Below are 69,914 nucleotides of genomic sequence, written 5' to 3'. Positions count from 1 at the left end.
TTGTGTTTGCAAGCTCTGGTGATCATTTGATCACCAATTGGTTGATAATTACTTACTACTTTCTCTATCTATGCATGTTGCTTGATATACTCGTGTTGTTGCTTGATTTGTATAGCTTCTCACCATGTACTCGGTGGTTGCTTATGCTTTGAAAAGCATATGAATGGATGCATGATGCTTGCCAAGCATCCCCGTTGCCTAGCAGATTGACTAATTCATTTATCTCGTGAAACTTTATCTTGTTAATGTAGATAATTGAGATGAACTACTTTGCAGTAATGATTCTATTACTCGTATTTACTTAAGCTAGATGGATGCCAACTATTGTTGGGGACCCTAGCTTCATTTTGAATCCTGTTGGGTAATGATAAGTGTGTAGGCTTGGTGGTTTGGATGGTTTGGTGGTTGAATTGGCCTTTGCAGTCATGAACTGCCGGCTTGGTAAATCATCCGGGATGGTTTCCTTCCTAGTTCCATTTGGAAGATGCTACTATTCAATTGGTTGGCATAACCATGGTGACTTGAGTTGGTCAAATTCCTGGTCCTTGCCATTTGTACCAGGCTTCACTTGGTCTATGATTAAATGATGACCAAACATTGTTATTCCACCCTATGTGCTTGTGTTTGACATGGTCTGTTGCTATGTCTCCGTACATATTTACTTGATGGATTCTTGTGAGCTTATGGTATGCTAAAATAGAGATATCCACAGTAGGGGATCATGTAAATGAATGCCACTGTGGTATCCTTTGAAGAAAATGGGAAGTTTCGATGGTTTAAAAGACTAGGTGATGCTAGGTTATTAAGTTGGTCGTCAAGGTTGGTTTTATCTCGGTTAACTTGGATAGGCTATGTGTTCTTGCTTACTTATGCATATCCATCTCTACTCGGATTGACTAGCTCGGGCTTGGCCTCTCTCTGCCAGCATCACTTGGTTACTACCAAGTGATGAATAATCCCTTATGGTACCCCAGCTTTGTTTTGAACTCAACCGAGTAATGATAAATTTCTATTTCTTGTTGGCTTTGATGAAAATAGAGATATCCACGGTAGGGGATCATGTAAATGAATGCCACTCGTGGTATCCTTTGAAGAAAATGGGAAGTTTCGATGGTTTAAAAGACTAGGTGATGCTAGGTTATTAAGTTGGCTGTCAAGGTTGGTTTTATCTGGTTAACTTGGATAGGCTATGTGTTCTTGCTTACTTATGCATATCCATCTCTACTGGATTGACTAGCTCAGGCTTGGCCTCTCTCTTGCCAGCATCACTTGGACTAGGTGGTGCTACGTGATTCAGTTGGCTACCAAGACTTGTCTCATCTGGTTAGCTAGGATATGCTATGTGTTGTTGCTTGTTTAGGCATATCTATCACTTACTGGATTTACTGGTTCTTGATTGGCCTCTCTTTTGCAGCATCACTTGGTCTATATACCAAGTGATGAATAATCCCTTTGGAGCATCTCGCTCCATGCATGCTATGTGTGTTTGAGCATCTTGACTTATGTTACCATGGTTGCTGGTTTGTTGGTGTTTTTGTACTTGCCGATGATTAGATGGTTGGTCGATCACTCGTACACTCGGGGGTGGAGCAAGTGAGGCTTGGTGTGATGGCACAAATATCAACTTGTGCATCCTACCTGGCCTCACTTACTGCATCCCTGGATGTTAATATTTGTTTCTACCAACAAAGTATGAGGCATATGATATCTAGTTGAGATACTCTTTCTTCCATTTTAGTGCCGATGATTAGAATGTTTGGTCACCTATACGCCGCAATATACTTTGTAGACGAGCCCCCCTTTCCCTGGCCGCCGTTCCGTGAACGAGTCCTTGATGAGACAACAACGCCGACATGCCTCTCCGGCGCAGCACCACTTTTCTTCTCTCGCCGTCCAGTACGTGAACGAGTCCTTAATGCCAAGACGGTGCCAGCCTCCCTAGCATCATGCCGACCCTCGTTGTCGCGCTTCGGGCCGTGTCGATCACGCGCCCTGCACTCTTCGCCTTTTTGCCCGGTGAACGAATAGACTAATCGTTGGAATAAGGAAGCCGATGACGGCCGATCGCAATTTAATCTTGCGACCGGCTGTCATCGGTTTCCTTATTCCAACGATCAGCCTATTGGTTCACCGGGCAAGAAGGCGAACAGTGCAGGGCGCGGGACACACGGCTTGAAGCGTGGCAACACGGCCCGGCATAATGCTGGGCAGGCCGGCACGGTCTTTGCATCAAGGACTCGTTCACTGGACAGCGAGGGACTGGCGTGGTTCTGCGCCGGAGATGTAGATCGGCGTTGTTGTGTCGTCAAGCACCCGTTGACGGAACGCTGATGTCTACGGGAGCTTCTATTCTTGTAGACAGTGTTGGGCCTCCAAGAGCAGAGGTTTGTAGAACAGCAGCAAGTTTCCCTTAAGTGGATACCCAAGGTTTATCGAACTCGAGGAGGAAGAGGTCAAAGATATCCCTCTCATACAACCCTGCAACCACAAAGCAAGAAGTCTCTTGTGTCCCCAACACACCTAATAGGTGCACTAGTTCGGCGAAGAGATAGTGAAATACAGGTGGTATAAATAAGTAGTAGCAACGGCAACGACACCAGAAAAGTGCTTTGCCCAGGACAGTAAACAAGCAGTAGTAATGCAACGAGTAGTAACGCAGTAAAATAGTAAACAAGCAGCGATAACGGTATTTAGGAACAAGGCCTAGGGATTACACTTTCACTAGTGGACACTCTCAACATTGATCACATAACGAGAATAGATAAATGCATACTCTACACTTTTGTTGGATGATGAACACATTGCGTAGGATTACACGAACCCTCAATGCCGGAGTTAACAAGCTCCACAATAATGCTCATATTTTAGTAACCTTTAGTGTAAGATAGATCGAAAGACTAAACCAAGTACTAGCATAGCATGCACACTCGTCACCTTCATGCATATGTAGGAGGAATAGATCACATCAATATTATCATAGCAATAGTTAACTTCTCAATCTACAAGAGATCATGATCATAGCATAAACCAAGTACTAACACGGTGCACACACTGTCACCTTTGCACACGTGTAGGAGGAATAAAACTACTTTAATAACACATCACTAGAGTAGCACATAGATAAATTGTGATACAAAACATTGCAATCATAAAGAGATATAAATAAGCACCTCACTATGCCATTCAACGAGTGAATAAGTATTCCGTGAAATATGGCCTAAGAGACCCACACGGTGCACACACTCGTCACCTTTACACACGTGGGACTAGGAGTCTCCGGAGATCACATAAGTAAAACTCACTTGACTAGCATAATGACATCTAGATTACAAGCATCATCATATGAATCTCAATCATGTAAGGCAGCTCATGATATTATTGTATTGAAGCACATAGGAGAGAGATGAACCACATAGCTACCGGTACATCCCCGAGCCTCGATGGAGAACTACTCCTCCTCATGGGAGCAGCAGCGGTGATGAAGATGGCGGTGGAGATGGCAGCGGTGTCGATGGAGAAGCCTTCCGGGGGCACTTCCCCGCTCCGGCAGGGTGCCGGAACGAGACTCCTGTCCCCGGATCTTAGCTTCGCGATGGCGGCGGCTCCGGAAGGTTTCTCGTGGTTTTCGTCGAACGCCCCGAGGTTTTTAGGTCGGGGGCTTTATATAGGCGGAGAGGCGGCGCGGAGAGGGCTTCGGGGGCCCACACCCTAGGGCGGCGCGGCCCCTCTCGGCCGCGCCAGCCTATGGTTTGGTGGGCCTGTGGCCCCCTCCGACCTCTCCGGTGTGTTCTGGATGCTTCCGGGGATTCTAAGATCTTTGGCGTTGATTTCGTCCGATTCCGAGAATATTTCGTTACTAGGATTTCTGAAACCAAAAACAGCAGAAAACGAGAACCGGCACTTCGGCATCTCGTTAATAGGTTAGTTCCGAGAAAATGCACGAATATGACATAAAGTGTGCATAAAACATGTAGATAACATCAATAATGTGGCATGGAACACAAGAAATTATCGATACGTCGGAGACGTATCAGCATCCCCAAGCTTAGTTCTCGCTCGTCCCGAGCGGGTAAAACGATAACAAAGATAATTTCTGGAGTGACATGCCATCATAAACTTGATCATACTATTTGTAAAGCATATGTAGTGAATGCAGCGATCAAAACAATGTATATGACATGGGTAGACAACTGAATCATAAAGCAAAGACTTTTCATGAATAGCACTTCAAGACAAGCATCAATAAGTCTTGCATAAGAGTTAACTCATAAAGTAATAATTCAAAGTAAAGGTATTGAAGCAACACAAAAGAAGATTAAGTTTCAGCGGTTGCTTTCAACTTGTAACATGTATATCTCATGGATAATTGTCAATGCAAAGCAATATAACAAATGCAATATGCAAATATGTAAGAATCAATGCACAGTTCACACAAGTGTTTGCTTCTTGAGATGGAGAGAAATAGGTGAACTCGACTCAACAATGAAAGTAAAAGAATGGTCCTCCATAGAGGAAAAGCATCGATTGCTATATTTGTGCTAGAGCTTTGATTTTGAAAACATGAAACAATTTTGTCAACGGTAGTAATAAAGCATATGCATCATGTAAATTATATCTTATAAGTTGCAAGCCTCATGCATAGTGTACCAATAGTGCCCGCACCTTGTCCTAATTAGCTTGGACTACCTGGATTATCACCGCAATACATATGCTTTAACCAAGTTTCACAAAGGGGTACCTCTATGCCGCCTGTACAAAGGTCTAAGGAGAAAGCTCGCATTTGGATTTCTCGCTTTTGATTATTCTCAACTTAGACATCCATACCGGGACAACATAGACAACGAGATAATGGACTCCTCTTTTAATGCTTAAAGCATTTGACAACAATTAATTCTTTTCTCATTAGAGACTTGAGGATATTTGTCCAAAACTGAAACTTCCACCATGAATCATGGCTTTAGTTAGCGGCCCAATGTTCTTCTCTCACAATATGCATGCTCAAACCATTCAACTCAGTGTAGATCGCCCTTACTTCGAACAAGCATAGCAACTCACATGAAATTCAACAATGAGTTGATGGCGTTCCCCGATAAACATGGTTATCGCACAACAAGCAACTTAATAAGAGATAAAGTGCATAATTACATATTCAATACCACAATAGTTTTTAAGCTATTTGTCCCATGAGCTATATATTGCAAAGGTGAATGATGGAATTTTAAAGGTAGCACTCAAGCAATTTACTTTGGAATGGCGGGAAAATACCATGTAGTATAGGTAGATATGGTGGACACAAATGGCATAGTGGTTGGCTCAAGTATTTTGGATGCATGAGAAGTATTCCCTCTCGATACAAGGTTTAGGCTAGCAAGGCTTATTTGAAACAAACACAAGGATGAACCGGTGCAGCAAAACTCACATAAAAGACATATTGAAAACATTATAAGACTCTACACCGTCTTCCTTGTTGTTCAAAACTCAATACTAGAAATTATCTAGACTTTAGAGAGACCAATTATGCAAACCAAATTTTAGCATGCTCTATGTATTCTTCACTAATAGGTGCAAAGTATATGATGCAAGAGCTTAAACATGAGCACAACAATTGCCAAGTATCACATTACCCAAGACATTATAGCAATTACTACATGTATCATTTTCCAATTCCAACCATATAACAATTTAACGAAGAGGAAACTTCGCCATGAATATTATGAGCTAAGAACACATGTGTTCATATGAACCAGCGGAGCGTGTCTCTCTCCCACACAAGCATGATGTAATCCAATTTATTCAAACAAAAACAAAAACAAAAGCACACAGACGCTCCAAGTAAAGCACATAAGATGTGACCGAATAAAAATATAGTTTCAAGAGAAGGAACCTGATAATTTATCGATGAAGAAGGGGATGCCTTGGGCATCCCCAAGCTTAGACACTTGAGTCTTCTTGATATATGCAGGGATGAACCACCGGGGCATCCCCAAGCTTAGACTTTTCACTCTTCTTGATCGTAGTATATCATCCTCCTCTCTTGACCCTTGAAAACTTCCTCCACACCAAACTCGAAACAACTCATTAGAGGGTTAGTGGACAATAAAAATTAACATGTTCAGAGGTGACACAATCATTCTTAACACTTCTGGGCATTGCATAAAGCTACTGGACATTAATGGACCAAATAAATTCATCCAACATAGCGAAAGAGGCAATGCGAAATAAAAGGCAGAATCTGTCAAAACAGAACAGTTCGTATTGACGAATTTTAAAATGGCACCAGACTTGCTCAAATGAAAATGCTCAAATTGAATGAAAGTTGCGTACATATCTGAGGATCACTCACGTAAATTGGCATAATTTTCTGAGTTACCTACAGAGAATTAGACCCAGATTCGTGACAGCAAAGAAATCTGGAACTGCGCAGTAATCCAAATCTAGTACTTACTTTACTATCAAAGACTTTACTTGGCACAACAAAACACAAAACTAAGATAAGGAGAGGTTGCTACAGTAGTAAACAACTTCCAAGACACAAATATAAAACAAAGTACTGTAGCAAAATAACACATGGGTTATCTCCCAAGAAGTTCTTTCTTTTTAGCCATTAAGATGGGCTCAGCAGTTTTAATGATGCACTCGCAAGAAATAGTATTTGAAGCAAAAGAGAGCATCAAGAGGCAAATTCAAAACAAATTTAAGTCTAACATGCTTCCTATGCATAGGAATCTTGTAAATAAACAAGTTCATGAAGAGCAAAGTAACAAGCATAGGAAGATAAAACAAGTGTAGCTTCAAAAATTTTAGCACATAGAGAGGTGTTTTAGTAACATGAAAATTTCTACAACCATATTTTCCTCTCTCATAATAACTTTCAGTAGCAACATGAGCAAACTCAACAATATAACTATCACATAAAGCATTCTTATCATGAGTCTCATGCATAAAATTATTACTCTCCACATAAGCATAATCAATTTTATTAGTTGTAGTGGGAGCAAATTCAATAAAGTAGCTATCATTATTATTCTCATCAAGTGTAGGAGGCATAGTATAATCACAACAAAATTTACTCTCCATAGTAGGTGGCACAAAAAGACCACTATCATTATCATCATCGAAATAGGAGGCAAAGTATCATCAAAGAAAATTTTCTCCTCAATGCTTGGGGGACTAAAAATATCATGAAAACCAGCTTCCCCAAGCTTAGAACTTTCTATATCATTATCAACAATGGTGTTCAAAGCGTTCATACTAATATTACTACCAGCATGCAAATAAGATTTCATAGGTTTTTTAATTTTCGCATCGAACAATCCATGTTTTAAATCAGGAAATAGAATAAGAAGCTCACTCTTGTACATTATGCCAAACTAGTGTAAACAAGAAACCACAAGATGCAATTGCAGGATCTAAAGGAAATAGCCTTGAGCACACACACAACGGCGCCAGAAAAATACTTTACCTGAGACCGTAGTATGAGAGCCTTTTACCTTTCCTCCCCGGCAACGGCGCCAGAAAAGTGCTTGATGTCTACGGGAGCTTCTATTCTTGTAGACAGTGTTGGGCCTCCAAGAGCAGAGGTTTGTAGAACAGCAGACAAGTTTCCCTTAAGTGGATACCCAAGGTTTATCGAACTCAGGGAGGAAGAGGTCAAAGATATCCCTCTCATACAACCCTGCAACCACAAAGCAAGAAGTCTCTTGTGTCCCCAACACACCTAATAGGTGCACTAGTTCGGCGAAGAGATAGTGAAATACAGGTGGTATAAATAAGTAGTAGCAACGACAACGACACCAGAAAAGTGCTTTGCCCAGGACAGTAAACAAGCAGTAGTAATGCAGCAGTAGTAACGCAGTAAAATAGTAAACAAGCAGCGATAACAGTATTTAGGAACAAGGCCTAGGGATTACACTTTCACTAGTGGACACTCTCAACATTGATCACATAACAGAATAGATAAATGCATACTCTACACTTTTGTTGGATGATGAACACATTGCGTAGGATTACACGAACCCTCAATGCCGGAGTTAACAAGCTCCACAATAATGCTCATATTTTAGTAACCTTTAGTGTAAGATAGATCGAAAGACTAAACCAAGTACTAGCATAGCATGCACACTTGTCACCTTCATGCATATGTAGGAGGAATAGATCACATCAATGTTATCATAGCAATAGTTAACTTCTCAATCTACAAGAGATCATGATCATAGCATAAACCAAGTACTAACACGGTGCACACACTGTCACCTTTGCACACGTGTAGGAGGAATAAAACTACTTTAATAACACATCACTAGAGTAGCACATAGATAAATTGTGATACAAAACATTGCAATCATAAAGAGATATAAATAAGCACCTCACTATGCCATTCAACAGTGAATAAGTATTCTGTGAAATATGGCCTAAGAGACCCACACGGTGCACACACTGTCACCTTTACACACGTGGGACTAGGAGTCTCCGGAGATCACATAAGTAAAACTCACTTGACTAGCATAATGACATCTAGATTACAAGCATCATCATATGAATCTCATTCATGTAAGGCAGCTCATGAGATTATTGTATTGAAGCACATAGGAGAGAGATGAACCACATAGCTACCGGTACAGCCCCGAGCCTCGATGGAGAACTACTCCCTCCTCATGGGAGCAGCAGCGGTGATGAAGATGGCGGTGGAGATGGCAGCGGTGTCGATGGAGAAGCCTTCCGGGGCACTTCCCCGCTCCGGCAGGGTGCCGGAACGGAGACTCCTGTCCCCGGATCTTGGCTTCGCGATGGCGGCGGCTCTGGAAGGTTTTTGTGGTTTTCGTCGAACGCCCCGAGGTTTTTAGGTCAGGGGCTTTATATAGGCGGAGAGGCGGCGCAGGAGGGCTTCTGGGGGGCCCACACCCTAGGGCGGCGCGGCCCCCCCTCTGGCCGCGCCAGCCTATGGTTTGGTGGGCCTGTGGCCCCCCTCTGACCTCTCTGGTGTGTTCTGGATTCTTCCGGGGATTCTAAGATCTTTGGCGTTGATTTCGTCCGATTCCGAGAATATTTCGTTACTAGGATTTCTGAAACCAAAAACAGCGTAAAACGAGAACCGGCACTTCGGCATCTCGTTAATAGGTTAGTTCCAGAAAATGCACGAATATGACATAAAGTGTGCATAAAACATGTAGATAACATCAATAATGTGGCATGGAACACAAGAAATTATCGATACGTCGGAGACGTATCAAACGCCGACCGGGGAAAGGGGGCCCTTCTGCAAAGTATACGGCGGTGTATACTGCAACTATGGTTTCTGACCATAGTATTTGTGTTGACCAACAATGTATGAGGCACATATTCCATTTTGTCATTCCATTTGCTTAGAGATTTTCAAAATGCCGATGATTAAAATGTTTGGTCACCGTACACTTGGGGGTGGCGTAAGTGAGCCTGGTAAGATAGCACAAATATCAATCTCTTGTGCATCCTACCTGGCCTCGCTTACGCCATCCCTAAATGTTAATATTTGTGTTGACCAACAATGTATGAGGCACTTATTCCATTTTGTCATTCCATTTGCTTTGAGATTTTTAAAATGCCGATGATTAAAATGTTTGGTCATCGTACACTCGGGGGCGGCGTAAGTGAGCTTGGTAAGATAGCACAAATATCAATCTCTTGTGCATCGGACTTGGTCTCACTTACACCGTCCCTGAATGTTAATATTTGTGTTGACCAACAATGTATGAGGCATTTATTCCATTTCTCTTGTGCATCGGACTTGTTGGTCTCACTTTCTTCCATTTTCATCATAGTAGGAACTCGGATGAAGGACCCCGATGCAAGCGAGCCTGGTGGGTAGAGATGACGGAGCAAAGGAGGAACCGGATGAAGACTACTTTGTATCTCGAAATTGTGAATTTTGTATGAATTAAGAGTTGTATGCAAAACATTTGACACTTGCCACTATATATGTATCTCGATCGGGCTCTAAGTAATGTGATGATGATGTCTATGTTATATCTGTGCAATGTACATGATATTTATATTATATCTGAATGTTGCTGTATATAACCTGTATATCTGTATTGCTGTCTATAAACTGCATGTGTATAGCAGGCAGCACAAAATCGTGTATAATACAAGCAAATTCTGTGGCGCACTAAAAACTAATTCTGTGGCGCACGTTTTTCTGTGGCGCACGTTTTTCTGTGGCGCACCTAAGAACAAGTGCGCCACAGAAACCTCAATTCTGTGGCGCATGGGCAGGTGCGCCAGAGAAAGCTTATTTTTGTGGCGACGTTTCTGTGGCGCACCACCCATGCGCCACTGATGAGGCTTTTCCTACTAGTGCCGGCTGGATACTCCCCTGCTTTATACGTATCTCACGTATACCCGGCTGGCTCTAAAACTGAATACAACGATTGCACCTAACTATATGCGGTACTAAGAAAACATTCTGATACAAAAATCAAGATTAAAAGCTAACAACTACCACAACTAGGACTCACCTACGTGGAAGGCAAAGCCAAACCGACCCAAAAACATACCTAATAAACCTGACTAGACATAAACGCTAACTTCCCTGTATGAAGGCAAGATTATTGCTAACACAGATTTTGTGGCGTCTTCTCTTTTAGAGTGAAAATTTGAGTGTGTTTGTGCAAGCTCTAATCCATTTGGATAGAAGTACTTTACTATCAAATAAGGCATGCACCCAATTTGAGACGAGGACTTAACCAGGTTGGTTGTATACGAAAGAACCAGGGAGCCTAATTCAGAGATCATTCCCCACTTTTGTACCCAATTAGTTTATGCTTCTAGTTCCATATTACAAAAGAGAACAGACAATTTTTTTATTTTTGCAGGCCAATTATTGTTTTTTTACTTTGGAATGGAGCCTATTAATCAATATAATGTTTATTCACACATTAAATCATTAATATCCGATATTCTATTCATAATTAAGATAATTAGGATTTCTATAAAAAAGAAGGCCCAGCACTAAAAAAACAAACTCTTAACGATAAAGAGGTTTATTGAAGAGGAAATTGCATCTTGTAACCACAACATTTCTCTCCTTTTCTATCCCGGGCTTTGCAACATTTTAAAATCTGGAAATTGCATAGTTATGGTTGGGAGGCATGCGACTTATGAGACATTGGAGCCTACAACGCAGCAGGTATGTGGTTTTCCCACACATAAATGTTAACATAGCAAATCAATGACTGGAGAAAGAGTATTGTGCCGCATGTGCTAAATAGTAGAAGCCTGCTGAAGCCCTGCAATCCGGTGGGCCAACAAGGCACCTTCATTTCACCAATTCCCGCATGATAAATATCCCTCTCTCTGCCTCACCATTCCAATTCCTCTAGCCGCGATGAACGGAGATCGTCCATATACACAGACTAGAAAGTGTATATTGTATATCTAGATGAGTTGTGTAGGCTTGATAGGCACCGGGAATCACATTGCAGCAACAGGTCCAAACGATGCTTCAACGTTTGGCCCTTCATCCTCATCCTACGTGTCGAGTTGTATCTGGCCCAGATGAGCAGAAACCTTTGCGGTCCTGCAGCTGTAGGAAACAAGTACAGGCTCCGCTACCTCCCCCTGGGTCTCTTTCTGACCCGAGACACGCTCATCCTGACGTGAGGCTGCCAACACATCTAACAGGATGACAATATGGATAGCATATCTTGCTTCCGTTCCTCCAGCCACAAGCCTTCGTGACTCTCAAGATACCGGTGGATGGCCCTGGACACTATCTTCATTCAGTGAACAGAAACGCCATGCTGCTGGCCACATGAAGGGCTAAAGAGATATAGCATCGTGCCTGCCACTTGTGTCAAGTGATGTAATGCGACCCCAAGCAGGTAGAATGGAGATCAGACAAGCGAATGCATGAGCCAACCATGGTTCCTCAGAAAATTGCTGCAGAATGTTGTTTCAGCATTGTAAAAACGTCTCAGTAAATTGCTGCACGATGTTGTTTCAGCTTTGTAAAGAACGAGTGGAGAACAAGACACCTCACTGCAGGATGTTGTTTCAGCTTTGTAAAGAACGAGTGGAGAACAAGACACCTCAAAGAAACACAACCAACTAGTGGAACACTATGTTTATTGCACCGATGATAGTAGGCATCTAAACATTTGTATGAGAGAAGGAAAAGAAGAAACAAACTACAGGGGAAGGGCGCACCATATCATAAACCAATTGAGATGATGATCTCAAGGGAGAATGAAACAATCCCATCATATGCACGACTATCAGTTCAATTTAAGACATCACCAAAACGAGTCCCCACTTTAATCAGGCACACCCTTCATGAATCATCTAAGGGGCGGCGATCAAATAAAACCAACGCAAATGGAAAAGGCATTGTTTATTACAGGCCTAAAATACCACTCACGCTTCCGACGCAGGCATCCTCTCTCTCCCTCCATTATTCCAACGCTTTGGGCAAGTGTGGTGTTCCTTGGCATCAACGATGACAAAAACCCTGAAGAAGTGCAATCTTACAGGCTCTTGGCTGCGGCAACGACGTTCTCGGCGGTGATACCATACTCCTTGTAGATGATTCCAGCAGGAGCACTTGCGCCGAATTTGTCGATGCCAATGGTCTTGCCTGCGGATCCGACGTACTTTTGCCATCCAAGGGTAGACCCAGCTTCAATGCTGATTCTTGCAGTGACAGCCGCTGGAAGCACGCTCTCCTTGTATTCATCTGACTGCTCGTCGAAAAGCTCCCATGAGACAAATGACACAACGCGGACGGTCTTCCCCTCCTTGGTCAACTCTTCACCAGCCTTGACAGCAATCTCCAGCTCAGAACCAGTACTCAACAAGATGAAGTCAGGTTTGTTGCCGGTTGAGTTGTCGGAGATGGTGTACCCACCCTTGGCAACACCCTCAATTGAGGTGCCAGGCAGATGAGGAAGCTTTTGCCTGGAGAGAGCGAGAATAGATGGCCTCTTCCTGTTGAGGACTGCGACCTTGTATGCTCCAGCAGTCTCCTTGCCATCAGCAGGGCGGAACATCAATATGTTCGGCATGGCACGGAAGCTCACCAAGTGCTCAATGGGCTGATGGGTTGGGCCATCTTCACCCAGACCAATAGAGTCGTGGGTCATGACATAGATAACTCCAGCTTCAGACAAGGCTGAGATCCTCATGGCACCTCTCATGTAGTCAGTGAAAACAAAGAAAGTGGCACAGTATGGGATCAGCCCTGGGGTGTGCAGCGCAATGCCATTGCAAATGGCGCCCATTCCATGCTCCCTGACTCCAAAGCGGACATTGCGCTCCTCAGGAGTATCCTTCTGGAAGTCACCAAACATCTTAAGCAGTGTCATGTTGGAGGACGCAAGATCAGCACTACCACCAATAAGACCAGGCACAACTGGAGCAAGTGCATTCAGGCACTGCTGAGAGAGATTCCTTGTGGCATCTGCTGCGCTCTCTGGAGTGTATTGCTGGAAAAAAAAATCAAACAATCTACCATCAGTGATCTTGTCGTTCCACACATCAGCTATAAAGTATTACAAGTAAATATGGCAAATCACTTACAGGAAGAGCATCAGCCCATCCAGCAGGCAACTCTCCTGTGATAATACTTTTCAGGGTCGCGGCATCTTCCGGGTACTTCTGCTCGTACTGTGCGAACTTAGCATCCCAATCAGCCTCAAGGGCAGCACCTTGGGGCACATGGCGACTCCAGTGGCTGCAACAGTCCATGCAAAGAAATGATAAGCAAACAGGTTCATCATCCTAATTCAGATAACCAGCACACACTACAAACTAACAAACCTCTTGACATCCTCAGGCACAAAGAATGGCTCATAGGGCCATCCAAGGTTTGCCCTGGTTGCTTCGACCTCGCTGGTGCCCAATGCAGCTCCGTGTACACTGTATGAGTTGGCCTTGTTGGGAGATCCAAAACCGATCGTAGTGGTCACCTAAAAAGATCAATATCTTGGGTAAGCATGATGAACTCTACAACACAGCAGACAAAGATGATTCCCAGATAACAAAAGAAATTAACCTTGATCAAAGTGGGCTTGTCGGTAACTGCTTTAGCTTCCTGGATGGCTTTGCGGATCTCATCATAGCCATCGTTGCCATTCTTAACCCAGATTGTGTGCCACCCAAGAGCTTCAAAGCGGGCACTCACATCCTCTGTGAAAGCAATCTCCGTGTCTCCATCGATGGAGATGTGGTTGTCGTCGTAGAAAGTGATGAGCTTGCCAAGACCCCAATGCCCAGCCAACGAGCAAGCTTCGTTCAAGATACCCTCCATGTTGCACCCATCTCCCACAATACAGTACCTAGTAAGCAAAACCCACATACCGCGTTAACGCACCGCACCGCTGGAACTAAATGGAAAACAACAAGGTCGGAACATTACGTGTAGTGATCAACGATTTCACTGTCAGGCTTGTTGAAACGAGCTGCCAGGTGCTTCTCAGCAAGTGCCAATCCAACGGCGTTCGCGATACCCTGGCCAAGAGGACCTGCATAAAAAAAAAGCAAACTTTTAGTCAGGTGCTCCGACATGGATGGTTAAGAGTTGCTACGAGGTCAGTTGAGATGAACAGACCAGTGGTGACTTCAACTCCGGGAGTCTCGAAGTTCTCAGGGTGTCCTGGGGTGGAGCTTCCCCATTGCCTGAATTGCTTCAGGTCCGCTTCCTGCAGTAGAATTGGGGGCATGGTTACAACAAGGCAAGGGGCGTCATATAAATTAGAAGAATATACTAAACAGCTAGCAGACTACAGCAGGTTTTACAACTAAACATGAGAGTGATGAGTCCAAGGTGCACAACCTGAATTTCCAACAAATTTTAGATGGGAACTTTAAATTCAACTAAGCAGATCTCTGACAGCTGGACAGAGGTACGACGTTTTTTTTCCTAGAAAAAAGGACTGACGAAGCGAGCACAGAAAATGGCAGTCAGGATTTGCCTGTCCACTGTTTCACCTACCAACTCTGCACAAAACTACTACTCCCGATTTCGCCGCTCCAACAAACCGGAATCGGCAGAGAATTCTACTACGGTCGAGTAGTAAAGAAGAGATGAGGCGGGGATTTAGTACCTTGACGGCGTCGTAGCCGGCGAGGTGGAGCAGGGCGTACTGGAGCATGCAGCCGTGTCCGGCGGAGAGGACGAAGCGGTCGCGGTTGAACCAGTAGGGGTTCTTGGGGTTGTAGCGCATGACCTCGTCGTAGAGGATGTGGCCCATGGGCGCGCAGCCCATGGGCAGGCCCGGGTGGCCCGAGTTGGCCTTCTCGACGGCGTCGATGGCGAGGAAGCGGATCGCGTTGACCGACTTGTCGAGCAGCTCGCCCGTGGCGGCGGCGGCGACGGTCTCGACGGCGGCGGAGGCGCGCACGCGCTGGGTGCGGCGCGCGCGCGAGGAGGGCGCGCCGCGGAGCGGGAGCGCAGGCCGCGGCCGGCGAGCGAGCTGAGGCGGAACCCCAGCCGCTCGGACGGAGCAGCGGCGGCGGCGGGCGCGGCGCCCGCGCGGGCCGCGATGGTGGCGTGCGCGGCGGCGACGGAGTGCGCGGCCATGGTGGTGGGCTGTGGGTTGGCGGGCGGAGATGGCGAGGTGGGTGAGGAGGGGACGGCGGAGGGAGATGGAGGACGGGTGGGTTATGTATAGATTTTCTTGGTGCGTTTTGGTGGACTCGTTGGGGTGGCGTCGGCTAGGGTGTTTTCCCTGGACGCGGTCCATGGACTGTGATCATACTGGTGTCAAGCCTAAGCCGCCACTGGCTGCTGTAAGCATGATATTCTTATTTACTCAGCCTGATTAGTACAAAGAACTGTTTTTTATAAAGTTAAAGTTGAAGAGAGTTGTTGGTACTACGTAGCTTCAACAAATCACATTAGTACGTGAAGGCTTGATTAAAATCAGCACACAAAATCAATTTATTAGCAGCCGGGGAATGTATGAATAATTAAACTAATTTTCTTAGCCAGGATGATTAGTGCAAAGTTTGTATTCTGAAGTTAAAGAGAGTAGTGTCTGGGATTAGGATTGGTGTGATAAGTGTTTGTCTACGGCGTATTTGTGCACTCAAGTTTCGCTTCCGCCCGATGGAGCTCAGCCAGGTACCGTTTCGTCGCGAAAATTCCGAGTTTAGAGTCTCCCATCTCTTTCTGGTCGGAGCTAGGATTATCTTACGGCATCTCTTAGTATTACCTTCTCCGAGACGGTGAGCTTTCAATATCGTGGTCGCCGGCATCTTCTGTTCTACGTCGACGGTTTCCTGGCCGCTACTTATACAAGCGCCTGGCTTTTTTCAAGATTTCTCCGACATGAGTTGTGCTACGCCAAGGGCCCAAAGACGGCATCGAGCTTCTCACGGCGCGCCATCAAGGGATGTAGAAAGAAGGTGGTGCTAATATCTTCAAGGGCTTGAGTTTTTTATTTCCTTTTCTTGTAAGAATATTTTTTGTATTGGCTAGTTTCGGATATTATGTTGTGAGTTTTCGCACAAAAAAGAGAGTAATTGGTAGTGGAGGTGGTGTTTTATCTCATATGTGTATACATAAACCTATTACCAAACTATTAAAAAATTCTAAAATAAATTTCATGTGTATGTCCGAACATTTTATGTTCGCACATTTTATGGGGCCTATGTATAAAACACAAAATAAAGTTTCGTGAAAGAGTCATCCAAAATTCATTTTTTTACATGGGACACAAAAGTGTTATTTTCGCTGAAAAATTATGTGCCAACATAAAATATCTAGATGTGCATGCGACATTTTATTTGAGAATTTTTTACATTTTAAAATGTGTTTTCAAATAATGAATTCATACGCACTCGTGAGTCGAATTGGATTTCCTGTACTTCGCAATATTACATAGTTTCAACAAATCCCATTAGCCCGTGAATGCTTGATTGGAATCAGTGCATAAAATAGATTCCATACAGAATAGCAGCCGCAACGTGCATGAATATAGTACTAAGTAAACTAATCATCTGGCTCAGCAGAAAACAATTTCTTGTGCGTTCTCATTAGGTTCGAGTGTATGGACAGGGTTCACGGGAGATGCTTGTGGTGAGGTGGGTTGGTGGATGAGGGACTGTGCGGTGGCCGTCGATGGGGGCAGACAACGGAATCCTGGCCGTTGGAAGGGGGTAGGAAACGACTGGATATTATAAAAGATATTTTGTGCACCTTTTGTTCTTGATCTGCTGAACCCTTTGGAGAAAACAATACGATGAGGGCCATACCAGAAGGGAAAAGAAGAGATGAGAGATTGGCTCTTTGCGCAGGTTGGGGTCGTCGCCATCACAGTTGTTTCCTAGAGTCATTCCAGCGTCGACGGCGATGGGTTTGATGAGAGCTTGGGGTCAAAAAGGCTGGTAATTTATTCTTACGCGTTTGAAATCTTCCTAGCCACACGAGAATAACAACAGAACATAATAGGATTGGCATGCTATCCATCAGCACGGATCTGTCCATGGGCATATTCTTTGCTAAATTTCACAAAAGCGTTAATTCAGCACTTTTTTATGACTCTTTTTTTTTTTGTGTGTGGGGAAGATTGTTGTGACTTGAACTAACACCACACACATCACCTTAGCCTGATCGCGAGTCGCAATTGAGCGTCGCCATGTTGGCACGAGCAGGAGCTAGACCCGAGGCGATGTCCAACCGGGCTCCACTATTCGAGGGCTCGATAAATCCTTCGATCCACCATCATAGGCACCGCATAAATACTATATTGTGCGGTTATCTTAATTTTTAGTGCTTTCAAGTAGAAAATGTTTGAGAAATTTATGAAAGTGAAAAAACGGAAGTGACGGAAGGATCCATCGTTAGGGATCTATGCACATGGGAATATTCTTGGTACACGGCACCGTTAATTCAAGGATTTCACCCATAGAACACACATCACCTTAGCTCATAGGCGAGTCGCGATAAATCATCAACCTATTCAGCAGCGAATCTAGAACAACATCACCTAGAGTGCCAAGCTTTAAAAAATCACTTTTGTACTTTCTATTTAGCCACCATTAGTTCAAATATAACTAGCTAAAAGAAGTTTTATACTTTTGGAGGGGGTGCATGGCGCCACCACTGCTCCCTCATGGCGGCTCGTGCTCCATTGATAGAGAGATCGACAAAATCCAAGCCTTGTGACTTTTTAAAACGACACTCAGACATCTTATATTCAGAAACATAGGGAGTAATTAACAAATACAACCTATGTTCCCAACAATTAAACCTACATGTAGCTCGCTTTTGGAGAAATTCGGAAATTTGAAAAAAATTGGAACAAAAATTATTGATGTAGATAACAATGAAGTCTACAAGTGCGGGAAAAACCAATCCGGAATTCGTTGTATTTTAGCCTCAACAAAAAATGACAAATGTGTGGATCTAGGTGTGATGAGCCGTGCATATTTTGAAAAGTTGAAAATTTGTCATATTTGTCATTGTTGTGTAGTCTAGAATACAACGAATTTTCAATCGAGATTTTTCACACCGGCAGAGTCCAACATTGTCTACACCTATAATTTTTTCTGATCTTTTCAAAATTTACAAATGCTTTTTTTGTTTTTTTTAAATTGTCACCATGGAGCTCGAGCTCCATTTGTGGTTTCTGCTATAAAACATCTTATATTTAGTACAACTCATCCATTCCATGTGTCCAAGGGTGGACACAACTGATAGATCACGTGAACACCTCTGCAGATTTTTTATTCACTTTGATGACAATCGCATATTCTTCTCTCAACGGAATCCTTGCAGCGAGCATCATGGCATGCGTCCATCCTCCCTGGCTACTGCCGCGTTCAAGAGACCAAGGGCGGCACGCCTATACGGCCGTTGCTGTGCTAGCACCTTTGAGGCTTTGACTATCTGTAGGCTGATGCAGTGCACCCTTTCAAAGTCGAAAGGGATCAGGGGCAATCAGGCCATCAGGGTGAGCTCATCTCCTGCAGTTGAGTCTCGTCCTTGGCTACTTGCTACTGCCCAAAGGACCATAGATATGCTGGCCAGAGACGTGCACCAACTGTAACTACTAGCATCTTGCTCCATACCGCTTGCACACTTTGCTTGTTCCACTAGCTTGCATACGTGCTTAATTAACCGCTGGGTGTATTGGTTTCGCCATCATACATGTAGCATCAGCAGCTAGTTCGAGTCAAACGATGGCACTAATTGAAAAGGCTTTGCAGGATTTGTGGTGAAAGTTGCTTGCCGAATCAACAAGCTACAATTCGTAACTAATTAGCACCATCAATCACACCAACTAACCCAACGCACGTGTTAGCTAAATAGGGGTTGGTGGCGCCCCTAAAGTGGTCCTAAACGTACTAGACGAATATACATAAACTTAGAGCATTTTTAGTCGCATCATAAAAAGTGATTTAGGTTGTACTTGAACGTGCCTAGCCGCGCCTTAAATGCCCTTCCTTTCCGGGACGGATGAATAGAGTGTCCAGCACCCTGAGCTCGTTCCCCTACACATCTATAGTTGCGGGTGCGCCGGACGGCACAACGGCTGGTTCATATTCCACAATTTTCATCTCATTTTCATTCTTCATGCAGCGGATTTCATTTCTCCCGCCCGTGGCTACTCTTTCTCACCCAGATCGCCGCCGCTGCCATCACGCACTCGCCCCTCTCACAACTATGGCGTTGAGAGATCCCAAAAAGGCGGCCGGCAAGGCGCCTGCCAAGAACGCCTTGAAAGCGCCCTTCGTGAAAGGGCGTGTTCGGCAACGTCCTGGCTTCCTGAAAATCCTCCGATCCCGCTTCTCTAAGCCTCGCCAGCTTCCCGATCGGAGCGCAAAACATTCGGCCAGCTCCTTCCCCGTTCGGCTGGGCTGCGGCCCATTTTAGCCGGGCTGGCCTGCTAGGATGGCGGGTGATTTCAAGCCTGGTCGGCTGTTTGCAGGACTTGACAGGCCTAAGCGGTGTTTTTTTTTTCTAACTAGTCGTCTTCCCCTAATCGCTTCACCACATGCCACTCCCCAAATGAGAGAGAGGCGGGAAGATCCGCCGCACCCAGGGCCGGCCCTGGCCCTTGGCAGGCTTGGGCGGTCGCCAAGGGCCCAGGCTTGGGGGGCCCAAGATTTTTATAGTATATGCGCTGAAAAAAAAATTTGGTCAGCACGCCCAACTCTAGTATAACAAATAGAAGTTGCGTTCGGCTCCCAGACGCCCCTAGCGATCAACGCCTCCAGACGAAGAGCCGCTGCGCTGTACGTGCGCAACGGATCGGCGCCGTATCGCCTCGCGAGTCGCGCCCCTGCCCTCGTCTCGCATCGCCACTTCGCCTCACGCCCTCGCCGCCTCGCCAGTCGCCTTGCCGGCCTCACATCGCCACTTCGCCTCACGCCTCATGCCCTCGCGGCCTCGCCTCGCCAGTCGCCTCGCCATATGGCATCCTCTTGACTATACCTGTGACTGTAGCCTCAGCTGGAAGAAGTTTCTCTAAACCAAAGCTACTAAAAAATTGTTTGAGGTCAACTATGTTACAAGATAGATTGAATGGCTTGGCTACATGTTGTATTGAGAAGGATACCTTGGAAAGCATTGATGTTGAAACAATTATCAATGATTTTGCCTCGAGGAATGCGCCGAGAACCTTTTTGGAGAAGCATTGAAGTACTCATGGTAATTTGGTCTTTATTTGAGGTAATGAAACTAGTGCAAAATACATTTTATATTTTGCTGCCATTTTATAATTATTTTTACTGTAATATGCGAACAAACTGAAAGTTTATATATATTAGTTATACTACATATCGTTTTGAAAGGGCCCTTTTTGTTACGTCACCCAAGGGCACCAAAATACATAGGGCCGGGGCTGGCCGCACCTCCGCCATCAAGCTCGAGGCGCCTCCACCGGCAAACTCGAGGCGCGCGTGGATGAGGCCGACGAGTTCGAGGCGACCCACCGATGAGCTCGAGGCGCGTGCGCGGATTAGGCCGGCTCGAGGTGCCTCCACCGGCGAGCTCTTGGCGCGCGCAGATTTGGCCGACGAGCTCGCAGTGCCTCCACCGGCGAGCTCGAGCCGCGTCGCGGATTGGACCGGGTCGAGGTGCCTCCACCGGCGAGCTCGGGGTCTCGGCCAGGAAGGGATGGAGGAGGCGTTGGATTGGGGTCAGGGAAGGACCTCTTGGCGTCCAAGTTGGGGAGCAACGCCTGGGGAAGGAGCGGTTGACCGAGCGAGGAGGACTGGCGAACGAGGGGAAATAGAACACAGCGAAGCGTTTCCTTCACTAGGCGGTGGCATACCTTGGTAATTTTGTGCTGCTCCACGGTTTGGTGCTCCGCGAATTCGAGAAAGTGGTGCTCCGCATTTTGTACACCAAATTAGGCTGGCTGGCTCCACGGAGTTAAGATGTTCAGCGCAACTCCACAGAGAATTTTGGGAAGCTAGGAGCCAGAGAGTTACCGAACACGCCCAAAACCAGGCACCATCGCCGAAGATGAAGCTAGAATCGATCAACAAACGCCTTATCGATGTTTTGACAAACGTGCTCATTTGCGATGCCAAGAGCGACGAGAGGTATGTGGTATATATTTGTCGCTACGAACAAGCTGCCTTAAGAGCTTTTGTTGGTTGGTTGGTTGGTAGATACCATATTACAATGGGATAGCAACCGGGCTTTTGAAAAAGAAAAGAAAAAAAAAAGCAACCGGGCGACATGTCAATTGGGATTTATGCTTTTTGGGTGGAGCATGTGAATGGGCCGGGAAAGGGACGGCCTATGTCCGGGCTGATTCAAGGTTACGCTATGTGAACTGTGGCTGCTAGCCTGCTACGAGGGTGGCGGCGGCGTCTCGCCGCTTTGCCTACAAAATCGGTAAAAAAAAAAGTTAGCAAATCTGATCTGTTTTACATTGAATGCATTCGTATCTTCTACACGTGCAAACTTTAGTGAATAAAAATACATAGGATGTTTCCAGGGAAAAGGTAACATAGAAACACCAATTTTTTATTTTACAGGTGCCACAAAAGTATATTTTCCCCTGAAAATTTGTATAAGCACGCAGGACATGGACATGGACATGTAGATGTGTCAAATTCCAGTTGATCGACATCATGATTGTCATTTTTCCTCCCGGGAACTTTGGCTTACTTTGATTACATTAAAAAAGAAAAAATCATGATTTTTTGCAAGAATTCATTTATAATAAACGCTATTAACAATGTTAAAAATCAGGATTGATGCTTAGTACTCTGTTCCTACTAATGTGAAGCACACGCTTTACAAGACAAATCTTTGACCAAAGTTTTGTTCAACAGTATCTTGGTTGTATTATATAGCATTTATATGTTGGCTTTGAATTGAAAAACACTTTTAACGATTTCAATTTTTTGTCAAATACTACTCATATCTTTAGAATAACTTTTTGGTCAACGAATTTTTCTGAATATGTCTGCGCCTTGTTCATTTTTTAGAGGGAGTAGGTACCCAAAAGTACCAACTCAACGTAGGCGCAGGAGATAGAAATTAAAGGTTCATCAAACTTTATTTATTTTAAATAAGAATGTGAACATACCCACAACAACATTTATTGCAGCTATCCTATCAACGCACAACGAAATTTAATTTTATAATCAGCATACATATATTTTTTTTTGCCAAATGTAAATGGATAGAACATTAAACTAATTCTTATTTTTACTGCCTATTTGTGCTTTGCGACATCAATTACCTCATTCTATTAGAACATCTATATACAAATGATGACCTAGTTTTACCATGTTTAAGTAGTTCATCGGTTTTGTTAGATAGAACCAGCATGTTAAGTTGATGTGGGGTGATATTGATTGTGTAAAGCTCGGAGGGCATCACCGATGACCATGTCCAGCCTTCTCTTCTCTATATGTTATATTCCCTGTCATCCTCGTGATATCCAGCTTGCACCTTGACACGATAAACATCAAAGAAATAAGGTCCAAATTTTCAAAATGAGTTAATCTGGGAAAATCTTTACTAGATGGGTAATTAGTGTCCCAAAGGAATAACTAGGAGGTAAAAAGTGGAACTCATGGAAAATTTAACTTGTTCAAAAGTTGATATAAGACATCATTTTTCACTCAATAACTGAAATATTTCAGAAAATCACCTATAGCTCCCAAGCCCCATTGACTTTTATTATAATATTGAAAAGGTTCATTTTCTAGGTCTCCAAAATTATTGAAAAAAAATAATAGTGCATAAGAAAAATGTTGGAAGAAAAAAATAAGTTCTATTTTTTTCCTTTTTAGAGCCATAGATTTATAATTTTTGTGTAGCCTAAAAGACAATGATGTCTAGCAAAACTCTCACATATGTAGCTAACATGTGTATCACGTAATTGTTCTTGATATTTTCAAAACTTCAAGACAGAATTTGCAAAAAAATTAAATAGCGATTTCACATGAGCTCAAGGCAAGACACATGTCTCAAATACTTGGGGCCTTTGCTTATGAATATCTAAAGGGAGCACATCATAAACCTAGCTTATCAGCTACATAAGCCCACATCACACTCCTTTTAAATTCCACAATTTATTTGAAAAATAATATGACATCTACTCTAATATGCATTATGTGTTATCCTATCAAAACATGAATTGTGTGCTATGCAGTCAAAAGAATTTGTCTTTGACAAGCGACGAGTAGAAATAATTGGGTTGATAGATACATATGATAATATAGGATTTAGCAGGAAAATTATTCCATAATGCAATTTTATACGTTTACTTGCATATTTATGCCAAAACTAAGTGGTGAAGTTAATCACACGAGATTATGCAAGGGTCATTGTACATTGTAACACCGACACCTCCCACAGTCCCACCATTTCAGCATAACATGGCATAGTGGACTGGATGTATGTTTAAGTGCGTTGTCGAGCTAGCCATCATACGTAGATGTACACAATATGCAACATGTATCCATCTATTTCTTAGAAATTATCAAGCAAACCTATTCATTTCAGTTTTAATTGTGTTGGCATAGCATAGACGAGCAAACGGAGCACACAAAAAAGGACTAACTGTCATAGAGAAGTCCACTTTAAGTATAAAATTGTTGGTCTGAGAGAAGAATATCTCTATGGGGGATAAAATGAACCCGAAGATGTGTCTAAAATGTAAAGAAAATAGTATAACTTTAGTACTTCATTGTCTAGAGTTTTTTTTTTTGCAAAACAAAGCAAATGCTCACAAATATGTGCATACACTCACCCTTATGAACACATGCATGCACACCTAACCCTATGAGCACCTTTGAGAGAATGAGTCTAAAAAACTGATCCAACAGATCTTGAGATTAAAGAAGTCATCATTGGCGCCTCGCTATCGATGAAAACATCTCTTTCTAGTGAAGAATATTCACCCTATTCATAGGACACCAAAGTGTCAACCTGGGTTTGAACTCGGGTGGGCTTGAGGTGCTACTACCCTCCTAACCATCCAACCACAGGTTCAATTTTCCATTTTATCAAATTATGGTTCAGTGTCTTGCTACCGATGGGATCCCATAACATGGAGATATATGGTTTTACCATGCATCAAAGTGAAAATTGCAATCGAAAATATTTAGAGAAAGGCACGCACAAGCATGTGATGTAGTGGGCCAGCGGGCAACTTCATGTCACGGAATCACAACTGATAAATATTGCACTCTACCTTCCCCCTCAATTCAATATTCCTCTAGCAACGATGAAAGGAGATCAACCTGAGATAGTGTGTTGTCTCTAGAGGTTACAAATTGGACGTTGTATCCATATGAGTTGTGTAGTCTTGAAAGGCACCAGGAATTACTTTATGGCAATGAAGCCATGTGGTGTAGCCCAATTATCCTCGCCCTTACTAGGATATGACAATGAATCCGCATGCAGAAGAACCTTTGTGGTACTGTTAGAGCAAGTATAATAGAGTCCAGTCAGCTGGCTATAAGACATTAAATAATATATCTTAGATGAGTTGGAGGAGAAAGAAGGGGAGAGAGAAGAGAGGTGGGCTACTATGCAATAGCCAGCTTTTGCACGTGCTCTTAGCCACTTTGTGAGAGTGAAAGGTGGACCATGTGTTAGTAAAGTAGTCTATTCTTATAGCCAACTATTATACATGTTAGCTATATGGTGACTACAAATGACATGGCATCTTGTTATAGCCAACAGTTGGCTATACTATTGAAATTGCTCTTAGGGGCGGAGCTAGCATGTAATCAATGTTGTCAAATGGTACCAATAATATTTTGCTGCTTCTCTTAAAAAATAGAAAAATTCTCCTAACTAAGTGCAAGGACACCATTGAATATATAAGACTGACACCAATGACAAATTTTCCTGGCTTTGCCAGTACCTATAGGAAACAAGCAAATGCTCCGCAAGGTCCCATTGGGACTCAGCTTTTTATCTCGCACATCCAGGCGTGAGCGGCGGACATATCCAACAATATAGCAATATGGTATCATATCTTGCTTCTGTTCCTCCATCATGGGTCATTAGATAAAAATCCAAAAATAAAGAGGAGGGAAAAAGAATATCATTATGATTTAAAAATAGGAGTAAGCATTACATAATCTGTAAGGTTATTTTATGGTACAAATTACCTTTTTTCTTGCCAAAAGGATCCACTAGGATGAGATTTGGTTAGAGCATCTCTAAAAGTGCAAACTGAAAAACTCGAGTTCAGTCTTTCGAAAACGTGTTTACGGATCACAAAACGGCTCACGCAAAACAGAGCCTGTAAACTGAAACTGAAAAACAGAATATTCGAAAAATCATCATCTTCTTCAAACTGTTCGTGCCACTGCCTAGATCTCCCCGCGCGGACCGGCGGCCGCGCCCCTGGCTGCAGCCGCGAGCTTGGGGGTCAGGCGAGGATAGTCACGCATAGGAAATTGAAGAACCGAAAGTCGGAGAAACCGATGGGACGCAGGTCGGCGGCGCGGCCGGACACGGCCGTGATTGCTGATGCCTGCTCCACTTCTCTGGAATTATGCTAGCTCTAGAGCATTGGCTGCCCCGCATTATGCTAGCTCTAGAGCATTGGCTCGCGCGCATTGCTAATGCTTAGCTGATGCTGCTTGGCCGCGCCGCTGTGCGCCTGCTTGCGGCCGCCCCATGGCCATGTTCTGTTGTGCCCGCCCGCCGCGTGTTGAAGCTCAAGCCTGACGACAGTTTCGTCAGTTAACGGCTAGTTCTAGTTCAGTTAGCTGATTAGGATTAGATTTGCGAGGTTGGATTTTTGGAGCAGGTGCGCACCACGCACTTGTACTGTTGATTTGTCTTTTTGTGATTGTTTGCTTTGTGGAAGAATCTGTGCATGCATGTGGGTTTTGTCTTTTCTAAGAAAGACGGCACAAAATTTTGGATTATATGCATGTAGGAGAGAGAGAAGCAAATAAGAAATGTCAACTTCCTAATCTTTGCAGAGGATGGATGGTGAAGATAGCCGTGCGCAGGGCGCACCTGCGCCGTTACACTTTTCCCTTAGATTTGCTTAATCAGAATAAGGGGTCAGCTCGTTGAGATAGTCACGAGTTGATTAAGTCTGTAGTGTAGGCCGAGCTTTGTGGCGCCGTGGGATGGCACGGATCAAACGTACGACGCACGGCATCGAGGAAGTGGCTAAGTGATCGTGGGATGGCGCGATCGTGTAGGACTTAGTCGTGGCCTCATTTCCAGTTTTTCTATTAGTCTGTAATCGGCTACAAATAAGCTACAAATAAGGAATGAGAAACAGAAAAGCAGCATCAGTTGTGCGCTGCGCAAAAACCTTTGTGTTCTTCCTCTATCTTTCTCTCTGTGCGTGTGTGAGCTGAGCGATCTCAGCGCTGACAAGTGGCATCAGAGCGGTTATCGTTCCCGGTGACCATGTCGAGCGCTTCTCCGACGACGAAGGAGAGGCTGCGCAAGGAGAAGGAGGAGGCGGATGCGGCGGCAGCAGGAGCTGCAAAGGGCAGGACGTCACGGATGCCGTCACGGACGCCGTCACGATCGGCGCGACGCCGTGGACGGAGTTCTGTCCGCAGGAGCGACGGCAACGAGATCATCGTCCACGAACGGACGGTGCAAGAGCGCGCCGCCCCAAGCAGCTCCATTGTCTGGCCCATGCTCACCCAGACGAACTACATGGAGTGGGCGCTGGTCATGCAGATCAACCTCGAGGCGAGCCTTCTCTGGGAGGCCGTCGAGGGCTTCCCGGTGAGCGTGCCGAACGACAAGGCAGCGCTCGGGGCCCTATCGCGATCGGTGCCGCCGTAAATGGTGGGCACTCTCGCGGCGAAGAAGACCTCGAAGGAGGCGTGGGAGACTGTCAAGACCATGCGTCTTGGCGTCGCCCGCGTGAAGAAGGCCGCCGCACAACGCTTGCGGAGGGAATTCGCTCAGATCAAGTTCAAGCACGGTGAAGGGCTCGAGGCATTCGGGATGCGCATCAACACGCTCGCCAACAGTTTGCGCATCCTCGGCGACGACGTGGAGGAGGTAACTGTTGTTGAGAGATTCTTGCAAGTAGTTCCCTCCAAGTACACACAGGTCGCCATCTCGATCGAGACCCTGCTCGACACCGGTCTCCTCACGGTGGAGGAACCGATCGGGCGCTCGCGTGCGGCCGAGGACCGCTATAGCCTCGGCCAGAGCAACGGCAACGACGACCAACTGCTGCTCACGGAGGAGCAGTGGAAGGCACGGTACAAGGAGCAAGGCCAGAGCTCGGGGGGCTCCGGCAGCGACGTCAAGAACCGCAAAGGGAAGAAGAAGGACAAGCCTCGCGGCGACGGCGGCGGACGCGCGCCGGCCGGGGAGCGCGACATGTCCACCGTGAAATGTTACAACTGTAACAAGAACGGTCACTTCTCGCGGAACTGCACCGAGCCCCGCAAGGAACGCAAGGAGAAGGCGAATCTCGCCCGCGACGCCGACGGCGAGGAGGAGAACGCGGTGCTCCTCGCCGAACTGTCCGTGGTCACCGACGCCACGGAGAGCCACGTCGAGCACGTCCTCCTCAACGAGGAGAAATTGCAGGCCCGCGCCGTCGAGGAAGGCGGCCGTTGCGACACGTCCTGGTACCTGGACACAGGAGCCTCGAACCACATGTCCGGGAGACGCGAGATCTTCTCCGAGCTCGACGTCGGCACGACGGGCGCAGTGAAGCTCGGTGATGGCTCCGGAGGTGCAGATCGAGGGAAAAGGCACGATCGTCTTCGAGACTCGCAATGGTGAGCATCCGACACCGACTCGGGTGTACTATATTCCTCGCCTGCGCAGCAACATCCTCAGCCTAGGGCAGATGGACGAGATCGGCTACGACACGCACATTCGCCATGGCTGGCTTCGTCTCCGCGATGACAACGATCGCCTTCTCGCGTGTGTGAGGAGGAACAAGGGGCGGCTCTACGTCATGCATCTCACCTCGACGCGGCCGGTGTGCCTCCTCGCGAGCGGCACGGACCCGGCCTGGCTGTGGCACGCTCGCTACGGCCACCTCAACTTCCGCGCGCTGCGCGAGCTGGGGCGCAAGGACATGGCGAGTGGCATTCCGCTACTTGATCGCCTCGACCAGGTGTGTGATGGCTGCGCCTTGGGCAAGCAACATCGGCACCCATTTCCGCAGGCCACGACGTACCGTGCGACCAAGAACCTGGAGTTGGTGCACACGGACCTGTGCGGCCCGATCACGCCGGCGATAGAGGGAGGGAACAACTTCTTCCTCCTCATCGTCGACGATCGGTCACGGTACATGTGGTTGGAGGTGATCAAGACGAAGGACGAGGCCTTCGAGCGCTTCCGCAAGGTGAAAGCACGTGCATAAGCGGAGTTGGGGCAACGACTGCTCGGATTTCGCTCGGATCGCGGTGGCGAGTTCAACTCGACTGCGTTCCGCCAGTGCTGCGACGCCGGCGGAATCATGCACTTCACCACCGCTCCGTACTCACCCCAACAGAACGGAGTCGTCGAACGAAGGAACCGGACGACCGTCGAGATGGCGCGCCGCCCGCCGAAAAGCATGGGCGTGCCCGCGACGTTCTGGGAGAGGCGGTGAAGACGGCGGTGTACCTGCTGAACAGGGCCCCCACTCACAGCGTCGACGGCATGACGCCATACGAAGCATGGCATGGACGGAAGCCCACGGTGCGGCACCTGCGCACCTTTGGGTGCGTCGTCCACGTCAAGCGCCTTGGGCCTGGGATCGACAAGCTCGCCGACAGATCCACTCCGATGGTTTTCGTCGGCTACGAGGAGGGCTCAAAGGCCTACAGGGTCTACGATCCTGCGACGAGGAAGGTGCGTGTGACGCGTGATGCAAAGTTCGAGGAGCAGCGCAGGTGGCATTGGTCGAGCACGGCAGCTGCTGCGACACGACCCCTGGACGAACAGGTCGTGGTCATCTTCCCAGAAGACTCCACGAGCTCTACTCCTGCTCCTCCTCCACCCAGCTTCGAAGCTGGATCGACGTCGCGCAAAGCTGCGCCAAGCAGGGACGGATCCGTGGTGAGCACAGGCACGGCCACAACCTCATCATCGACGAACATGCCACGCCACATCAGCGTGGAACGGGAGAGCATCGCACCTCGGACCCCGTCGCCCGCTTCGACGGAGGATGGCTGGGCTACACCACCGGACGACGACTACGAGCGCCATGACCTCGACCACACGCCGCAGAAATACAGAAAGATGCGGCACGTCCTCAAGCAACTGGACGAGGATCGGGGGGAGCTCGTGCAGCTCTGCCTCATCGCCGCGGAGGAACCTGAAGGTGTTGATGAGGCTCTGTCCGAGGCATGCTGGAAGGAGGCCATGGACGCAGAGCTTGGCGCGATCCGTGAAAACGGCACCTGGGAGCTGGCCACGCTCCCGCCCGGAGATCGAGCTATCGGGCTCAAATGGGTGTACAAGGTAAAGAAAGATCCTGCAGGGCGCATCGTGAAGCACAAAACGAGGCTTGTGGCGAAAGGCTATGCACAACGCCAAGGCGTGGACTACGACGAGGTGTTCGCGCCGGTGGCACGCATGGAGACCGTGCGACTGCTCCTGGCGCTCGCCGCTCACCACGGGTGGGCGGTGCACCACATGGACGTCAAGAGCGCGTTCCTGAACGGCGACCTGCAGGAGGAGGTATATGTTCATCAACCACCGGGGTACCTCGACGACAACAACAGACACGGCGTGTTGTGGCTGCGCAAGGCGCTCTACGGGCTGCGCCAGGCTCCTCGCGCATGGAACGCCAAGCTGGACTCGACGCTCATCTCCCTGGGTTTTGAGCGCAGTCCCCTCGAGCACGCCGTGTATAGGAGAAACACTCGTGGCTCGACGCTCATCGTCGGCGTGTACGTGGACGACCTGGTGATCACCGGGTCGGACAAGGGAGACATTGAGAAGTTCAAGGAGGAGATGAAGCACAAGTTCGCCATGAGTGACCTTGGGCTTCTGTCGTACTATCTTGGCATCGAGGTGGCGCAGAGAGGTGACTCGATCACTCTCTGCCAGAGCTCCTACGTCGGCAAGATCCTCGCCACAGCCGGCATGGACGAGTGCAACGCAACGCACACGCCCATGGAGAGCAAGCTGCAGCTGAGCAAGCAGGACTCAGGGGGAGTCATTGACGCGACGCTCTATCGAAGCATCGTGGGCAGCCTCCGCTACCTCTGCAACACGCGCCCCGACATCACGTTTGCTGTCGGCATGGTGAGCAGGTATCTGGAGGCGCCAGGAGCACCGCACTGGGCAGCAGTGAAGCAGATCCTCCGTTACATCTCAGGAACGGCGAGATATGGATGCTGCTACATGCGAGGTGCAGGAGCACCAACACTTGTGGGCTTCAGTGACAGTGACTTCGTCGGCGACAAGGATGATCGCATGAGCACCATTGGAACAGTGTTCTTCCTCGGCTCAAGTGCTGTCACATGGGCATCCCAGAAGCAGAAGCTCGTCACTCTTTCGTCTTGCGAGGCGGAGTACGTGGCGGCAACGTCAGGAGCGTGCCAGGGCGTGTGGCTCTGTCGGCTCCTAGGAGATCTGGTTGGCGATGCGCCAACGACGGTGAAGCTGCGCATCGACAACATGTCGGCGATCGCATTGTGCAAAAATCCTGTCTACCATGACCGGAGCAAGCACATCGACGTCAAGTACCACTTCATTCGTGAGTGTGTAGAAGATGGCAAGGTGGACGTCGATCACGTTAGCACCGACGGCAGCTCGCCGATATCCTCACCAAGGCGCTGGGTCGAGTCAAGTTCTTCGAGATGCGACTGAAGCTCGGCGTCATGGAAGTCTGAATCTGCCTGCCAGGCTTGCGGGGAGAAATGTTGAAGCTCAAGCCTGACGACAGTTTCGTCAGTTAACGGCTAGTTCTAGTTCAGTTAGCTGATTAGGATTAGATTTGCTTAATCAGAATAAGTGGTCAGCTCATTGAGATAGTCACGAGTTGATTAAGTCTGTAGTGTAGGCCGAGCTTTGTGGCGCCGTGAGATGGCACGGATCAAACGCACGACGCACGACATCGAGGAAGTGGCTAAGTGATCGTGGGATGGCGCGATCGTGTAGGACTTAGTCGTGGCCTCATTTCCAGTTTTTCTGTTAGTCTGTAATCGGCTACAAATAAGGAATGAGAAACATAAAAGCAGCATCAGTTGTGCGCTGCGCAAAAACCTTTGTGTTCTTCCTCTATCTTTCCCTCTGTGCGTGTGTGAGCTGAGCGATCTCAGCGCTGACACCGCGCGCTTCGCTTGCAGCCGCGAGCTTCGCTTGCAGCCGCGAGCTTTATCGTGGTCGTATAATTTTAGCAAAGCAGCCAGATATCAGCGGCTGGAGACGGTTGTACGAACGGCGGCGCTGGAGGTGCGGTGAGAAATCCGTTCAGTTTTTGGCCTGTAAACTGCCCTTCACTCTGTATTAGTAGGGGTCTGAGTGTGAAATTTTTCGAGCCCCTGAAAAAGTTTTTCGAGCTGGACAGCAAGTTCAGTCTCTGTTCTGCGCCAAATTCGACCCGAACCCGTAAATCGGCCGAAAAAATACGGTTCCGACGTGATTTACGGGCTCTGTTAGAGATGCTCTTACTTTGATACCTTAAAATGCAAAACTAGTTCTTAATTTTTTGCAAGAATTCATTTTTATTAAGAATTTTTCAATTTCAGAAGTAGAGGTAGATGCTTAGTATGTACCTAAAGATACGTACTCAACGTAAGTGTGCGGGGGTGGAAAGGTTTATCCAAATTAATTGTTTCTCTTCAGTGATCGTAGTACCATCCAATTTTGATGGCACTATCTTTTTAATGTTGAAGTAAATATTATTATAAAATCAATATAACAATATACAAGTCATGTCAAAATGTAAATGGCTGAAAAAACCAGCCTGTCATGAGTGGCCAGAAGACATCATTTGTTAACCCATAATGAAAGTACTTCGGGCATTTTCTTATGAATATCCGAAAGGGGCACACTATATATATTATTAGCTACCTAAGCCCATATCATACTCCTGTTAAATTCCACAATTTTGTGAAGAACAATGCAACACCTGTCATGTCAAAATGTAAATGGCTGAAAAAACCAGCCTGTCATGAGTGGCCAGAAGACATCATTTGTTAACCCATAATGAAAGTACTTCGGGCATTTTCTTATGAATATCCGAAAGGGGCACACTATATATATTATTAGCTACCTAAGCCCATATCATACTCCTGTTAAATTCCACAATTTTGTGAAGAACAATGCAACACCTCCTTTAACATACACAACGTGTTGTAATGCATACAGTTAGATCGTGAACTAATAAAAAAAACTACTCTAAATTTATGACACTAGTTTTATGACAAAAACTAATTTCATGGTGGATATTTTTATTCACTTACAAATTTATGCTAATACTAACACACTTAAGTTAATGTTTGAAGATTGTGCAAATTCTGACACATCATTAAGAGACAGTAAAACGCATCGAGCTAGGACATCTCACAGCGTTTTGACGTCTCTGGGCCTGATCGGATGTCTATTGGGATACTACTTGGCAGATCTACCTAGGCCAGGACGCCAGGTGTAGTAGACCGGGCCAGAATACACGCTGGGCTGGACCTGGGCTATTGGTAGGCACACACCAATCTGGGCACTCGTTTGGCTGCCCACCTTCCGCTCTCCTTTGGTAAAGCGCTCAGCAGATGGCACGGAAGCAGTGACGGTGGCGGTCTCGCTATTTTCTAGATGAATTGAACCAAGGGTCGTTGCACATCGTACACCGACACCTCCCACCAACTCCGCATAGCATGCCCTGGTAGAATGGGTGTAACTTTAACTGCATTGTCAAACTCGCCATCATGCGTCCACAATATGCATACATGTTATTTCTTAGAAATTTTCGAGCAAACGCCGTCTTTTCAGTTTTAGTAACATTAGCACAACATAGATGAACAAACAGAGCTCACAAACGAGGACTAACCGTCGTAGAGAAGTCCAATATAAGTATAAAACTGATGTTCTGAGAGAAGATGTCTCTGTTGGAATAGAATGAACCTGAAGATGAGTCAAAATGTAAAAAAATGGTAATAATTGTACGTTGTACTTCAGTGTATAGGTTAAGAGTCTAGAGTTTTGGTCTCACTTTCCCATTTTATCGAGTTATTGTCGGCTTCCATGCTACCAATGAGATCCCATGGCATGGTGACACAAGTTTTACCATGCATAAAGGTGAACATTGCAATAAAAACCGTTCAGAGAAAGGTACGCAGAAGCATGTGATGCAGTTTTTTTTCAGTGGGGCACCTTCATGTAACCCATTCACCTCTGATAAATATCTCTTCCTCCCTATCCTTCATGGTTCAATTCCTCTAGCAAAGACGAAAATACATCAACATGAGTTTGTGTGTTTTATCAAGAGATCATAAATTGGATGATGTATATCCATATGAGTTGCGTAGGCTTGAAAGGCACCGGAGATTACTTTATGGAAACAAAGGCATGTGGTGTAACGAGTATCCTTCTCACTTTTATGAGGATATGGAAATTAGTATGGATGCAAAGAAACCCCGCGGTACTTCAGCTATAAAGAACAAGTAAAGACTCCCACAACTTCTGCTAAAAGAGAAGAACAAGAAGAAGATAAAGTTCAGTCTGTATAGAGCCTGAATGAGCACGTACAAGAATCTGTCTGAGCTTGCTGCCCAAACCACGTGCGCATGGGTGAACGCACCAGAGTATATCTGTAGGTGAGAGAGCAAGATTCCTAAAGCAGCGATCGCTCGGATACCTAGGCATTTCTGGAAGGAATATGACTTACCTGCTTGAAGAATTTGATCTCACCCCAAATACTGTCCAATCCAAACATGGTATAGTTAAAAAATGGAAGATCAATGCTTGTCGAATAAGAATCTAGCCAAAAAATCAGAATGGGCTGAGCTCATTTTACATTTGAAACCTTGAAGGATTTTGAAAATATTATACACTTGGATATAGATGTGTAGTATCCCTACAAAAGGATGTGTAATATGTACCTACATGTTTTTCACCTATTTTTTTCATGTGTGGTGTATATAGAAAACAAAACTATGTGAATAATTACATTTTTACCATGTTAGAGAAACAAATTTATCTTTGCATGTGGCCTACAAATTAATGTGTCATACAATAAGATTTATAAGTATGCAAACATGTCAAGATGTATTTGTGAATAGAAATTGGATTTTCCAAGACTTTAAATAGATTTTTGAATTTAAAAATGACAAGCTCCATGGATCCCAGTTGGCAAATTACTGCCCTTATGTAGAGATGTTAATTCTTGAATGAGGGCGAGTAGACACTATAAGGAAATAACAAGAAGCAAGAAACAACCAAATCATAGTGATAGTAAGAAGCAAGGAACAACCAAATCATTGTTAGATGGCCACTTAATATTGAAATGTTTTGTAGGTCTATCACACATGGGAAACAACTAATAGTTTCCTAATTATTTTCTTGTAAATTTAAGGGTATTGCCCAACTTTTCTAATTGTGGCCAGACCAAGGGGTGGAAAGGTAGATGAGAAGGATGGAGGAGGAGATAGGTTATATGCGGGTGAAACACATGCAAAGCTCTTGCGAAACTTCGCCATTGAGTAGAAAATTAAACACACCGAAAATTAGACGCACAATTCAAAGAAAGGCACACACAAGCCAATGGGACAACGGGGCATCTTCGTCACGTATTCACAAGTGATAAATATTGATTTCTCCCTGTCATTCGCCAGTTCAATCCCTCTAGCGATGAAGAAATTGGACATTGGTGTGTTGTATTGAGAGATTATAAATTGGAAGTTTTTTTATTGAGATGATAAATTGGAAGTTGTATATCCCTATGAGTTTCGTATTCTTGAAAGGCACCAGAAATTACTTTATGGCAACTAAATGAAGTTGTGTAAGGGGTATCTTCTTCACATGTACCAGGATATTAAAATTAGTATGGATGCAAAGAAGAAGAAGAATCTGAATTATAATATGTTGTTATATTGTACAACTAATTAAGCTTAATTGCTGCACAAACCGTATGCGCACGGATGAGCGCACCGAAATATATATGTAGGCGAGAGAGTAAGATTCCCAAAGAAACAATCGCTCGGATGCCTAGGCATTTCGGGAAGGAATATGACTTTCCTATCTGAAGAATGTGATCTCACTCCAAAGCAACTGTCCAATCCAAACATAGTAGTTAAAAATGGATGGTCAATGCTTGTCGAATAAGAAGCTAGAGTAGGTATATAACGCGAACAAATTAGAATGGGGTCGAGCTCTATTTACATTTGAAACCTTGATAGATTTTGAAAATATTATACACATGCATATAGATGTGTAGTATGTACCTAAATAATTTCATACACTTTTTTCATGTGTGGTGTATATAGAAAACATAAATATGTGGATAGAGTTACATCTTTGCCATGTTAGAGAAACAGATTTATCTTTGTATGTGGACTGCAAATTAACGTGTCATATAATAAGATTTATAAATATGCAAACATGTCAAGATGTATGTGTGAACAGAAATTTGATTTTCCACAACTTTCAATAGGATTTTGAATTTAAAAATAACAGGCTCCGTGGATCCCAGGAGGCAAATTAGTGCCCTTAGGTAGAGATGTAAATTCTTGAATGAGAAGAAGTAAACCCAGTAAAAAAATAACAAGAAGCAAGAAACAACGAATAATAGTGATAGCAAGTAGCAAGGAAGCACAAAATCATTATTAGATAGACACTTAATAATAAACCGTTTTGTAGGGCTATGTAAATTCTGCTAGATCAGACATGGACAACAATTAATAGTTTTCTAACGATGTCTTTGTAAGTTTAAATGGTATTGCTCAACTTCTTGAAATGTGGCCAGACAAGGGGTAGAGAGGTAGAGGAGAAACATGAAGGTGAAAGAGAATATAGGGTTATGCACGTAAAATATGCATCCATGCACATTCTCCTGCCATGAAATTGTGACGTGTAAGTACATGGGATCAACTGATACACAAGGAAAGAGACGTGCAATGAGCAGTAAACATAGTCACGAAATATAGTGATCTCACCACCGAAGATGCATCTATAGCTTGAAGCCCGCATAGGGGTTCAACGTGTTTGTCCGAGTTACATTAGTAGAGCTTTGACTTAGTCTTGATTAGTTGAGATACCATGTGGTGAACTTATTTTACGGTCAGGAGTAAAGGCAGAAGTACGCCGATATCGATAAAAAATAATCGAGCAAATAAAATTAGTATTATAATCAGTCACAATTCGCAATACCAATGGTACCTTATCACATGGGTTGATGTGGTCGGGAGACTTGTAGGTGAGATCTTAGTATCAACTCACAATTATTTATAGAAATTTTTGAAAAATTGTGAAATTTGTATACAAGTAACTATGGGTTGTTACACCTAAACTCCATAAAAAGGTCCATAAGTTGATCTAGAGATAAAGTTACGAAAAGAAGAAAAAAACCAACAATGAGTAAGTAGTGACAGCTTTGGGTGAGTAGTTGTTTCAAATTATCTTTCTTAGTTTTCTAAGTGTAGGTCAAATTTGGAGCTGCAATGTTTTAGGGTTATATGTAGAACATGGATGTTATCAATATCTTTTGAACATGTTTGTATTTTCAACATAAGTGGTCTCATAGATTCTACCTAACGATTGGATTCTACACGAGTTGCCCCTAATCTGCATTTTCTTTGAGGGTATCGGGTCAAGATCTGCAGATCGAAGTGCATCGTGTGCAACCGCCCGTTAACTTGCTACCATAGTCCAGTCGACAACAACTACACGATCTCTTTGCCGGGGGGGGGGCTACTTACCACCACCTATTTGTCCAGAGAGTCCAAATTATTTCATTTTATGTCTGAACATCAAGTTTCATTTTGAGCGAGATGCATCCAAAGGTCCACAAATTGCTCGGGTTCATTCATGTACAAGTTGTTGTTCATACTAATCTTTCTTATCCACACTTGTTGGTCATCGTGTTGCTCACACACCATTTCTTTATCCACGAGGTCTCAAAACTACTGGTAGGAGGGAAGGATGTCTCTATTAGGAATAAAAGGAACCTGAAGATGACTCTAAACTGCAAAGAAAATAGTATGATTGTACGTTGTACTTGAATGTCTAGAGTAAAAATATAGAGTTTCTGTATCGCTTCCCCATTTTATCGAGATATATAGTTGGGTGCCTTGCTGCTGATGGTATTCCATGACATGGAGATAAATGGTTTTACTGTGCATGGAGGTGACCATTGCAATTAAAACTTTTTAGAGAAAAACATACGCAAGCATGTGGTGTAGTGGGCCAGTCACCCGTTTAGAACTGATAAATATTGATTTTCCCCACCCCTCGCAGATCAGTTCCTCTAGCAATTACAAAAAATAGATCAACATGTGTGTTGTATCGAGAGATCAGAAATTGGACGATGTATCCATATGTGTTGTGTAGGCTTGAAAGGAACCGGGAATTATTTATGGCAACGAAGTTACGTGTTGTAACCAATATTATCATCACATGCAAAAGTATATGAAAATTAGTATAGATGAAGGGAAATCTGTGGCACTTCATCTATAGGAACAAGTAGAGATTATCGATCTTTTACATTTGAAAATCCTTCAAGGGTTTCAAATGTAACTCTATCCACATGTTTTAAATGTAACTCTATCCTAAACCCTAAACTGCTGGTGTTACCCTACGGCGGGCCTGAACCTAGGTAAACTGTGCCTTCTCCTTGCTCGAATCTACCAACGCACTTCTTTCCTTAAAAGGCTAAAACCCAAGTCCATCAGCTATGCACATTGCCGTGGATACAACTATTTGAGGGCTCTGTGTAAGACATGGATGTGTACAATCAAATTCTTTTTGAACATGCTTGTATTTCCAAAAAAAAGTGATCTCATAGATCCTACCTAACGATTGGATTCTACACGAGTTGCCCCTCCCTGATCTGCTTGCATTTTCTTTGAGGATATCGGATCAAGATCTGCAATTCGAAGTGCATCGTGTGCAAGCGCCCGTCAACTTTCACAGTCCAGTCCACAACAACTACACGAGCAACGTCTTGGCGCGGGGTTGGTGGCTACTTACCACCACCTCGACTCGACTGACTTCCTATTTCTCCCTCGCTCCTTCCTCCCGTTCACCCCCACCAACCCAACCAACCCCGACGCCCTCCGCCCTCCGCCCTCCTCCCTCCCACCAACCCCGTCGTCGCCGCAACGGCATCGGCAATGGCGACCATGGCGCCGTCCAACGCGGCGGCGGCGGCGGCGGCAGTGATGTCGCTCGACCGCGCGGCCGCCGCCCCGGCCGCCCCGGCCTTCTCGCGCCGCCTCCGGATGCCGGCGCGCCCGGCACGCGGGATGCGCCTTCGGGGCCGCGGCGGGGCGGTGCTCGCGACGTCCGTGGCCGCGCCCGCGGCGCCGGCCGGCGCGGAGGAGGTCGTGCTGCAGCCCATCCGGGAGATCTCCGGCGCCGTGCAGCTGCCCGGCTCCAAGTCGCTCTCCAACCGGATCCTACTCCTCTCCGCCCTGTCCGAGGTGAGAAAACAAACGAGCAGAAAGGCTTCCTCCTACTCCTTCCCTTTGGGTGAATTGGGTGTACTAAAGATGGGATTTTTTTTGGAGGTTTAGGAATTAGGAGCGCTCGCAAGATCATAGGATTACTAAGACGATCTGGCCATGGGATTTAGTTTAAAAGGTTGTCTGCTTAGTAGTCAATCAATTCCTATAGTATTTGTTTATTGAATCATTACAATTATGTAGTTACTGTAAAATAAAATAATTATGTAGTTAGTTGGATCAATATGAGGTTAAAACCTACTTCCTCTCTAACCTGGTGATCCTCTTATGTCAGTCTGATGGTATCTTCATGGATTATGATGTAACGGTGTCACGGACACTGGTTATTTTTATTTTTTACTTGAATGGGCGCTTAGTATTCATGCACCTGCATTCAAGATATACAACATGCAAATTTTGTTATCGCAAAAGGTTTTCATGATCTGTAAGATACTTCATCTAGGATCCTCCTGGGATTATTCAGTTTCGACCCTAGGAAATATTATAGTGCAGCATGACTGTTAACCTTTCTTAACCTTTGTACAGTAAGATAAGAAATTGAAACTGGCTTACTTCTCTGTCGTATCTTGTTGATCCTTACTTTCTCTCGTCAGGGAACAACGGTTGTGGATAACCTGTTGAACAGCGAGGACGTCCACTACATGCTCGAGGCCCTGGACGCGCTCGGGCTCTCCGTGGAAGCAGACAAAGTTGCAAAAAGAGCTGTAGTCGTCGGCTGCGGCGGCAGGTTCCCCATTGAAAAGGATGCCAAGGAGGAAGTAAAGCTCTTCTTGGGGAACGCTGGAACTGCGATGCGGTCATTGACGGCGGCTGTAGTAGCTGCTGGTGGAAATGCGACGTATGTTTCTTTTTTTATCCTTACGGGAATAAGTATGAGTTCCGTGGGTATGCTTTGAGACTGATGGTGCATCTCTTCTGAACTTCAGTTATGTTCTTGATGGAGTACCAAGAATGAGGGAGCGACCTATCGGTGACTTAGTTGTCGGTTTGAAACAACTAGGTGCCAATGTTGATTGTTTCCTCGGCACTGACTGCCCACCTGTTCGTATCAATGGCATTGGAGGGCTACCTGGTGGCAAGGTTAGCCTCTTGAACTTCCATGTTATGCCCTTTTGTACACACATTTCAGTTCTATGAAAAAAAAACAATGCGACCATACAATAACTCCTAAATTGCCATAACCAATAGGCCCTGTTTCGTGTAAAACAGATGTGCTGATTGTGTTGTGGTCTTAGATCACATGGTATATCATAAATTAGCACTTAACATTGAATTGCATTCCACAGGTTAAGCTGTCTGGTTCCATCAGCAGCCAGTACTTGAGTTCCTTGCTGATGGCTGCTCCTTTGGCTCTTGGGGATGTCGAGATTGAAATCATTGATAAACTAATCTCTGTTCCTTATGTTGAAATGACATTGAGATTGATGGAGCGTTTTGGCGTGACGGCAGAGCATTCTGATAGCTGGGACAGATTCTACATTAAAGGAGGACAGAAGTACAAGTAAGTTTTGAATTGTTCTGCTTATTCTAAACATTTGTCCAAACATTTGATTTCTGGATAAACTAGGGAATTGAGCATTGGAAAGAACTATTGACTGCTCAACTTTATTCATCTGGAAATGACCATACTGTTATTAGTTAAGTCAAGCTTTACTATGAAATCAGTGACTCTGCTACTTACAATGCACTGGCTGCACAACTATGTTTTCTGGTGCATAAACTATAGTCTGCCCAAATAACTTTATTCATCTGGCTAGGATCAAACTTGTAGTAGCTATGAACTGTACAAGGAAATCAGTGTGGCAAAACTCTGCTACTTACAGTGACATTGCGCGGTTATATTTTCTTGTGCATAAACTTGGTCACATCAGAAGTGCCATCCATCTAAAAAAGAGCGAAAATTGAGAACATATGCAGCTTAATGACAGCTGTTTGGCAATAAGCATTTTTTTTGCAGACGATTCTTGCTTTGCTTCTTTTAGCCTTTTTTTTATTGTTATGCTCTGCTGCCAAATGTTGCAGCAGGATATGCATCCTGATTTTACTGAGCATACTTCACTGATGTAATTGAAACTGTCAGTTCGAACTTCATAAAAGTTGCAGTAATTGCTTCCTAAACAACCCCTCCCTTGCTCTGGAATTGACAATTGACAGGTCCCCTGGAAATGCCTATGTCGAAGGTGATGCCTCGAGTGCGAGCTATTTCTTGGCTGGTGCTGCAATCACTGGAGGAACTGTGACTGTCCAAGGTTGCGGCACCACCAGTTTGCAGGTAGAACTCTACTATAAGTTTTTACCATTTGGTTAAGCATACTTGCAGTATATAACAAAATTGAAAATATACTGCTGTCAACCAAACACGCTTTAAGTGGACATCCATTTATGAATCTATATAACTACAGTACTGTGAGTCAGTTTTCTTGTGCTATCTACCTGACGATGCTTAATATTGCAGGGTGATGTGAAATTTGCTGAGGTACTAGAAATGATGGGAGCGAAGGTTACATGGACAGACACTAGTGTAACTGTTACTGGTCCACCGCGTCAGCCCTTTGGAAGGAAACACCTAAAAGCTGTTGATGTTAACATGAACAAAATGCCTGATGTTGCCATGACTCTAGCTGTTGTTGCCCTTTTTGCCGATGGTCCAACTGCTATCAGAGATGGTAAACCCTCTTATGTGTTGCTGTTGATTTCTTTTGGATGGATTTAGCTACAGCGCATGATTTGTTCCTGACACTTGTCCATTCTCCTCTGCAGTTGCCTCCTGGAGAGTGAAGGAAACCGAGAGAATGGTGGCAATCCGGACGGAACTAACAAAGGTAGCACACCTATCTCCACTTCTTATATTTCAGTTCACTGTTGCACTCCCCAGTGCTTAGTCTCACCTGTTGTGTGCCTCGTGCTATAGCTGGGAGCAACGGTAGAGGAAGGCCCGGACTACTGCATTATCACACCACCAGAGAAGCTGAACGTCACAGCGATCGACACCTACGATGACCACCGGATGGCGATGGCCTTCTCCCTCGCTGCCTGCGCTGAGGTGCCTGTCACGATCAGGGACCCTGGGTGCACCCGCAAGACCTTCCCCAACTACTTTGACGTGCTAAGCACCTTCGTGAAGAACTAGCTTGATGAAAATCTACAGTGTATCACGTTTGTACTTTTGTAGCCTGTCCATGGCTGAGGAATTTTTTACTGTCTTGGTCTTCTTGCGAAATGATTTATGAGTCTGTAATACTAGTTTTGTAGCATGGCGTGGGCCTTTTGAGGTAAAATGGGTTGTAATGCATACTAAGTTCGTTTTGAATAAGAAGCAAGTTAGGAGTACCATAGACCATACTGGGATCTAGATGTTCGTCTTTTGTTTCTAGAGATATTATGTTCGCTGCTGGTACTGTGTGTGTTTGAAAACTAACTTGACAGCCATGGGATTTGGGAGATGCCATGTGGGTATGTAGCTGCTTGAGGAAGATCATCAAAGCAAACAAGAACACTAGTCGATGGTTAAACAGTGCAGCTTGCACGAAGAACGTTTGCTATATCAGGGCATGTACAACGTGGCGCTTAATTCGAGGCGCTAGGGAATAAATTCAGGAAATCCCAGTTTTTTTTTCAGCATCGATGCAAAGAATGGAGGCGGGCGCTTGAGAAAAACGCAAGAAAAACTTGGGCTAAATACGGACGCTACAGCATGGACAGGATTTGACTTTTTAGGCGCTTGGCAATGTACACGCCCTCAGACTCAGAGTAAACAAACCAGACTCCACAGACATGCAAAAATTAACAGCGCTGTAACACTCTTCATACTAAACCTAATTTCATTTAGGCCTGGAGTAGGCCATTGCGTACTAAGTACTCATTTTGAAGTGAAAAATAAATATTCATTTATGCCATGATGGCCCTTAGAATCATACGACAAGCCTTAATCTGTGGCAGGCTCAGATATAAAATGAATTGTCGACCAAATAATTGGATTCTCTTCATGCTAAAACTCGTTTAGTTTTTCGTTAAGACATTAGGTTCAGGTTATTCACATCTTTTTACTTTGCTAGCAATGACAATTCCAAGTGTCATGCATCAAAGCAGCCACTCTTTCACGTCTAGAGACGATATAAACTGCAGAGATACTGCCGAAATGCTAACAATATCAATAGCAAGCCATATATATAAACTTCCAATCAGATACACCAGAGAGCAATGGAAATTGGTGATGATGATAACTCAGACGATAGGGACTCAGAATCGTGATGCAAAGAACCTAGTCATACAAAAACCGGTCTCATACTAGAAATTCAAAGACATGTCATTCTCTGGTGTCTCTCCACCTTTGTAATAAACAGATAAAAGGCACTGGGTAAGATAACTACTGGTCGGTGATGGTCACTTCGACCTCGACACCAGGCTCAATAGTGATGGAGGTGATCTGCTTGACAACATCTGGGGAGCTGACGAGATCAATCACCCTCTTGTGCACCCGCATCTCAAACCGATCCCAGGTGTTGGTACCTGATTTAACAAAACACGAGGTTAGCATTTTGAAAGATGGAACTTCAGAATAGCTACAGCAAAAAATGTATGATCTGTGGCAGCCTGAGCATCAGTTTTAAAAAGCTCGATTTTGAAACATCAAATGTATCAGACAAAATCATATGGAATCATCATCTGCTCAGCCCATCCACACGATACAAAATTTTAAATCAGGCGCTAATGAACAACAAAACCTTACTGTAAGTAGTACTTTTAGAAACACTAGAAGAAATCGTTTGTATAGCAACAAACAAGCATTACAAAGGCTAATCATCAGTTTTAAAAAGCTCGATTTGTGATTCCTCAAAGAAAATCTCAGGAATAACTTGGTTTAGCATCATCTGATTAACCCATTACAGAACAAAGGTGTAAAAACTAGCAGCACAGTCTCATAGTAGAGACTGGGTACACAAATGGAGGTAATATGCAGGAAAAACAACAACTAAGGCATGGTCAGAAGTGCCGAGGTTCAGGATCACAAATAAATCAGTGGGTCGCCAGTAGCAATGAATGTACTTACTGCAGTTTAGCCCCTAGCTAACTTACTAGAATAACCAAAGCATCAGTTTTAAAAAGCTCGGTTTAAGGTACTTCAACGATGGAACATCTCAGTAGCATCTCCTTGTAACATCACATGCTCAGCTGATAATAAACGATTCCCCATGCAGACTCCATTCTACTTGAGATCACACCACACAACAGAACTACCACAAACATCCACAGCACAACAATACAGCGATGGCATGCTAAGCATCAGTTTTAAAAAGCTCGATTTTAGAGACATCAAAGACCGAAGAGATCTCAGCGGTCTAAATGTTTCACATCATCTGCTCAGCACATCATCACCACTAAACGGCCAAGAGAAACTATTTGACGATGCAACTACGTAAATGGAAATCTAACAGAGAGAGTCGCGGGAGAAGTAGGAGAGGAGGTCACCTTCTCCACAGGGGGACTTCCTGGTGGTGATGTTGAGCACCTTGGTGGGCATCCTGACGGGGCCCTTGACCCTGAGCAGCTTGTCCTTGGCTCCCTTCACCAGATCGGCGCAGACTGTGGACGAACACCGCGACACACGAAGAAAAGAATGCATCAGAGCAGAGTTACGCACGCGGAGAGATCTACGAGAACGAGAAAGGCAGGAAGAAAGATCATGGCGGGAAGGGACGGGTACCCTTCTCGAGGTTCTTGACGCTCTTGGAGGAGAGGGTGATGCGGATCCTGTGCTGCGGGTCCTGCGGGCCCTGGAACCCCTCCTTGCCGGCCTTCATCGGCGGCGCGTACGCCTCGGTCGCCATGGCTGCTGGTGGGGGCGGGAGGAGGAGGGGAGGAGGCGGCCGGCTCGAGGAGGGAGGGAGGGAGGGAGACGACGGCGGCGGCGCTGGGGTTAGGTTTTGCGGGACGATGAGGCACCGGGCTTAAGTAGAGGTTGGTGGGGACTGGCAGCTGCGGAGCTGGACCCTGGGCTGTAGCACCGGTCCAGCCCATAAGCCCAAGCCCGGTTTGGTTTGGCAATGTTTTTTTTACAACATTCTAATCTAACCTTTTTATATTCATTTTTTGAAATCAAAGTTACATCACCTAATAGAACAGGTAGGATCGAAGAGGTAAGATAGAAGCTGGGGGATTGTCAATCCAAGTGGATTAAGCAGAACCTCTAGACATTTTTACTAACTCATGAGCTACACTATTAGCTTCCTTAGGTAGAATTTTAATAAAATCATGTGCTAGATGGTAACAATCATCGGAGATCCCGTCCGCAACTCCATGACTGATCTTCCCATTTTCATAGTCTCAATCATTTTCATGCAGTCTGAGTTCATGATGATACATTGATACCATTGCATCCAATAGATTGGGCTAACTCCAAGCCATGTTTTAATAATCTTAGTCGTCAATACATCAAAAGCGTGATCAATCCTTGTATTGCATGCAGCCATAAAACACCCTGAGCTGTCTCGGATAACAACACCCGTCATGCCTTTCAGATTGTCTTCATCAAACGCAGAAATAGTATGTGATGGCATGTGAAATTCTACATGAATCAAAAATGGAGGATTGTAGAAATCGTTTGGTTACACCACACAGTACATACCATAATTGTCATAGACACATAGAATTTTTTTCTAAAAGATATAGCCACTTGCTCGAAATCCTATGGTATTATTGTATAGGAATTAGGAAAGCAATAAATAAGAATTTTGGAGTATTCGATCCTTTGAATCAAATGGCCTTTATAAAAAATATATGGGAAAAAATCCTATGGGTAAGAATCCTACAAATTATTTTTTGAAATCATTTGAATCAAACAAACCCTAAACATTTTATCTGAGTAATAAAGCTTCGGTCATTTCGCTCAAAAAAAATTTAAAAAAAATGTTGAATGTTCACAGGTAAAAAATAACTACCAAAGCCAAAAAAAAAAAGAGTAAGCACCATCTGTATCCGGACCCAAAAAATCAAGATTGGAAAAGGATGTTGTCCTGATCCCGTACATCTAAAAATCTCCCTAATTATAGATCCAACCTCCATTACTTCGCTAAATACTCTAGATGAATCCAGTGACATAGAAATATATTGAAGACTGACTGCCAAAGGGCATCATCATAAGAGGAGACAAAATCACAAGCACACTAGATAAGCACACTAACCAAGAAATATATTGAAGCATAACTGTAAGAGGATATAAAGTCACAAACTTAAGGGGGCAATTGTGATCGAAATCCAACACAAATACAACAAGTGGACATGTTCGGAATTATAAACTGCCGGTACGAAATGGTGACAAATAAACTAAAGTATTGAACTCTGCTTGTAAGTACCTTGTACTAAAAGGTTTTGAGAGAGAAATACATATATCACATACATTGTATGAAAAACAAGAAGGCATGCACTCAGTTTGTCTTTCGGTGCAGAATACACACTGGCATACACTTGGACGAGAGTTTACAGTTTCAGGCATCATAGCTAATTTTAGTTACATTTTGCTAATTACTTCAGAAATTTTTAAGAAGCGAGTACACAAGCATCCGGAGTTTCTAATTAGTGTAGAAAGAATGATGATGGATCCAACGTATCAGGCCGTCGGCATACCACACATGTTTGCAAACAGTACAAGGTCCACGACAGCTATTAAAACCATGATATCTCACATATTCATGGTTATATGGGTAACACGGCTCTTTCAGATGTTACAACACAGTTAATTCTCCTTTCGGGCAAGGAGACTCATGTAATGTGTATGCATCTGAGCACTCAAGAAGACACACAGGAACTGCAGACAGCGGTACTGTAAGATCTCTTATCTTTGGAATGGTATTGGCGCACGCCCTGGCCATGTTTCGATCTTCTCAAAGTACTTGACAGGGACGACACCATCGAATCCCTCCGTCAAAATCACCTTGTTGTCAGAAATGTACAGCTTCATCCCATCTGAGAAACAAAATCAGTAATCAAATACTAGCCTTTAGTGAGATGATGAATGGGGTACTCAAATTATTTGTGGCAATTTAAATGCGGCGTTGATACCTTGCATTGCCTTGTTGACATCCAAATATATCAAGATATTAGCACTCCGCCTCATACCTGAAGAAGACAAAGTGATAGTTCATGAGAATGTAGTGGTGGAAGAAACATTAGAGCACAAACAAATAGCGAACAGTATGAGTTGATGCACCCAAACAATGGAACAACAGATATTATCGGAAGTAAAATAGATTTGCAGCAGAAGCACAAATTATTCAAGAACCTTCAGCACAGATTTTACTAGGAGAACTGCCTTAGTTTCTCTACTTGTTCCGGAGGAATAAACTCAATTATAGTATGTTAATAATCGTAAGTCATACCGCTAATCACTTCACCATCTGAAGGTAAGCCACTTGAGAAATGAACGTGTAACCTTGCCATACGTTTTAACCCAGATTGCAAGATTGAATCGAGATTTTTCCTGTAAGTTCCATGGACACAAACTTTGGATAAAAGGAATTAGCACAAACAAGGTACCATTCAGGAGAGGAAGCAAACACGAGATTTAATATCATATACCTGAGACTTCATCAGCTGATACAATTGGTTTCAACAAGCTCTCTGAAGTAACAGTCTGCAATGGGTTTACAAGATTATTATAAATGAAACTTGATTGATTCCACTAAGCTGGATAGAACACAATTCACTTGATGAGAAAATGAAACTAACAGACAGAAATGACACACCACACATGGTAAGACAACAGAAAAAACTAGTCTCCGAGATATTCCAACTTGTAACGAGAAAGCATTGAAATTATGTATCTTTAAATCAAAGTAGGGACATTACCTCAAACACTGAATTGTACAAGTAAAAACAACAAATGCAAGCGTTTTCTTACTTGGGGTCAGATATCATTTCTTCAAAACATACGCAGAAGCTATGAATATTGCCATTTGTTGGTGCTAAGGCATCTTAAGTTTGCAAAAGCTAGGCATCAGATAAGACAGAAGCATCTTAACTGTTAATGTGGCAGTTGAACTGAAGTGTGACTGGAGAATCTATACTATTAAAACGCTAGTGGTGGTGATGGTTGGTACGTCTCTCTACCGATCAAGCACGAATAAAAATTTCTCACGGTGAAAAAAATGGAAACAAAGTTTCCGTCACCACGAACAAGTCCGCTCTGGTCCTGCACAAATCAAATGCTCACGGTGAAATAATCCGGAAGAAAACCGATGTTTCCATCCTCACAAACGAGAGGAGAAGAAAACCAGTCCTGATAATCGATCCCTATCCCGAACCTGCTCCCTTCCTGCGATCCCCAGGCAATCAGAACCACACACACACACACCTCCCGCCGAGCCACCTCCACCGCCCCGCTCGCCCAGCTCCGGCAGCACCTCCACCGTCCCGCGTGCCGCCCCGCATACCACCTTCCCCATTTCCCGTGTCGCCTGTCCCATGCCCAGGCACGCTGCCTCCCATCCGCCATGGTCAACTGCCAACCGCCAGAAAGCTTCATCCATGGCAACTGCCGATCGTGGAGGTCGTGGTGGTTACCTCCTCAACCAATAGAAAAAGTATGATCCCTCCCTGTACTCTCCTATTGTCGCACGTCTCCATTGCTTCACATCCTCGATCATTCTCCTCCCTCGAGTCTGGTGCCCAGAGCCTGTGGACCAGAACAGCAGCCGTCGGCTCATTCTTCCGCACCCTGGATTGCAGTCTTCCCCTCCACCTGCAGCGCCTTGCTCGCAAAGCTGGTCGATTTGGTGACGCAGTGGACGCAGCTATTTAGTGTGTGTAACAGTGACCATCTTGTTTTCTCACTGCCATGGCACGGTTCTTTTTTCTTGAAGTGGTTTGAAACTTTGAATCAATTAGTTTATAGCTTAGCTAACTACGGTTTTATCATAATAATGGGATTTTGGTCCTTTTTGCCTGCTGCATACACACGAGTTCTTTCATGTTCTACGTGTTCAGGTTCCTGAAATTTTTATCATTATTTGTAGGTCCTGCTGCTAAGAAGCAGTGGGCAACTCCTAAGGAAACACAGTCATCAGTGAAGAAGGAAGGTAACCACCAGATATGTTAGCTCACTAGATCTCTTGTACCAGGAGCTCTTATCCTCTCTTAGACATGTGATTGGGATTTTCATGGATGAGAGGTTTCTCTTTTTGAGAAGTCCTTATTGATTATTAACAGTTTTGAGCTCATTTAGTTTATTAGCTATCATCTATTTAGCGTGTGATATGAATGAATCTGCAGTTGGTTACGACGTCTGAGCTTGCTTCTGTCTGTGCTGCAGTTAGCTGCGTCATCATAGTCGTTCGCCTCCTTCACACCGCCCTCGTCACTCGGTCCAGATCAATTTCTCCTCCCAGGTAATAATCTTCAATAATCCTGTAAGCTTAACTTCATGCTGAATAATATGCACTCAAAATTACAACAGACTTCTGAGCAAGGGGAAAAGAGAGTTATTATATTTTGTGAGAGCAGACCCACGTCATGTGAGTGATCCTTCCACTTGAATGATAGGAAATACATGTTAACTTTGAGGAGACAAAACTACTATTGTTGTACAGATAGTTAAGTTTCTTTAGACCTTAAGTTTTGTTTTATTTTTGAAGTATATTAAGTTGAAGTGCACCGTTTGGCACGGCTCTTGGTTCTGTGTACACTTTGGGATCTTGATTTCTGTTTTCTTGTGAGAAATGTTAGCAGTTAGCTATCCAAAGAGAAATGGTAGCTCTTATATATAGATGTCTAAAGACTGAACTGATAGATGAATCTTTACATAGGTAGGGTGAGGAACCATATATCTCTATTAGTGTGTTGCTGAAGAAATAAAAATTTACACAAAACTACAAATATTTCAAGTTTCTTTTCAATGCTAATTGTTTCATCTCATGTCCCTGTTAGCTTCTTCCATTGTCGCTTGTTTGTACTGTGCATTTTCTGAAGTTATACTTGAAAAGTGGCAGTCGCTGGTGGACAAGTTGAAGATGATGGCAAGGAGGTTGCATCTGATCACAGGTCCCAGGAGTGGCATTGGTTGAGTAGGTGTTCGAGTTGTAATGGAGTCCCTGTGTGGACTTGTCTATCCTGTTTCCTGGTAGTGTGTTTTGGTGGTGTAATTTTTCCTACTTGCACTTGTTTTTTCTCTTTTGTGCCGCTTGGCAGAACTGGTAACCCCAGATGTATTCAGACATGTGTGTTGCTTTCATAAAAAAAGCAGGGCCTATCAGGTCTTTCCTCTACAAAATTTATACTTGAAACGAATTAAAAGCAATTTCCATTTATACTTCCAGGTTTGATTTGCTATGCTTGAACAAAACCCAACCAAGCATTGGAAACATCTTTTTCTTGTTATTTCCTACTGGCTATCAGCGTTTTCTGCAATTGTTATACGTATTTGTTTCCAGTGTGCTTCAAGTGAGAGAATGCATGAACAGCCCTGTAGTCCAAGACCAGATCAACACTTATCACTCGGTTTCCTCAGTTGGTATTGATAGCATCAATCCTCAGATCACAACTCCATCATCAGAAGTTAAAGATGATGTACCATCAATCTCAGAGTCTGGGGTACATCTACACACCCTGTTTCATGTGGTACATTATTAACAGTTGTATAACTTCTGATGTGTCTTTTACTGGCAGCTACTGAGCTATGCGAAAACAAGAACATCGAACGAACAAGCTCTGCCTGCAAATGCAGTGCTTGGCAAAGATCTTACAAGTAACCTCTAGGTTTAGCACGATGTTGCACTGTTGGGTTAGTTGTCAAGAGGATTAATCATTCAATGATGGCTCAGAGTGTTGGGATATAATACCTCTCCATCTATATATTCTTCTTCTAATCTTAATTTTGAGCCATGCATGACTCTGTTACAATGTTTTTTTTTCCTGTGGAGCGGCAAAAGAAGCATTTGATTGTTACTCAATTTGTTTAGCAGCGTCGTCGTCGGGATGCACTATGCATAAGTTCTTAATTCTTTGGATGTTGAATCAGGTTAGCACATACCAAAGGTGCTGCCACACATATATATATACACCCAGGGAATGGCACGATATTTTCATGACAGCTCAGGAGCTTGCAGCAGAGTGCCACAAAAGAAGACAAATTGTAGCAAATCCTAACTACTGTGGTGAAAACTATATAGAGTAACCTACATATAATGGGATACACAGGGTCACTGCCATCGACAGGTAGAAATCTAGTCCATAAAAAAACAGGTAGAAATCTGTAGTGCGGATCGGTTGGGCTTGTTGCTCCGTGGCCACGCACAAGTATCCTGCTAGCATTATTCTTTGGCTAAGAGAAAATTAGTTAGGGTTTAATTTATGTTCATATTCATACCTTTTATTGGATTGTACTTAAAACAGAGTGGAATATTAATGGTTTCGGAATACCATGTGACCTTTTTATACATGTGGAGTTCACTTACATTTTTCTGAAACGCAGTGAGAGAAAAGAAAACTTTAGCAGCTGTGGCAATGCAAGGGCATTCAACTAGTATATTACAACAGCTGAATAGCGACATCGAAGAAGACACTCTCGAGCCGTAGCGAACACACATGATGACATGCATTGCAACTTCTCTTTACTAGTTCAGACAAACAAGGGACCTAGCGATATCGTTCTTAATTGACTAGTTAACCATAGCAAAATTGCCACTGAATACAATACTGCAGGAAGCATTTACATCTTGAGCTAAAGCATGTAATGTCTGATATGGAGAGCCCATAGAAAGAGGTTTGATGCATGACAGTACTATTGCTCCTTTTTATATCCGATCCTCTCAGCAGTTATGGAAAACAAAAAAAAAGATAGCATGGCAGATGATCATGGACAGGATATAAATACTTAGCATAGTATGGTGCTCGGAACACAGAATACATCAGTGCTCAGGCAGAGAACTTACTGTCACCGTGTGCCCCTGGTTTGCTCGAATCAGCAGCTCCCCGTCTTCCTCCAACAGGCTGAACCTCTGCTTGTTATCCCGCCTGACCGCCTACACGATGAAGGGGCAACATTCAGTTCGTCACGTTGAACGCCCACTCATGACATCGAAGTATTTGTGGAAAACTCAATGGGAACTAGTGAGACATGCGGCATTCTGAGATTTCCCAATGCGATCTCACGATGCAGACTAGCAAGTCTACCAAAGATGTAACACGCAGCCAGGCAGGGGTTCAGTGCATTGCAAGTTTCTCTAATGTTCAGCAAGAATAACAGGAAGACTTGAGGGGATGGCTATTTTACCTCCCTGATTTCGTCCACCGTGTGGGCCTTGAGGGGAACCCTGGCGAAGGTCTGCAGGCTGAGGCCGAGCAGGTCGCGCACCCGCACGTAGCCGTCGCTCCTCATGTCCAGCCGCAGCTCCGACGCCATGTGCCGCAGGACCCGCGTCCTGCTTAGAAGCAACAGTGAGCAGCGAGCACCCGGATAGCGATTTGCGAGGAGTTGGGGTTGTGTGACGGTGTTACAGGAGACGGCCGAGGGCGTCGATGCGGTCGCTGCCGTCTCCGCCGCCACGGCCGCCGGATCGCCGCCCGCCGCCGCCGCGCGGGTGGTGCGGGGAGGCGGAGGCGGCGGCGCTGGAGCGGTAGCCGGCGGAGGAGGAGGAGGAGGAGGGGTTCATGGTGGGCGGCGGGCGAGGGGAGAGGGCGGAGAGGTGCAGGAGGAGGAGGCCGCGCAGCGGGGAGACGACGGCCGGCAGCGCTCTCATAGGCGGGCCGCGCGGCGGTCGGAGAGTTGAGCACGACGTGCGGACTCTGGCTCTGGTTTGGGCCGGATCCGGCTGCGGCTGGACTAGTCGGGGAATTTTACATTTTGCCCCTTTTTACTCGGTACTTCTACAATTTGCCCCTTTAAAGTTATTCTAGATTGTTATGTTTGTTTTGAGGATAATAAAGCGAAAAGTCGTGGACAAAAATACCCCCGCGTACACCGCCGTAATTCCTCTCCTTGCACGGCGGCGCTTGCAAACCGCATCATCTCTCACCGGCCACCGCCACTGTTGCTCGGCTCCTCCTCGATGCCGCTTGAAGGCAACCAAGTGCTCCGGCGAGAGGTACTCCGATAAGCTCAACCAGCAATTATCACTCAGCGCGACCGCGACCATGCCTTGTATTTTATCATATCCTCCGCCGCTGCCAATGTCTGGCCATAGTCGGGCTGCTCCTTGCCAGATGAGGTCGAAAGGGAGACCAGGGGAGCCGCGCGGTCTCAGCAGCACGTCGACGACATCTAGGGAAGGTGGCGATATGTTTCGACTGTGCTGGCGACCTGCACCGGCCACCGCTACTCCACACGACACGACGGATTTGGTGCAGTGTTTTCAGTGTCCCGAATGGATTCAAGGATATCATAGATGGATTTGGAAGGGCGACAAACCTATAGGAACATATATGGAAAGTATCGGAATGGTTCCGGAAAGTTTTGGATTTTTCGGTTGTACCAGAAAAATCCGGAAGGGGGAGGAATCCACCTAGCCTAGGGCCAGGTCGGCCGGCTGGCTGCCGTGGCCGAGTGGGAGAGGGAAAAAGTCCCCCTCCACTCGGTTTGGAAGTGGGCGGGAGGAGTTTTCCTTTTCCTCTTCCAATTCACTTGGGGTTCCTTATTTGGTTCCAATTAACAATTTGCGTTCCAAGGTAAGATCAGTTGTTATCACTTGGAGACGACATCGTCAAGCCGTACGTGTGCATCACCTCGGAGCCATCGCACAAGCGACAGACTTGATCAAGTTGGATCGCGAAGATTGAACGGGTCGTGATCGTCTACATCGGCACCAACCATTAAGATTCACGCACCCGATTTACAATGGTACGCAAATCATGTTATCACATTGTTACATGCTATCGCATCGTTACATGCATCTCCTAGATCAGATCTTGGTGGTTTATTCGTTGTTGCATAGGAATTTTTTTCTATGCTACGAAACCCTACAGGAGGAGTTGTCGAGCAACAAAAGCATCGTCTAAAGGGAGAAACGCCGCACCACTAGTTCGATGCGGGCGACGCTGTTCGTGTTGGGCACTCGAGGCAGGTCGGGGGAGGCAGAGGGAAGTGGAAAAAGAGGCGTCGAAGGAGAGGAACATGTGGTGGACATGGGCGCTAGAGGGGGTGGGAGCTAACAGGTGGTGGAGATGTGTGATGCAGGGGCGACGACGTGGAAGAAGCTCTGTTGTAAATCCTGCTTTGCAGGTCACGTGTTTGATCAAGTTAACCGAGACATTTCAGGTTGCCCCAGTATGTCTCAAAGGGCAAATTGCAGAAGCAGCGGGTAAAATGGGGCAAAAAATCATTAAGTCCAAAGTAATAATAGAGGCCAAATCCTAGACCTACCAAGTAAAGAGGGGACAAAAATAAAATTCCACTATGCCAGGAATAAGTTTTATTTTTCTTTACAAAATGCCCCTGGATAAGAACGAAATTACAGGATCTTTTTGCCAATGAGTCGTACATTCGCAGTTTCCTCCCTTCGTTTTTCTATCCTCTCCCCAATTCGCGACGGAGCGGCCTAGGGTTTGCGCCGCACCGCCGTCCACTCCCTCCGGCCGCCTCGCTCTGAGCGCCGACTTGCCCTCAGCGACACCGGCTGCCTCGCCGCTCACCCTACGAGCCCTGCACCTCCAGGCGACCCGCGCCGCTGGTCCCGTCTGGCACCCAGCCCGCCTTGCCGGACGGGGGCGCCGCGCATCTCGACGCCGAGGCCCCCCTCTCCGAACAAGATCGACGTCCTGCCGCCGTCCAGTTCGCCCGGAAGTCCCTCCGCCCCCAGCTCGCCGTCAAGTTCTCCGTCCCGGTAGCTGTCCAGCTCGCCTGACAGATTAGGTCGCCGCGAGCTACCCAGGAGGTCGCGGTCCAAGTCCCACTGACGCCCCTCTGCTCCCGAAGGTCTACTAAAGGTAAATTGTTTCGGCGTGCTTGTATCTCCCTGTTAGCGTGGATGTATGAATGAATATAGCCCGTGGAGGGAAATGCAGATAACCATCCTTCTTAGCATATCCATTTTTCTGCTTGAAATTCTTCTGCTAGCAAAAGCAGCAAAAAAAAATTCTGTTTGAAATTGTCCAGTAAAAGACAACATATCCAACAAATGAGTGTCGCGGAGATGCGCATGCTGCGTTGGATGTGCGGCCATACAAGAAAGGACCGGATTAGGAACGAGGTAATTCGTGATAGGCTAGGGGTGGCACCGATCGATGAGAAGCTAGTCCAACACCGACTAAGGTGGTTTGGGCATATCCAGCGGAGGCCTCCAGAAGCTCCCGTTAACAGTGGAACTCTAAAGAGTATGGAGGAGACTAGAAGGGGTAGAGGACGACCAAAGTTGACGTGGGCGGAGGCGATAAAAAGAGACCTGAGGGATTGGAATGTACCTAAAGTCTTGGCTCTTGATAGGACTGCATGGAGATCAGCGATCCATGTGCCGGAACCTTAGTCACTCGCTTCTTTTCTCTTTCCTTTTTCCCCTTTTTTTCCTTCTTTTTTTTTTCTTTTTTCTTTTTCTTTATGTCTCCTTGTTTTGGTTCTCTTTTCTGTTGGGTTTCTTATCTAGCCTACCCCAACTTGCTTGGGAAAAAGGCTTTGATGTTGTTGTTGCGTTTGAAATTGTCCTGCTAGCAAGAACATCATGTAATGAAATTGTCTGACTATTTATGCATGTATGTGTACGGGTGAAGCAAGAACAGCATGCATGCTTTTTGTAGATGTTACAAAATTTTAATGCATGGCATTGAATATCAGTGAGCAAAAAAAAAACAATTTGAACTAAAACCATGACACTTGTTATGGATCGGGAGGGAGTACATATTTTTGATTGTTTCATGAGCAATTTTCTTTTAATGTTTCAACTTGATTTTCTCGGTAACTTGTTTGAATAAACAGTCCAAAACACAACAATTCCATCTATCGTAAACATTAGGCAAATGGGTCCAGGGGTATTTCAGATTTTGCACTGTTCACCACTGAAGTAAGCTGTCATTCTATTATCCTTTCCAAACAGGCAGCTTCTTTCAATGGCTTATTTTCACTGTTATACGGGGCTTGCCTGGACAGCCGGCGTATGCCCAAGCTTAATTAGATTTAAACCCACTTGTATAACAAATTATAGGAAGAACTATCAGAAGTAACTGGTTCCGTCCATTTCTTGTGTTTAATCTTTATCTATTTTATCATACAATGGATGAATTGTGTGAAATTTCATCTTCAACTTAACCTGTATATATTCTCGATTAAATGAAAATGAAATACATATGCATAGTTGAATATTTGATATATTCTCGATTAAACGAAAATGAACTGCATCTGCATAGTTGAATATTTTGAAAGAGGAAGGAACTTTGTGAAATATATTTTCCATTGCTAGAATGTAATGTTTTCTTCTTCTAAATGCAGTGTCTTCACTCATCACGGGACAACTTACAGAGCATGGCAGAGGGTGGTATTGTAGTGGCCATTTGCCAACACGGCGGGGAGTTCACTTCTGGTCCCAATGGGAATTTGATCTACAAAGGAGGAGAAGCACACGCTGTTGACGTCTCTCGGGAGATGTCACTGGACAGCTTCAAGGATGAGGTGTCTAAGGTGTTCCATGTGGATGTCACTGATATGTCGTTCAAGTACTTCCTTCCGAACAATAACAGAACGCTCATCACAGTCTCATGTGATAGAGATTTGCAACGGATGGTTGATTTTACTGCTAGTGCTGCGCAAGTAGATGTTTTTGTGATCAGTAGAGTGGAGAACAGGTATGTCCTGTTCTATCTTCCTGTCTTACCTTTTTATAGTTCATTTACAAGAGCTAATATCAAGCATGTCCTGATGTGATGGACTTTTTTTATATACTGGGTAATTAGGAGTATCATAGCGTACACTGGAGCATCCACTGTTAAAGCTGGATCTAATGCACACGGTGACAAAAGGAAAAGGCCAACTTCCAAGAACAAGTAGGTGGCACTATGCCGGTTGTCTTTCTCCGATGTTATAACTCTTCCACATTACACTCAGTGTTCTCTGTCTCTCTCCAGGGCATCCAAGAGTAACAAGAAGACCCCTAATGTTACCGGTGCTGCAATTCAAGCTAATACCCATGATGTCAATCAACCAGGACCGGTGGTTGCATTAAATGATTACAACGAGTACAAAACTAATCTTAACATGGTTACCACATCTTTGCATTTCTGCTGTGCCATTGGTTACTATGTTGTACTTACTAACTATTATGAGATGTACCTTGGTTATGATCTATTGTGCCCTTCAAAAGATAAAGCAGAGAATTTAGAGTCCCTTTTTTTTTGTCAAGTGGCATAATCTGCAGTCAGTTAAATATATGCCTACCGGTGCTGCAATTCCAGCTAATACCCATGATGTCAATCAACCGTGACCAATGGTTGCATTACATGATTACAACGAGTACAGAACTAATCTTAACATGGTTACCACATCTTTGCATTTCTGCTGTGCCATTGGTTACTACGTTGTACTTACTAACTATTATGAGATGTATCTTGGTTATGATCTGTTGTGCCCTTCAAAAGATAAAGCAGAAAAATTAGAGTCCCTTTTTTATTGTAAAGTGGCATAATCTGCAGTCAGTTAAATATATGCCTACTTCAAGAGATGTAGTTTGTTTGAAGTTGTAGTTGGCATATCAAATCGTCTGCCTACCTCATTGGCTGGTGTTTGTAGTTTTGCCACTAACGGGCCATGCATTTTATTTATATTTGCTGAAATTTCTAGAATTTAAATCTTGCCAGTAGCATGGTTTATACAGCATCATTTGTGTTTAAGAAACAGATTATATCTCTGATAATTAGTTAAGCCATGCACACGTAATATTATTACCATATACTCTTATGTGCATCTTCATTACTTTGGTACCACCCCTTGTTACTTACAGGCATCTTCACAAGTTTGTTAATGCCCCTTTCTGTTAATTATGGGAACTGCTAATGCATACCTACTAAGCTACTTCTATCCCACCTTGTAGCTATTTCTCTTACCTAGTTCTCCATATGCCACTCTCTGGCTGACAATGTTATTTTAATGGTTTCATGCCCTAGTTGCATCCGTTGCCTGATCTGTTTTTTTTTCTTTTTGCCTGATCTGTTTTCAGTCTTTGTATTTTGTAGTTGCTGCTAATTTAGCTTTTTTTACTTCCGTTCTTGGCGAGACCAGGGATTTTCAAGTAGAATTTGGGCGTGATGATGCCTTTGCTACCACAGCTGAAGCTGTTTCCTCTGCTCCAGATGTCTTGAATCAGGATAAGCTTGCTCTCGTTGACATGCAAAGGTAGTTACCTACTCAAGTTATGTCATCTGTACTTTGCAAAGTTCGTATAATTATAAGTTTCACAGATGCCTACATGGCTTTTGCAGGGAACCAACTGAGATTTTTGATGATGCAATCAATCCATATGATGGTTCTGAGATCATAATTGATCCTCCACAGGAGCTTACCAGTAATCCTACTGTGTTCTGGGATGGCATTATTAAAGGTGTTGGTCAAGAATTTGACAATGTGAAGGATTTTCGAGCTCAGTTGTGCAAATACGCCATTGGGAAAGGATTTGTGTACAGATTCATCAAGAATGAAACCACTCGTGTTACTGTAAAGTGTGTTGGGGATGGCTGTCCCTGGCGATTGCATGCATCTGAGTCATCTCGCAACAAAAAGTTTGTCATCAAGAAAATGACTGATGAGCACACGTGTGGAGGAGAAGGTGGAGAGGGTCAGCGACGTGCAACAAGGCAGTGGCTGACTACCATCATTAAGGAGAAACTGCGTGAGAACTCTTCGCTCAAGCCGAAGGACCTTGTCAAGGAAATATATGAAGAATATGGAGTTCTGCTGACCTATTCACAGGTTTGGCGAGGTAGAGAAGTGGCGCAGAAGGAGATGTTTCATGTCATGAGGGAGACATTCGGCCATTTGCCCTGGTATCGGGATAGGCTTTTCCAGACCAACCCAGGGAGTTCACTTGAGTTGTCTCAAACGGCCGATACACGCCGTGTTTTTTTTGCATTCCATGCTTCTTTGCACGGTTTTGCAAATGGGTGTAAGCCCCTCCTGTTTCTTGACAAGGTTCCACTCAAAGCGACAAATGAGTACAAGTTGCTAGTTGCCGCTGCGGTTGACGCGGATGATGGTATCTTTCCAGTGGCATTTAATGCGGTTGAAGATGACAATTATGATAGCTGGGTTTGGTTCTTGATGCAGCTGAGGATGGCTCTTCAATATCATAACTACGCATTCAATTCTATGACATTCTTGTCCAATGGACAAAAGGGTCTGGATGCTGCTGTCCCGCATGTGTTTGAAGATAGCCACCACGCCTTTTGTTTGCATCATATCATGGAGGAATTCAAAGGAGAGCTGAAGAAGGGGCCATGGTCGCAACAGATAAGAGATGCGATGGTTGAAGATTTTACTCGTGCAGCCCAAGCATGCAGCATTGATGAATTTAATGCATCAATTGAGAGCATAAGGAATATATCCACTGAGGCTGCCGACTGGATCATTGCGAGTAAGCCAGAGCATTGGTCAGATGCCTTCTTCACAGGCTGTCGGTATGACCATTTCTCCTCAAACATTGTTGATGCATTTAATAACTGGATACCGACAAAGAAGGAGGGGTCAATGGTGCTGATGATAGACTCTCTTCGAATAAAAATAACGGAGGTAATGGAAGCGAGGCGTGAAGCCTGCAAGTCATGGGAAGGGCCTTTAACACCTTCCATGGATTACAAAGCGCAGGATGAGCTGTCGAAGGCTGGAAAGCTGACAGTGCTGTGCTCTTCTGAGACTGTGTTTGAAGTGAGGGGCAACGGTATCTTTGTTGTTAATCTTGCAAATTGGGAATGCAGCTGTCGGAGGTGGCAACTTTCTGGCCTCCCTTGTATGCATGCTGTTGCTGTGTTTAACAGGATTGGACGGTCGTTCTATGACTACTGCTCGAAGTATTTTAGAATAGAGAGCTACCATTTGACATACTCAGGAACAATCTTCCCAATTCCTGACATGGATACCTTTGATTTTAGTGCTGGGGCGACGATCCCACCTCCCAAGCCACGGACATCAGATAAACCGAGAAGGAAGAGGTTTAACCCCAACAAGGTAACCACTCTTATACGGCTCTGTAGCAGGTGCAAGCAAGCAGGCCACAATAAGGCAACATGTGAAGCTCTTCTGTAGGCAAAGGAAACTCTCATCTGCAGAATGTATAGCAGGTATATCTTGTCTCTTTCCATGTAATCTTGCTGAAGCAGTGACATGTTAATTAGTGTATGGAAATCCCCAATGATCAGAATAGATTACAGTACAGAGAGCTCGACATTCACTAAAAATCTATGTCGGGTACCATGCCTTCCATTAAAAAGATTGATAGGAGAAAGTCTACTTTTGGTGGCAAAACTATTGTCCCAGTTTAATTTTCACCCCGACTCTAATGCCATTTAACTTGCACCCTGAACTCCTACTCCCTCCGGTCTGGTATTCAGGGCTTCTAGTGAAAATCTATTTGTTCCAAAACACCTAAGGAATAAGGCCCGCTTTGGTTTAATCACCTAATTAATCGCGTCCTATAATTACTCCTAGCGGCAGCCTGTGGCTCTCTCTCTCCTTTTTTAGGCTGTGTGAAAACTTTCTCTCTACATGCAGATGTGAAAAGGAATCTGCATGCATGGATCGCTCGTTCTCTCACTTTCCTCTTCCTTATTGCTCATCTGAGACGAAACGTTCCTGTACCATGATATAAAAGCCACACCGACGGCCATGGCCACCCCAATCCTTCATCAACTAACCATCGCTGATGGCCGTGTTGTCGGAGGAGGGCGAAGGCGTGCCATTTGCATCAATATCTTGCAAGATAAACCAGAAAGTTTTCATGTTAAGATAAACCATAAAGGTTTCATGCACAAATTCTGGAAAATGTAAAAATATTTCACAAACTTACGCATGCTTATATCATGGCCGAACCCTCTTCTCCCACCTTGGTCACTACTTTTGGCTTGCACAAACGACGAGCTTCCGATCCCATCTAAACAACAATACACAATCATCTAAACATTAACATGATCAAAAACGTGAATTGATCTGGCACATACCCATATTGCCACCCATGCCACTACTCCTGGCATGCTGGAAAAAGGCAGAGGAGGTGTCGATTCTGAAGGCGCCGCCAAGATTCAACGGAGGGTCCGCCATGACGACGCCGCTTGCCCGAGATAATTGCCGGCGACCACTCAGTCCCACTCGCCGCACGACGTGAACTGGCTCGCTGCCGCTTCCGCTCGCAGTTCCTGCGCCACTCCCGCTTGAAGTCCCGGCCGCGGAGCCGCCAGAGAAGATGCTGCTGATCCCGCCGACGAGGGAGGAACCGTGCGGCCGCATCAGCCCAACGCAACGCACAGGGTTCTCCGGTGGAACGACAGAGCGCATCACGTCCCTCTGCTCAAGCGGCTATCTGAAGGTCGTTGGTGCTCGTAGCCCAACTAAACCTAACTGTGGAGGTCGCCGCAAACTGAACTATCTTGGCCTAGCGCCATTGTTGGAAGTGAGAGAGAGAGAGATGGAGGGGATGAATGGAATCGGTTTGTGGAGATCTGATGGACTACTTATGAAAGGAATTGGCGCGGCTATATACTCAAATGCTAATTGCGCGCGTTGTTTTGGAGTTTTCGCGGGAGGACGAAGAAGGAATTGGCGCGCGCGGTTAGGAAAACTTTGGAGGGAGAAGGAAACTTTGCTGGATTTGGAATCTGACCAATGCATGCCCGATAATTTTGGCTAGGACTTCTTTCTCTGCATGCTGCGCATGCAAACCAGAAATTCCGTGGTGGGCCAGAATGCCTGTTCGTTGCCCTCCTTAATAGCGATCCCTAACCAGAAAATCTTAACAACAAAGCTGGTTGGTGGATACGTACAAGATGAGGAGCCAGTAGCCTTGCACCTTGGTCGCGCTGCTACGTCTAATAACCCCTGAATACCGGACCGGAGGGAGTAGAAGAAGAGCAATGGGCCCCATTCCCCAACTTGAAGTGTTATTCTCCACCTGGCCATTCTAGATGGTTTCTTCTCCTCTCCTTTTCTCTGTTCAGCCCCATAACAACCCCAAATTCATGCAGGGAACATTGTGATACTCTCGCGTAGAGGATAAGTAGTCTCTGGCCAGATCTGTGGCTATTGGTGGACGAAGGGGCTAGATTTGGGCACCAACTGACCATATCTGTCTGGGAGATGACAACAATCGTGAAGGATGCATCATTGCCTGCATCGACGGGGGAGGTGTGGCAGTGAAGTGTTGGGACGATTAGAGAATGCGTTATTTCTTCCACAGGGGATGCGGTGGCAAAATTTATGATTTATCAGTCACGCCACAGAACTGCCCACAAAGCCAGTCTTGGTAGGCCCAGTTTGAACAGCTTTGATCATTGAGAGGTTGAACATGTTAAATGGTATTGGAGTTCTTGATACGAGTTAAATCGAGGCAATAGTCAAGGGACCAAAGGCTCAGAAGCTATGTCGTAGGGAGTATTAGAGGGACTAAAACATTGCATAGCATTTATGTCAGTTTGAACTAGCTGTTTTTCTTCGGTAAAATCAATCTGGTTTTCTGGAATTTTGAATGCCTGTGAACCACCAGATTGTATCGTTTGTGTGCATTTGTTTTCTCTCACGGTATCCTATTGCTGAACTAACTGCTTTCCACTAGTAGCACGGAGGACCATACTTATGAAAGGAGTTCAGGCGTATGCGATTTGCTTGGCTAACCGAACATTTTTTTTTTTTACCGTTGCAGGTTCACTAAGGGGTCTGATGCGGTGAAGAACTTATGATGGTGCATGCTGTGTCTGGATGGAAGTGGGGAGACGATGAGACATAAATCGTTATCATTTTGTTTATATGAAGTTCTTTAGCAATGGATTAGAGATGCTGACAAGGGGCTAAGTACCTTTGGAAAGTGTCAGCTGAAATCAGAGTAGATGGATTAGAGATGCTGATAAGGGTCTAAGTACCTTTGAACAGTGTCAGCTGAAAACAGAGTAGATGGTGGTTAGCCCAGTTTATTTATATCTGTAGGTTGGTGGTAAGTAGTGTTAAAAAGCTAAGATGCAAGTCTAGTCCCATGGTTATCATTATCGTTGTATGTCTATGTGAGAGTGGTCTTTTCTTCTCTAGATCTGTGTACCGGCTGTGCTTACATTTAAGCAGCAGTCATGGTTATTTTGTCCAACTGCCACTGCAATATAGCCGCAGCCTGCATATTGTTGTTTATGTTTGTCGTCAGTTGTCGATCTGGAGCATATATAGGTATTGGAGCATTCAAGTTGTGGTTTCTTGTGAATGTGCCACCTGCGGTCTGCGGACGGTGGTAGTTTTCTTGGTCGATCAATTTCGCAATCTGTGTAGATGTGAGATAGGAAGAAACATGTAACGTTCCGCCTCTGGCCAAGGGTCTACGCTGTTGGACAGAACCGAGCAATTTTAGTTATCTACTACTACCTCCATCCCAGGCTTATGGCTTATATTTTTCAGAAAATTAAACGAAGTAAAGTTTGACCAAATTTTTAGAAGAATTTATGAACAAATATGATATTTTGTAGGTATCATATGAAAATATATTTCATTATCAATCTAATGATATTGATTTTATACTTTTTATATTAATAATTTTTGATAAAAATCTAGTCAAACTTAATATTGTTTGACTTTCTGAAAAAAAAAATATAGGCCTTAAACCTTAGGATGGAGGTAGTATTGAGAATTTAAGATCATGAACATGGTCCATCGACCTCTGCTCTGTGTTCTGTTACGACGTCATGTGTCTCGGCAGTAGATTTTTAGAACTGCGCCGATGATTCTCTCCATCACTGTGTCTGCAGCGAGTGTTGTGAAATGACAGAGCTTGAACTGAAGTCTGGATCCCGAGAAGTTTTGAAGATGGTGCTCCTGTTATGTTACTACGAATGGAATCCTCATTTGACCAGCTCGCTGTGTAAATTAGTCTCTCTTTGTATCGTTTTGTTTTCTGACTTGTAATACGAGACAGTTGTAACATCAAGTTAAGTCTACAACAAGTGGGAGAGGCAGCTTCTTGAACAGCATTTATCCTGGCGGCCATACTCTCCAGCTAGTTCCGTGGCCATCCCACCCATCATTCACCCAAAACTACTCTTGTATCTTTCTTCTTTCTGTTTTTTTTTTCTTGAAAATCAACACCACGATTAAGATCTCCCTTCATGGTCGAAGGTGACCTCGTTCAATAATCGCCGTCCTAGGTTGATTTCACTCAAAATCCAAAATGGAGCTGATTAGCTTCGCCCACTCCCATCAGGGATTACTTCCAGATATGCATGCTGCAGGTCAGCTGCTAGGGCAAGAGCCTTGCAGCACGCTATAGTGTCCAGTGTGGCACCATTGAAGTTCATGATCATCCAGGCAAACTACAGCGACAGTCCCTCTGGTTTATGTTCTTGGGGATGTACGGCACCATTAAAATTAAATTGATCTTCGTAGTATTGCAAAGGGGGTGCAACGATCAGCTGTGGTAGGGGACGAGCGAGGAGCCGCTAGCACCCCATGCCACGGCAGTCTCAAGTTCACACAGGAAATCGGTAGACAAACAATGGACTCCGAAAAATCTCCCATATACTGAAACTGGAGTCACAGTTCTGTTTGCTGAAGGAGAAAGGGTTCTACAGTTCAGTACAAAGATCAAGAAACACAATCCAATATTGCATAGTTGTTTGAGACGATATGGTTTGCAACAGATACAAGCAAGCAGATTGCGTAAGATCAAACGAATTTCAGTGTGGCAAGCAAACGATGTCTCCTCTCCATAGTGTGATGTGCCCAGTGCCCTGGTTGCAATCAAACCCTGACTACGGCAGGCATTACTTGGTCTTCACCTTTTCGCTTTGATGGATTGCTGCGCAGATCCTCTTCCAGCTCCTTGCGGCAATCAGCGTTGGTATCACAACCCATGAACTGTTTGCGCCGATGAAATATGCCCAGAAGTAGAATGGGCTGACCCAGAAGTTGAAGCCATCCAGGTAGGCGGTAATGAAGTAGACCAAGCATCCGTAGAGCTGACCCAGACATACAGTGAACTGGAGGATATGGCTATAGGACTTCCCAGATCCAATTGCATAGCTACAAGCAGGAAACTTGTGGTGAGATAAAATAAAAGGCTACGCAATCAAAATTACAACAACTGCGAAATAAAACTTCATACAAACTATGTGGGGTATATACTTCTGCTAAACATGAAGAAAATGAGCCTGCCACTTTTGGAATAAACTCCCCACTGAAAATGTTAAGACGAGATTGGTCACACCTTTGAAACAAGTTCTAGATATAATGCTACTGCCTTGTGTAGTTGTGTTGCTATGCTTTGCAGTTGAAATGGTTTAGTAGGGGACAACCTAAAAACAAAAAAAGTAACTGACACTTCGGGTATTCAGATGTACCATTGATTTTTTGAACCACATGTATTTTCTGAGAAGATAATCAATCGGTAAACGGTATGTTTTGAAAAATCAACAGCTATACTAAGTTGATGGAGCTTATAGGTTATAGTCATGGCGTTTTAAAGGTCGCCAAAATTCTGTTAAATTGTGTTTATTTCAGGGAACCTATCACATCTTCATCTAGTCAACCAGTCAAATCATCATTATGCATGTTTGCTTAAGGGCCAGCAAAACTATCCACAAGGGAGGACATCTAAACACACTTCATTTATTCATGAATTCTGCAATTTGCAGGCATTGCACTATTGTTCCAGCCTATAGTCATGCAGATACAACTCTAGTGGCCACTAATGCAGCACACAATACTTACTGACTGCAGCATGATCCAGTAGCCCGTCACATGAAATTCTGCTTATCAAGGTCTCGACGTCTCGACGATTTAGTAGCACACACAGATTTTGTTTTATAATGTTATTTCTATGACCCTAATATTGCCTCCACATTCAGTGAAACACCCAATTCGTCATGATTCCAGTTAATTTCAGGGGCCACTAAAACTATCCACAAGGGAGCACATGGAAATACACTTCGCTTGTTTGTGAATTCTGTATTGTTTCAGCATCTTATCACGAAGTTATACAACACTAGTGAGTGTTAACGCAGGACACACTACTTGCAGACCTGAGCATAATCCCATCGATCTACATATATGCTCTCTTGAAGCATCTATCAGTAGCCCGTCACATCAAATTCTGCTTATCAAGGTTTCGGATGATCATAAGATGAAAGAAAGCATACACTGCAAGCAGCGAAGCAGGGCCTTCCAGCACAGCCGTGATTCCTTCGACCGTGACTGTGGCGGTGTCCCTGGCGACGTATCTGGAGTCGCCTTTGCTGTACTCCTTCCCTGGACAATTACAGAAAAGACGGCGCAACCTCAAAACTCCACACATTGGTTGATCCAGAGCTGAAGTACAGAGATCGATGTGGGAAGCGGGAGGCGACTTACAGACTTCATCGAAGTAATTGGGGTTGTTCTTGGAGAAGAAATCCGGGGTGAAGACGAAGGGCCCCTCGATGAGGATGTGCGTCAAGCCGGTGAACGCCCACCAGCACATGAGCAGGCGGTCGGCCTTGGATAGTCGGCGGCATCTTCCTGCGAGAAGAAGGGATCTTGGGTCGGGAGAGGGAGGTGGACGGAAGGAGGGATCTTGAAGAGGTGGGGTTGGGGTGTACCGGAGACGAGCCAGACGGCGAGGAGGACGAAGACGGAGGTGCCGAGGTAGCCCGCGAGGATCTCGAGCTGGGAGAGGCGCAGCGGCACGTAGCCCGGGAGCAGGAGCTCCGCCGGCGCGTAGGGGTGGGCGGCCATTGCCGTCTCAGACAGGTTTCGATCTGGATTCGGAGATGGTGAGAGACGAATACAGACCAAGAGAAAATGACAAAAAACTACCACAATTGTGCCATAGATGACGCGGAACTACCAAATGGGACACGATTGTCACATGACTACCATGTTTGGAGCAGGGTCGTGACGCGGAGCACTGATTGAACGGATCAAGCGTGCTAACCATGTTTCTGGCAGCCCTGGCCCACCGTCGGAGCCGACGTGGCTAGCGGTCGACGGACGGCCGTTAGGGCGCGCGTTAGGGCGATGTTTTAAGGCGTTGGTCGGGTCGTCTCCTTCCTCTCTCCTTTCTCTCCGTTCCGTCGCATCGGAGCGGTCGCCGCCGACTTAGATCTCCGCCGCCGCAGGGACGGACGGCCATGGTTTCGTGGGGTGACGGCGAGGATTCCTCTTCGGAGCGAGCTCCTCGGCGGCGATGTGAGTCCTCAACTTATCGTTGTCATAATTTGGGCAAATTGCGGGGTTAGGAATTGGGGGAATTTTGATTTTGAGGAGGATTTAGGCTGATTCTTCTTTGTTTTTTCGAACTGCTAGAGTGTGAACACTACCTACGACTCGATTTCCGCGGTTTAGGCGATGATGGTGCATGTACTCGTGACTTGCAAGCATGGTGTTGTAGTCTGCTCGATTTGTAGCATTTGATGGTTGCTTTGGACGGGGAGGAGGTTCTTAGGGTGTGCGGGGCATGATGGAGAACCAGCTTGTGATTTTCTTCTGTGGTTAGATGGTGAGTGGCCACCGCACTTCGGAAATCATTGGCAAAGTTGTGGGATTTGTATGGACAAGAGAAGCAAGGCAGGGGTTAATGATGGTCCGGACAACATGGAGAAGAGGTTCAAGGCGAAGGATGAGATTGAGAAGATGCACATTGACCCGAGGAATGCTCAAGAAGAGATGAAGAAAATTGTGGAGGAGAAGCAAGTGATACTTGCCTTGAAGGCCCAAGTCGAGCAAGGATTGATTGATGCTAGGGCAGAGTTAGAGCAGAAGAAGGCACTGGATGCATCAAGCAGCAATATGCACAAATGCATGAGAATTAAGGCAGAGAAGGAGAGAGATCAGTTGAAAGAAGAGAAGAGAAAGCTTGAGTACATAATTGGGGATTTATTTAAGCTCAAGGAAACCACCGAGGGCAAAGGCGAAGAAGATCAAGGAGATGTGTGAGGAGTAGCTAGCTTGTGTACCCGTTTAATTTTATTTGTCATGTTTGAATTGAAATCCCTATGGTTTGTAATGTTGAACAATATGTGTTGGTTTGTAATGTTGAACAAATGATGGTTGGTTTGTAATGGTGAACTAAATGATGGTTGGTTTGTAATGTTGAACAATATGTGTTGAATCTGTTGAAGTTGATCCCTGATGTTCAAATGAATTCCTTTTTTATCAGTTTAAGAATGAGTTAGAAATATGTGTTATGTGGACAATCTGTTATGTGAGAAAATTTGTATAGTTATTTTAAAGTTGGAAAGGTCTCGACATCGACGCTTCGGCTTTGTCGAGACCTTTAGGGTTATTTTAAAGTTGGAAAGGTCTCGACATCGACGCTTCGGCATTGTCGAGACCTTTAGGGTTATTTTAAAGTTGGAAAGGTCTCGACATCGACGCTTCGACTTTGTCGAGACCTTTAGGGTTATTTTACATGTGTAAAGGTCTCGACATTGTCGCTTCGACTTTGTCGAGACCTTTAGGACTACTTTACATTTGGCATTAAGCAACAGTTTGAAACATCATAGTCTTAAACAACATAGGCATCACAAAATGGTCTTAAACATCTACAGGCATGGCCTTTAGGTCATAAGCATCACATCGAGGCATGGCCTTTAGTTTACGAGGCATCACAAAATGGTCTTAACCATGTCGGGTACATGCACATCCAAATGATCTAGCAGGACCAACGGTACAAAGGACCTAATTTCTTCCTTGGAGAGGAGGGTCGGATGCATCTCTTCCTGGACCGGCATTTGCTCCTGCATTGAAATAACCGAGACAAACCCCTGGCATTTACTGGAGCAGATCTTCCAGGCATTTCCCGGAGCGAGATGAACCAACATTTCCTGGAGCGAGATGAAGAAGCATTTCCTTGAGCGAGATGAACCAGCATTTCCTGGAGCATTCCTTGCAGTATACCTTGGAGCTGTGCCTGGAGCAGATCTTGAAGCATTTGGTGGAGCATTTCCTGGAGCATTTCCTGGAGCATTTCCTGGAGCTACATGATGTACATTGGTCCCAGAAGAACTAGCAGGTACATTAGTCCCAGAAGCATCTGCTGTTGGCATTGTTCTATTGGCCTGCAGATGTCATGCATAAATTAGGACATTGCAATGTACAAATAAGTATGATGTGCTCTTGACAGTGCATTACCTTGTGATTGTTTTTCCTCATAGCTAGGTCAGGCCTCAAAGGTTGTGAGCAGCTAGTGTACTTGTGGCCCTGTAAGTTGCAGTTGCTACAAGTAATTGTGGACATTCTTGATGTCTCTTTTGGTGTGGGAGGCTCAAATTTGCCCTTCCTCCTTTTTTTACGCCCTTCTACCCTTCAAGTGATCTTTGAATGCGGGTGGCATGATGTCAAGCTGTATCTGTCTTAGTCCAACCATGTTGTGCTTGGCATTGGATTGAATACGGGCTTGTAGCTCTTCAAGTACATTTCTTTTGTGAAAAAGGAGACACAAAATCTTCCGGACACATAGCAGCCTTATAAATGGCACTCACTTGCATGGTTGCGGGGCAAGCCGATGAGCTGCCACTTCCTACAAGAGCATGTCCTACAACTAATGTTGACCTCATGTGTAACTTTCCCACTTTTCACTTGCCATAGTCCTTTATCTGCCCTCTTAGGGATGCAATTTCTTGAGTACTTCTTCATCAACTCCAGCAGTTCTGCATAATGTGGTGTAATTTCCCATCCAGCTGACTCTGCACCATCTCTTTTTCCATCCCATCTGACCATGCATTTGTCATATATTCCTACAAGCATTGTCACTATTGGTTTGTTCACGACA

At 44.9% G+C, this 69,914-nt stretch overlaps 6 protein-coding genes, 1 non-coding gene and 2 pseudogenes across 7 annotated transcripts; 2 read left to right on the top strand and 7 right to left on the bottom strand.

Moving 5' to 3' along the window:
- Positions 1-12,165: 12,165 nt before the first annotated feature.
- Positions 12,166-15,330, bottom strand: LOC124684992 (transketolase, chloroplastic-like). Its single transcript, XM_047219261.1, has 7 exons — positions 15,078-15,330; positions 14,582-14,672; positions 14,390-14,495; positions 14,027-14,309; positions 13,792-13,940; positions 13,552-13,705; positions 12,166-13,457 (listed from the first exon to the last, which is right to left on the bottom strand). The coding sequence occupies exons 1-7, from the start codon at positions 15,237-15,239 to the stop codon at positions 12,501-12,503; spliced, it is 1,902 nt and encodes a 633-aa protein (XP_047075217.1). The 5' UTR covers positions 15,240-15,330; the 3' UTR covers positions 12,166-12,500.
- Positions 15,331-38,676: 23,346 nt separating this feature from the next.
- LOC124684991 (3-phosphoshikimate 1-carboxyvinyltransferase 2-like) lies at positions 38,677-42,205 on the top strand. The gene is made up of 8 exons (XM_047219260.1): positions 38,677-38,985; positions 39,621-39,865; positions 39,954-40,107; positions 40,314-40,528; positions 41,182-41,299; positions 41,483-41,693; positions 41,788-41,849; positions 41,939-42,205. The coding sequence occupies exons 1-8, from the start codon at positions 38,677-38,679 to the stop codon at positions 42,155-42,157; spliced, it is 1,533 nt and encodes a 510-aa protein (XP_047075216.1). The 3' UTR covers positions 42,158-42,205.
- Positions 42,206-43,166: 961 nt separating this feature from the next.
- Positions 43,167-44,900, bottom strand: LOC124668174 (40S ribosomal protein S20-like). The gene is made up of 3 exons (XM_047205356.1): positions 44,732-44,900; positions 44,497-44,610; positions 43,167-43,536 (listed from the first exon to the last, which is right to left on the bottom strand). The coding sequence occupies exons 1-3, from the start codon at positions 44,853-44,855 to the stop codon at positions 43,394-43,396; spliced, it is 381 nt and encodes a 126-aa protein (XP_047061312.1). The 5' UTR covers positions 44,856-44,900; the 3' UTR covers positions 43,167-43,393.
- On the bottom strand, positions 43,825-43,904 carry LOC124685479. Its single transcript, XR_006997472.1, has one exon. It is a non-coding gene; the product is annotated as a small nucleolar RNA SNORD36 (small nucleolar RNA).
- LOC124685485 lies at positions 44,114-44,197 on the bottom strand (annotated as a pseudogene).
- Positions 44,305-44,390, bottom strand: LOC124685482 (annotated as a pseudogene).
- A 1,789-nt stretch (positions 44,901-46,689) lies between the features above and the next one.
- Positions 46,690-52,757, bottom strand: LOC124668163 (tRNA 2'-phosphotransferase 1-like). The gene is made up of 7 exons (XM_047205351.1): positions 52,516-52,757; positions 52,292-52,439; positions 51,951-52,040; positions 47,602-47,656; positions 47,403-47,525; positions 47,086-47,142; positions 46,690-46,989 (listed from the first exon to the last, which is right to left on the bottom strand). The coding sequence occupies exons 1-7, from the start codon at positions 52,755-52,757 to the stop codon at positions 46,859-46,861; spliced, it is 846 nt and encodes a 281-aa protein (XP_047061307.1). The 3' UTR covers positions 46,690-46,858.
- Positions 52,758-54,722: 1,965 nt separating this feature from the next.
- Positions 54,723-63,374, top strand: LOC124684990. The gene is made up of 7 exons (XM_047219259.1): positions 54,723-54,939; positions 56,432-56,784; positions 56,893-56,982; positions 57,064-57,174; positions 58,214-58,327; positions 58,414-60,264; positions 62,835-63,374. Exons 2-6 carry the CDS (start codon positions 56,465-56,467, stop codon positions 60,227-60,229), a joined length of 2,451 nt encoding a protein of 816 aa, XP_047075215.1. The 5' UTR covers positions 54,723-54,939; positions 56,432-56,464; the 3' UTR covers positions 60,230-60,264; positions 62,835-63,374.
- A 1,322-nt stretch (positions 63,375-64,696) lies between these two features.
- Positions 64,697-66,892, bottom strand: LOC124668152 (probable 3-beta-hydroxysteroid-Delta(8),Delta(7)-isomerase). Its single transcript, XM_047205341.1, has 4 exons — positions 66,742-66,892; positions 66,515-66,661; positions 66,304-66,412; positions 64,697-65,188 (listed from the first exon to the last, which is right to left on the bottom strand). The coding sequence occupies exons 1-4, from the start codon at positions 66,875-66,877 to the stop codon at positions 64,930-64,932; spliced, it is 651 nt and encodes a 216-aa protein (XP_047061297.1). The 5' UTR covers positions 66,878-66,892; the 3' UTR covers positions 64,697-64,929.
- Positions 66,893-69,914: the final 3,022 nt, after the last annotated feature.

Source organism: Lolium rigidum, chromosome 1 (assembly GCF_022539505.1).
Source record: "Lolium rigidum isolate FL_2022 chromosome 1, APGP_CSIRO_Lrig_0.1, whole genome shotgun sequence".
NCBI classification, from domain to species: Eukaryota; Viridiplantae; Streptophyta; class Magnoliopsida; order Poales; family Poaceae; genus Lolium; species Lolium rigidum.
This window is presented reverse-complemented; position numbering and strand designations above follow the sequence as displayed.

Excerpts from the sequence above, each read along its gene's own strand:
- LOC124668174 (XM_047205356.1), bottom strand. The coding sequence starts at position 44,855 with ATGGCGACCGAGGCGTACGCGCCGCCGATGAAGGCCGGCAAGGAGGGG. Across the intron at positions 44,611-44,731 it reads CGTCAAGAACCTCGAGAAGG|TCTGCGCCGATCTGGTGAAG; the intron begins GTACCCGTCCCT and ends GTTCGTCCACAG. Across the intron at positions 43,537-44,496 it reads GAAGTCCCCCTGTGGAGAAG|GTACCAACACCTGGGATCGG; the intron begins GTGACCTCCTCT and ends TTGTTAAATCAG.
- LOC124668152 (XM_047205341.1), bottom strand. The coding sequence starts at position 66,877 with ATGGCCGCCCACCCCTACGCGCCGGCGGAGCTCCTGCTCCCGGGCTAC. Across the intron at positions 66,662-66,741 it reads CGCCGTCTGGCTCGTCTCCG|GAAGATGCCGCCGACTATCC; the intron begins GTACACCCCAAC and ends TTCTTCTCGCAG. Across the intron at positions 66,413-66,514 it reads CAATTACTTCGATGAAGTCT|GGAAGGAGTACAGCAAAGGC; the intron begins GTAAGTCGCCTC and ends GTAATTGTCCAG.
- LOC124684991 (XM_047219260.1), top strand. The coding sequence starts at position 38,677 with ATGGCGACCATGGCGCCGTCCAACGCGGCGGCGGCGGCGGCGGCAGTG. Across the intron at positions 41,694-41,787 it reads TCCAACTGCTATCAGAGATG|TTGCCTCCTGGAGAGTGAAG; the intron begins GTAAACCCTCTT and ends TCTCCTCTGCAG. Across the intron at positions 41,850-41,938 it reads TCCGGACGGAACTAACAAAG|CTGGGAGCAACGGTAGAGGA; the intron begins GTAGCACACCTA and ends CTCGTGCTATAG.
- LOC124684990 (XM_047219259.1), top strand. The coding sequence starts at position 56,465 with ATGGCAGAGGGTGGTATTGTAGTGGCCATTTGCCAACACGGCGGGGAG. Across the intron at positions 56,785-56,892 it reads ATCAGTAGAGTGGAGAACAG|GAGTATCATAGCGTACACTG; the intron begins GTATGTCCTGTT and ends CTGGGTAATTAG. Across the intron at positions 56,983-57,063 it reads AGGCCAACTTCCAAGAACAA|GGCATCCAAGAGTAACAAGA; the intron begins GTAGGTGGCACT and ends GTCTCTCTCCAG.
- LOC124668163 (XM_047205351.1), bottom strand. The coding sequence starts at position 52,757 with ATGAGAGCGCTGCCGGCCGTCGTCTCCCCGCTGCGCGGCCTCCTCCTC. Across the intron at positions 47,526-47,601 it reads ATCAGCTGATGAAGTCTCAG|TTTGTGTCCATGGAACTTAC; the intron begins GTATATGATATT and ends TTTTATCCAAAG. Across the intron at positions 47,143-47,402 it reads AGATGGTGAAGTGATTAGCG|GTATGAGGCGGAGTGCTAAT; the intron begins GTATGACTTACG and ends TGTCTTCTTCAG.
- LOC124684992 (XM_047219261.1), bottom strand. The coding sequence starts at position 15,239 with ATGGGCTGCGCGCCCATGGGCCACATCCTCTACGACGAGGTCATGCGC. Across the intron at positions 13,941-14,026 it reads ACAAGCCCACTTTGATCAAG|GTGACCACTACGATCGGTTT; the intron begins GTTAATTTCTTT and ends TGATCTTTTTAG. Across the intron at positions 13,458-13,551 it reads GATGGGCTGATGCTCTTCCT|CAATACACTCCAGAGAGCGC; the intron begins GTAAGTGATTTG and ends TTTTTTTTCCAG.